General features: G+C 42.9%; 2 protein-coding genes across 2 annotated transcripts in view; one reads left to right on the top strand and one right to left on the bottom strand.

Moving 5' to 3' along the window:
- Positions 1-20173, bottom strand: part of ets2 (v-ets avian erythroblastosis virus E26 oncogene homolog 2) — a 27382-nt gene extending 7209 nt beyond the window's left edge. The window contains exons 1-8 of the mRNA XM_083636770.1: positions 20112-20173; positions 16803-16914; positions 11112-11231; positions 9212-9412; positions 6331-6387; positions 4043-4240; positions 2134-2385; positions 459-577 (exon numbers count right to left, since the gene is read on the bottom strand). Coding sequence (XP_083492896.1) covers positions 459-577; positions 2134-2385; positions 4043-4240; positions 6331-6387; positions 9212-9412; positions 11112-11231; positions 16803-16914; positions 20112-20159 — 1107 coding nt within the window. The 5' untranslated portion in view covers positions 20160-20173. The remainder of the gene's footprint in view (positions 1-458; positions 578-2133; positions 2386-4042; positions 4241-6330; positions 6388-9211; positions 9413-11111; positions 11232-16802; positions 16915-20111) is intronic.
- Positions 20174-26872: 6699 nt separating this feature from the next.
- On the top strand, positions 26873-71376 carry zw10 (zw10 kinetochore protein). The gene is made up of 16 exons (XM_083633493.1): positions 26873-27043; positions 27687-27821; positions 37093-37194; positions 38889-38966; positions 39172-39331; positions 42805-42957; positions 44239-44526; positions 48611-48747; positions 51359-51541; positions 55299-55522; positions 56988-57059; positions 57162-57331; positions 59032-59162; positions 60322-60453; positions 62714-62916; positions 70750-71376. The coding sequence occupies exons 1-16, from the start codon at positions 26939-26941 to the stop codon at positions 70868-70870; spliced, it is 2394 nt and encodes a 797-aa protein (XP_083489619.1). The 5' UTR covers positions 26873-26938; the 3' UTR covers positions 70871-71376.
- The last annotated feature ends 713 nt before the right edge of the window (positions 71377-72089 follow it).

Genomic DNA, 72089 nt, shown 5'->3' with positions numbered 1-72089 from the left:
GGAGGGCAGAAAGAGACCAGAGAGTCACTAGATGAAGTGACAGTGTAGACTCAGGGAGGACAGAAAGAGACCAGAGAGTCACTAGATGAAGTGACAGTGTAGACTCAGGGAGGACAGAAAGAGACCAGAGAGTCACAAGATGAAGTGACAGTGTAGACTCAGGGAGGACAGAAAGAGACCAGAGACTCACTAGATGGAGTGACAGTGTAGACTCAGGGAGGACAGAAAGAGACCAGAGAGTCACTAGATGGAGTGACAGTGCAGACTCAGGGAGGACAGAAAGAGACCAGAGAGTCACTAGATGGAGTGACAGTGCAGACTCAGGGAGGACAGAAAACACCACAACAGGAAGTAAGCTAGGGGCAATTTAGAATGTTTATATGTTAAGTTAAAAAAAAAAGTTAAGTTAAAACCGTCTATATAAAAAGGCATAAGAAAAGGTTGAGGACTAAACCCACCTCGTCAGGGTCAGTGAGTTTAAACTCCCAGCCATCTCCCGTCCAGCTGATGATGGGCTGGCAGCTTTTATCAGTCAGGAGCTCCAGCAGGAACTGCCAGAGCTGGATTGGTCCATTTCCTGTGTAAAGACAGAGACATGCTGTGTCACACAGTGGGACGAATATACTGACTATATATATATGATATACTGACACTTGCATGGGAATTTCACATTGTATTTAATTTCACATAAAAGCTCTGGCTAATGCAGGTGAGATGGAAAAAATCACACCCAGGTGTTGAAGTAAGCGGTGCCGTTTTGTGCATCCCGTGTGCGTGTCCATGCACACGTCCATACATGCGGCTGTGTGTGTGTGCGTGTGTGTGTGTGTTCTGTGCGTTTCACATCAGCTGGGAGCCAGAGAGTGCCTTGTAGTGATGCGCGGGTCACCCAGAACCCGCCGGGTCCCGCGGGCTGGGCCGCCCCGCAGGCGGTCTGGGTTGGCAAATTATGAAAATATCACGGGTGCAGGCGGGGCAGGCTCAGAACGTGACAAAGCAACATTATTAAATAATTTAGAGCAGTGAAACACGCAGAGTAATTAACCTTAAGACGTGAACTCTCTCTCTCACACGTAGGTACACACAATCAGACAGACTCCTGCTGCACTCTCTATAGCCTACATGGAGTAAAGAAAAGCTTCAATGAGGTAGCCTATGTGCTCTCAAAGCAAACATTTTGACACAAGGCACTAGTGATGCGCGCTGCGCGGGTCAGGGTTTTTTAAGGCCCGCCCCAACCCAACCTGTCATTGGAACCAGCCCGTTAAAATATCTGAAAATTCGGAACCCAGCCCAACCCAGCAGCCCACAACGGCCAATTTAATGTAATATGTCTCTGGACTCCAGAGGAGCGCAGCAGAGCTTCCAAGGTGTGCACAGTAGCTAATAACTCTGTCTCTCTCCCCCCTCTCTCTCTCATACACACAGACACTCACATGCTGCCGTGCGCGACAACAGTTGTACTGCTCTGGATGAGTTGCGTGGCTGCTTTCATGTCGGTCTTTCTTCAATTAATCCAAGGTTTTCAAATGGAGGTAGCAGGTAGGAGGTAGGCTACAGAAACAGTTCTTATTCTTCCCCATTTCTTTAAATTACCTCATGCGCTCTCAATTGGTCACGTTGCAGTACTACTAAACGTAGTAGTGCAGCAGGTGCGCAGACGGCTTGCAGATACGGCTTCAGACTCGCTGACTGATTTATTTTAATAGACTACTTGCACAACTCCACTACTTCCTGAAATGAGTAGGGCATCTTGGGTTTCCTGTCCTACACTATTGGATGAACTGATTAATGTCAGGTGTGCCTGATCACTGTTGTTGTGACTGCAGCAGTCAGGCACACCTGACATTAATCAGTTCATCCAATAGTGTAGGACAGGAAACCAAGATGCCCTACTCATTTCAGGAAGTAGTGGAGTTGTGCAAGTAGTCTATTACCTCATGCTCTCAATTGGTCACGTAGCCTACTCATGTTGCAGTAAAGTTGACAAATAGATCACAGTCGAGTCCACAACAGAAAATCTGCGGTGGCATCTTTCTGTCTCTAAAATGGCATTTATACCTGAAATTGGTGTCAAAAATGTTTTAGAAACCAGACATCAGGGTCCTTACTGTCTTGATTCTTTGAACATACCAGTGAACCTGGCCAGGGCAGCTGCTGGTACTACAGGCTTTCCCAGTTCAGCTAGCTTGTTTCTCCCATGAATGTAGTCTTTGAATGACAGACTCTGTTCGCTGAGGTGAAGTGGAGTCCTGCTGTACTCATCATCAAGGCTGTCGATGGACGGGACCCTCTGAGTGTCTGCTAGTGAAGACTGGCTGCCCCATGAACGAGGTCCCTCAATGCTCTCCATGCTTTCCAATGAACTCTGGTCTTGAAGTGAAACTGCAAAGATATAAATCAGAGATTGAGGCAGTGTTGACCTTAAAGATGGTCAAAACAACATTGTCAAACCTTACATCTGGCTCTTGATCATTCATAAGTCACGTTTTGATGTGCAGATCTCACTCAAAACATATCAATTCAAAGACCTGCTCTCACTACAAGCAGAAGAGCTGAGACAGACACAAATGAAAGACTCTTTGAACTGTGTTATAGTGAATCACAGCAGTGGCGAGTTTGACATAATTACCCAGCAAACATCGTCTTGACCGCGACGTCACCAGACGATATAATTGTGGTTTGGCATCTACCCATCTGACGTTCTCTCCACGTTCCTCCAAAGTAACGTTTAGACTGTCACTTCAAAACGAAAAATATTGATCTCATATTGCTTTGAAAACACCACATGTACCGGTAGGTGTCTTTTGTGTTTTTGTTGAATAAAATTACATTTGATTGACAATTTACCTGTTGTGTGATCAGATAGTCACAGTGTGACATGCACTCCACCTGCAATGACGACTTTTATTGAACGCCCTTTTCTTTTTTAATATGAAAACACGTTTATGTCATATAAGTGCAAGTGTCTCTTGCTATGGGCTTGTATTTATCACAAACTTCCTGAATCCTGTGGTGTATTGTCCCATTTCTCTTGCCGTAACTAAACGCAGTGTTGTGGGTTTTGGATGTGCTATGCTGTCTGCTAAAATGGTCAAGTCACGTTGGTTACATTATCGTAAATTATATAAATATACCTGTCTCATCGCTGGTTGAAATCATGAAACAGAATTAGCGAGGCAGCTAGCCTAGCGATGCAACTTCCAGTAGGGACCGTCATGTCAAAATGCCAAGTTCTCAATGTTAAGTATCTCTATATATGACCAAATCCATACTATTTCTAACTAATTCCGTGGCCTAATGGATAAGACACAGGACTCCGAAGTGAGCGCCACAGGGTCGAATCCCTGACCCGGTCATTTTTTCTTTCTTTCGATGTAGCAAAAATGGTTGAATCTGGAGATACAGTAGGCTATCTGCAACACTGCTGCATGCACACTGTGCAGTTTTGTATCTGAATATCTGAATATAGCCGTTGTGGGAGCGGCATATTTCAAGGTTGTGGGGAAGTAGACGAATTACGTCGCTACGATTTCCATTCCGGATATATTTTTAGACCCTGACTAGATGTAGTGGTTTGACGTGCAGCAGACGGTCGTTATACGTGAAAATGTTTGCTGGGTAACCATGGAAAACGTGACAAAGGCCAATGATTTACATTTTTAAAGAACCTGTACAGATTTGGGAAAACAAACATTTGTGAAAAGTAGTTTTTATTTCCCCATTGTATTTTATGTAAATTCAGGACCTTATAGAGTGAATTCTAACATTGGGAGCAACAATGTAAGCTGATAACAGCCCAACACCTTTCAACCTCACTGGTGTTCGTCAGGCTGTAACAGTGAGGTTGAAACGCGTTGAGTTTTGTGCCCCCCCCCGGGTATGTATGAAAATGTACATTGTGTGTTCAACTGTCTCAGTTACACATGTACTATACTTCGTGATTAAATGTGTTAAAAGTACCCAAGAAGCTACTCTTTCCTTCATTGTTATATTTTTGGCCTGCTGAGCCTTCTTGTGCCACATTTTGGATTTTGCTTACAGAATGTGGACATGGAGCTGGAAAAGTGCTGGCTCCCCGTCATGTAGCTGAGGTCCAACTGGGCTTCTGACAGTGTGCAAAACGGCTGGTCTTGGATCAGTGTAGACGTGTTGTCAGGGCTCTCAAACAGCTGTCTCAGCAGACTGCTGCCACGCTCAGGTACCTGCATGGCACACTGGCTGTCATCCATTTTGAAACCTAGGAGAAGGAAAAGACATTGGTAAGATGTCTATACATAGCTTTAAGGTCACATGGAACTATTGAAACTGGGTCAGTGAGTGCGTTTACATGCACACCAATAAACTGTTTATTAGCGGATTTCTGAGTTACCTGATTATTCAAGTGGTCATGTAAACAGCATAAACTGATAAGCTTTATCCGTTTATGGTCATAAACGGGTTATGAATAAACCGATAAACACAGCTAGGTTTCTGGCCAATAATCGGTCTTATCTCTGCATGTATACACCTTAACCGGGTTTCTTTCGGGTTTATATATCTGCGCATGTACGAGTTGCGGGAGAGAGAAGCACAGGAGCGCGAGGTAGGGAGAGATGCGCTGCACTCACTGGCCCCTCTCTCCTCCCTCTCCCCCGGCCACAGCGGGGGGAGAGCGGAGCGGAGCGGGGAGCTCTGCTCTCTCTCCCCCGGTGTCCCTCGCACCGCTGCTGCACTGCACTATCATGTTGAAATGTCGATATTCTACAGGAGACGACTGTGGTGTCTGCTTGCACGAATAAAGTCCCCAGTGCCATGCCGTGAACATTACAGGGACGAACATTTGTCTCGGATTGCAAATAGAATGATGAATTTATTAATAAAACGCATTGTCCAAGGTGCGTGCGTGACAATGTTTTTCAGATGACAGATTAAAAAAAACACGTAGCCTACGGACAACAGACTCAGTCGTTCAAAACACAAGACACACATAACGTTAATATCCGTGACAAATTCTGTCCGTTTTCTGACAGGTAGAGTATTTCAATTCAACAGACGTTGTGGGTCATGAACATTTGACGTGCTTAATTCACCTCACCTGCCTGCCTCTGTGCTGTGTGCTCGGTAAAGTTGGAAATATTATTGACAGATGCACTTCCAAAGCGACGCGATGCCTATTCCAATAAAGTAGACGAGATACACAATCTAATTTTCACCTAAACCATCCTCTGCGCTGGACAAATAAATTAGGAAAATGTGATTTTGCATTTTGCAACTATATTCTGTTGTTTTATTGCGGAATTAATGCTGCCTTTCTGGAGAGAAATCCGACTAATTGACTGAATCATGTAAACCCGGGTTTCTCCTATTGTCGGATTATTAAAGTGCATGTAAATGCAGAAATCAGATTATTGCCATAAACTGATTATTCTCAGTTATCCGTTTATTGTCTGCATGTAAACGCACTCACTGAGTCTTGCTGGCCAGCCTCCCCTCCCTTCCGTGAGAGGAGTCTGGCGGCCCTGGTCACCATTGTGGAATTGCGATGGGCAGCGCTTAGCGGCAGTGGCCCTTGGAAACTAGTTTCCAACAATCTAACTTGCCATTTTCAGCGTGTAGCAATGAGCTAGCATGTACGTTTCTGCCGTTAGCTTGCCAGCTAGTTAGCGTTGTTGTTTTCACTGCGGCGGCAGGGGAGTAATTACAGCGACACACAGAGAGGAGGGAGCGGAAGCCGCTCTGATTGACATGGTCGGAGCCAATGACAGAGCTCCTTAAGCGGGGAGCGGAAATCCGGCAGCGTCTGAAATGGACGCTTCCAATGGGAGAGCAGCTGTAGAGCAGGGGAGGAGCTTATGCCAGCAGCCTGTCTCCGTGCCGCCAGACTCCTCTCCCGGAAGGGAGGAGAGGGTGGCCAGCGAGAATACTGCAACAGCAAATTGTAAGATAAAGTGGGGAAATCAATAGAAATATAGAAATAGCAAATGTAGCAAATTGGGGTTGCTATAAATACATAAAACAGTCAATGTCAACAAAAGTAGAAGAAAGGAATGAAATGGAAAATTAATGGAAGGTTTGGGGAAAAGTAGGGATTGCAGCATTATTAGTGTGTGCACTGTGCACAATAATTGTAAAGTAATGGTACAGTAGTGGGTCTTATTGAGGCAAATGCCAAAATATTGCAGAATATGAAAAATATCAAATAAAAATAAATAAATGCTATATAAATATAGCTATATAAATAAAGCATTATAAAATACAATAAAAAGCATCACTATGTGCTCTGTATATAGCAATGAGAGAGATATGAGAATGTGAAGAAAGCAGTGATGTGTCTGTGAATGTTCTCACCAGCAGAGGGAACAATGCTGCTCTGGGCTTCTGATGTGTCCTCGTTATGTTGGCAATCTGGACAAAAACACATCTCAGTAAGAAAGAGTTCTGATGTGTCTTTTTTTTTTTCAATATTTTATTGTGCAAATTGAACGCAATATGTAATAAAGTTTGACGCATTTTGTAATAAATGTATTACATATTGCGCAGATTATTACATAATGCGGGGGTTGCACTTTTTTCTGGTTGAAAATGTAATAAGTGACGCATTATGTAACAAAATTAGAAAATGCACTGACTTTGTCATTGGGGGGGGGGGGGAGTAGGCTAACAAATATATTATGTGTCAAAACCAGTCAAGCAACTAGATATCTATAGTTGTTCAGCTGATGACAAACTGAATCTAGTGACAACAGTCCGATCGGGTAGTAGGCTACACCTTCTCTCTCAGCTTGCTGTGGCACTTTTATTTATGGTAAACCAGCGGGCATAGACAGTAAAACCCGACACTTGCATTTCAGTTCTGGCCTTTGATCTACAAGTGATAGAAGCGTGGTTGACATAGCCGCATTTACTGCCTCAATCCATAGATTACAGGGCCATTTAAACATAAGAAATCCATTAAGAATTGAGGATTGCAGAGACGTTTATGAATTGTCTGATATTACACACAGGGTTTTTTGGCTGCTGACTCACGCATTTTGAGAGACAATGCACATTTGATTTAAATCTGCAAGCATATCGACATTTAACTGCTGCGAGCCAGCAAGCAACATGTTATGGTTTTTTAATTTAAAATTAGTTTTAATTCTATTTTGTTTGATCATGATGTTGCAGATGGACTTTGGCTGAAGAGGATATCTTTAGATTTTCAGACTAAATCCTTCATCAAAACTATTGGAGAATGGGCTCCTCAATAGGCTATGCGTTTCTCATTGGCCCATGCTACACCCTTCCACCAATTTTCATGAAAATCAGTAAAACGCGAAACCATAGCTGCTTTACACCGTCGGTAAGAATACTTCAGTGGTACCATCATCATCTGCCATCATTGTCTATCAGTGTTAGGATTTCCCCCGGCCATGCTGACCCATTGACCATGCGTCTATATGAGGAGACACCGCCTGAATGAATGGCTCTGGCAAAGGCAACATGTTGAAAGGCATGTGAATAAAATGTTTATCTGCAAAGCAGGATTTAAATTTAGAGATTTGTTTTTATATTTTAATCGAGCTTCACAACAGGGTGTGTGTGACATGGGCAGACCATCGTTTGTGACAGCCTGTCGCTGTCCATCGGCGGTGGTGCTGAAATGTTCATCAATCGATGCATAGAGCGCCTTGCGCTGTCCTCGGTGCTGAAACATCTGAAGCTTTCTTCTACTTCAGAACAAGCGTGTCTGTAAAGCTTCACTGTCCGCTTTCTTAGACATAGCCTACTGTATCACTAAGGGCCCACTGAAAATGCCCGGCCACCTCTGGGCTGAGTGTAGCTCCGCCCCTAGCTGCTTGTGCTCCTATATTTATATTCTCAAAACATATGAACCATGATCTGGGGGTGCCCAAATATATACTACATCTGCAGTGTAGCGCTCTGTTGGTGGTATATATGTCAGGACACACACACACACACACACACACACACACACACACACACACACACACACACACACACACACACACAATCTAATCACTTCATGCTTGAGTCCAAGGCGATGTTTGAGGCAAATTTGATGAAATTCTGTCAAGGCATTCCTGATATATCGCATTAACAATCTTGAAAACGGCGTTCGAGAGGTCACAGTGACCTTGACCTTTGACCAAAGGAAATCCTGTCAAGGCGTTCCTCAGATATCGCGTTAACGAACATCGGACAGACGGACGTACGGACGGACAACCCGGATCCATAATGCCTCCAGCCTGGCTATCGCCGGCGGAGGCATAAAAAGCATGGGATAGTGTACCCTCTAACTAACACCTGACACCTATCACATAGTGGTGAGACGGAAGGGTAGAACTTATGCAACCTAGACTTGGAATAATGGAGATGATAATGGATCAGCTGGTGTCTGCTGTTAATTGAGCAGAGTTGAACCACAGACAGACTCCTGTCCCATATAAAGTCAACACCAAGTTCCTCCCTAATCCTCTCAGTGGGTGCCCTGATGCAGTCATCAAACAGACACACACACATCTAGAAATAAGATGCCTGGAGTGAGGGGGGATTAACAAAACATAAAAAAGCATAATTGGGAGAACTTCCAAGTCACTAATCTTGGATCGAACATAATCTCTGGCTTGTAGGTATCTGAGCCAATGCGTGTTGGGCAACTCAAATTTCCTCCTCAGAAGATCAAAGGATGTGAAATGACCATCTATGTATAGGTCTCTGATGGAAACCAGACCCTTCTCACTCCAGGCATGGTAGTTTTTTGATGTGTCCTCATTATGTCTGGACAAAAACACATCTCATTAAGAAAGAGTTCTGATGTGTCCTCGTTATGTTGGCATTATGGTCAAAAACAGTGAGATGGTTTACAATCTCACTACTCAGTCAGTTATCCAGGTATGAAGAAGAGGACCCTGGTTTGTTAATGTTGCTTTTCTAAAGGGGTGAAAACAGTCTGGTTTCCACTCCAGCTGGGCTGGAAAGCATATAATGATTACATTATGTGTGAAACAACTTTGGAAAATACGTTCGGCTATAGTCCTGCAAAGTGACCCATTTGTAAAATACCCTGATATTCCCAGACATCCCTGGAGAATTGATCAAATTATCTCACTTTCCCTGTCTGGAATTCCATGAGCAGTGGGGAAGCCTGTACCTATTATTTAAACATTAATATTAAACAGACATTTCTTAAAAACATACATTCAGATTGCCATCGTCCATAATGTACCTTTCATCATCTGATCCAGATGCTCCCACAGAATGTCGCCCACAAAGTCCGGTGCCAGCTGGAGGAAGGTGTCCTTGCCCGGATGGCAGAGCTGCTCGCCGTTCATGTCAAACTTCAAGTAGTTGACATCTGACAGGCTAAACTCACTGACCGCCCACTGCAGCCACTGCAGCACATGCTGCTTGGTCCACTTATGTGGATCTACAAAGAGAGAAAAGAAACACACATAAATAAATAAATAAATAAATAAATAAATAAATAAATAAATAAATAAATAAATAAATAAATAAATAAATAAATAAATAAATAAATAAATAAATAAATGCAATTGGTTGACATACATTGCATTGACTTAAATGAAAACTCCACTTTTGTATACTCTGTTATATCTCATCAGAATCAGAATCAGAAATACGTTGATCCCCGAGAGGAAATTGAGTGATGCTGCAGTTCCTCACATTCAGGCAGGGAAAATTACCTTAATGTGAACTTGTCAATCAGTGATTTCCTATATTTTCCAGAATACCTTTCAATAAATAAATAAATATAAATACAGGGAGTCTGTGGAGAGTCTGCACCAAGCTCCGTGCTCCTCTCCAAAAATGGACGTCTGCGTGTGTCTGTGTGTGTGTGTGTGTGTGTGTCTTGTCATGTTTTTCAAGGTGAAAACCAAGATATGAGGTGACATAGGGTCCCACGCCAGACCGGGCCCTCTCTCAGAAAAAAATATTCAGAAAGCAGGTACATTTCCAGAGACTTAGGTCGCTTTCACATACAGTATAAGCTGGTGGACTCGGTGCGATTCGGGGGGGCGAAGTTGCAACATTGTTTCACTTTTCATTTGGTCTGGTTCGCTTTCACACAACAATTTGTCACAAGTCCACCAAACTTTCTGAGCAATGTCACGTGGTCGAAACGGTCACTCATCTATTGGACAGGATAGAGAAGGGAAATCTCTCCTCTTCAGCAGGCTTCTTGCGTGGCTGAGGGCTGACTGAACAACACAAGTGAATCCGCAAAACACAAACCATGGAGCAACACCACCTGCGATATTAGGATTTCTGGTTTTACTTTGGTGTTACTATCAAATAGATAGTTGACAAGAATGTGCCCAATATGAGCAGCAGATGAGGCAGCAAGCTGTTGAACATTTCATTCTGCAGATGAGACGAGTAGCCTACGTACCGAAGGAGATAGTCAAGCCAGCTGTTGAGAAATGATGTGTTGTTATGATGACGTACGTACAGGTACTGTACACGTGTGCGCACCGCAGTGTTTGTTTTGCTTCTTCTCCTTCTACCGTCTTCTACTTATGATGCAATGCATGAGTGCATCAGATGCACTGGCGCTCTTGTGTTTAGTCCGGTTTGCTTTCACACAACAAACGAACCGCGCCAGGGTTCACTTGGAAGCGAACGGAGACCCACGTTTTCAAGCGGACCAGAGTTCGTTTGTTTGTTCCGCCCCAGAGTTCGTTTGCGCTTTCACACCACCCCAAACGAAGCGCACTATCCGAGGAAACGAACTCTGGCGCGTTTAAAGCGGACCAAACAGCTTATATGTGAAAGCGACCTTACTTAACGCTGCACTGTGCAGTCATTGTGCACAGAATGTAATGTAGTGATGGTGAGATATTCTAAATAAATTTTATGAGACTGATATGAGATTTTTAGACATTGTAGGAATCTTTATTATGTTATCATTTGTGCCACCTTATGGAAAGTTATAACTCTTCATAATCAGCACAACTGTGTGAAAAGACTCATATTCCTTAGATAAATATTACCCCCAATGGAGGACATTGCCTACACCCTTATCTTAACTTGGTCAGAAATACTGTAGTGGTATGCCCGTAAATAAATCACACATTAAATGTAGATTGAGGTGAATTTCGACTTACTGTTGGAGATGCCAAAGCACAGCTGCACCTTGGAGAAGCCACTGAAAGTGTCCTTCAGGGCCTGACTCATCACTGCTTTACTGCACGGGGTCAGCAGAGGCACAGAAGAAGGGCCTAAGTCTGGAGGAAGAGCACAACAATGTCAGGTTAATGCACTAACAAACCTGCCATGTCTTCCACAAACAATCACATACTGTATCAATCAATCAATCAATCAATCAATCAATCAATCAATCAATCAATCAATCAATCAGTTTAATACATGTCCCAGAAGGGCACTTTGGTTCACATCAGACAGCAGTGGATAATACAAACATCATTACTAGTTTGAAGTAGTAATAAAGGCACACTTCAGAATTAAAATACATTATTACTAGTTTGAAAGTAATAAAGGCACACTTCAATGTTCCAAAAGACCATCTGCTGCCATCAGCCGGGTCGCCACGTGCGCAGCGCCTCCGTTGGAAATTAGCTCTCTCAGCAACGTAAGTGGCTCGCTGTCAATCAGCGCCAGATCGATGTATCGAAGGAAAAAAGGGGTGGGCGGGGGGGTGGGGATGATGCAAGAGCTGTAAGGGACCGTTCGTTATTTAGGGAAGGGGCCACTGGAGGAAAATAGGGGAGGGTAATCTTGTTTTGAATTTAGTTTGAGGGAGGGTACATTCTCTTTAATTTGAGTCCAGGGGAGGGGTATACAATTTTGATTAGATAAAAATATATAAACTTTTTGTTTGTGTGTAATGTTTGCTTTTCGGACTTCAACAACTACTGAGTTGCTTCATTTACACCCCTCCTGTCCAAACTGTTTGGTATGTCCCGGTGCATTGTTTCTCTTTGGCGGTCTGATCTGTCGATCTTTGTGCTTGGCCTATCCAGACAGTAGGCGTGTACAGTATCTGGCCAATCAGTGGGCTCTGTTTGCCTCGACGGAGGGCTGGGGTCTTGTACGCACTGCTGGGGTAACCTATACGTTCATATCAGCGAGGCTGCGACAGGCTGCTGTGCTGTTGCTGCTTTCTTTCGGGAGCGCGAGTGGCTGACTCATTGTGATACTAATAGTTTGATTTGATTGTATAACTTAGTGTAAGACCACCATCCTGCGGGAGCCCTTACACGTAATTATTGTTGCTGCGTGCTATCATGACGTGGTGATATGTAACAAGTGTCAACCAACCTGTGCTGTGATGCTATGAGCTGTTTTAATTAAAACATATATATATATTTTTGTCGATAATAAAGATTCCTATTTTAATATTAAGCTGCTTCTTGGTGTGTGTGCCTTAACGGCGTTGGAGCCTGTGGCTGTGGTCTCTAGGTGCCACAATATGGAAGTAGGCTACATTTCCAGCACGAAAAGTCGAGCAAACAAACATGGCATCACAAAATATATATGGGCTCTATCGTTACGCCAGATAAGTCTAGGAAGTCACAGTAGAACCGAGTTACGGCTCACTCATCTCCTAAATTACGTAAAGTCTACAAGGGATATTTATACCACCAGGATGACATATATGTTTCACATAGGGTTGTGTTTTGATTTCGAGATTTTATTTTGTCCAATATTGAAATGTTCGACAATTGCATGTTGTGTTAACATTATTTCTATCTACCTTTCTATCTATTTAGGCTAATTTGGATGCTATTTGTTATCGAAATGTACCTCAATGGATGCTGGGAGATTTTACATGTGTGGCTTTGTGCCTGTCTGCTGAGGGAGTGAGAGAGAGAAAGAGAGGGGGGACAGAGAGTGGAGAGTCCGCCACATAGAACCGGCTAACTTTTTTCCATCAGTCATTCACTGCTATTTAAACACAAATATTGATATACACAGACTGAAGATTGTTTCACAAGCGAAAATAGCATTATAGCGACCAGAGGAGGCGGTCGCTCTGATTGGTGACAGTTCTGCTCTTAAGAAGCGCAAAGGATTATGGGAGTTCATGTTCTTGTGGGAAGCTTCTTACTGTACAGTTAAAAACGTGGTTTAGTGATGTTGTGCATATGTTTTGATTGCATTATGTGGTATTATGGCAATGTTTGTGTGGCCAGGATATGTTTAGTTTTACAATGTAGCCACCACGACTGAGACTGTTAGTGTGTTTGATCACCTCTGGCCGGAGTTTCTGGAAATGTTAGGTTAAAAGTAAGATATCTGTGTCAGTCTGCATTCTTCCACGCAAACTTGCCACAATATTGTTTGGGGAGGGTTAATTATAATTTTCAAATCGCTTCGGGAGGGTCAAGGAAAAATATATTTTGATCAGGGAAGGGGCACAGCTTTTTATTTCAGAGCACACCAAATTCCTCCAGTGACCCCCTTTCTAAATAACGAACGGTCCCTAACAAGGCGGGGGTTTGGGTGGGGGGAAGAGGATCGTGGATGGGGGTGGGATGTGCATGCGTGTGTGTTTGTGAAATGTCCAAATGTCTTGTGAGTGAGATATGCCTGGAATTCCTTTCAGGGTCACGCAGACCAGAAAGTCAACAGCAGGTGTAGGCGGGGGACGGGTGAGGGGATGAGCTCCGTTTGCGATGACTCTTCATGGGTATTTTTTCCCATCGGCCTTGCCGGGCCTCAGGCGGGTGTGCCGAAATGATATGGATGTTTTGACTAGCGAAGTGAAAACACATTCCAAAGAATTCCACTCCAGGCTCGATCTCCCAGCTTAACACATTCACTGCCAACAGTTTTTTTTTACTGTAGGTAGCTTCTGCCAAGGTTTTTTTTTGAGGATTCTGGCTCATCTTTCAAGAGCCGAGGATTATTTTCTGCTAGGATTTTGTGAATACAAAATATCTCAAAAGAACTAATAGAATGTGTGCTTTCTCTCTCTAAAAGAGTTAGTTTGTAGAGTTAGTAGTTATGTAGGCATTAGCAGTTGAATACAGCATGGTTTCAGCGTCTGAAAATTTAAGCTGAGATAAATGCCTTTTTGTGAAATTCGATAGAACAGTCACTTTAACCATTTATTTTTGGCATCAGTAAGACGTCAGACATCTAAACAATAGTTTTGAACAGTAATTTCCTCCATAACAGCAGGAACCCCCCCTCTCCTTCAAACTCCTCCCTCCGTGTGTGTTCTCCTCCTCCCTCCGTGGCTGCAGCGGGTGTGTCACAAGCGAGTTTCTGCTGCCTGTCTGCTGCCTGGCGGCCCCTCGTCGGGCGAGTCTGGATGGGCTCGCTCGTTTCTTGGGGTTTCGGTTGAGAGCTTTGATGAAGCTTTTGCGATTCTGGGCTTATTTATGCTGCGTGTTTGTTGCACCCAGTCTATTTTTGGAACCCCCCACCGTTGTGCGCCACCGTTGTGCGCCAGCGCGAAAGCGTTTTCGCCAAACCATTCTACAGTATGAGAATGGTTTCCTCGCGCTTTCCCCTGCAGTTTTGGCTCGGCTTTTTCTACTCTGGAGAGCACTGTCGCCACTTAGTGGGTCGGTGGAATGGGTTGTACACGTTCGGTGGCTCCCATATTTTTATAGGAGATGTAAAAGGGTTAGATCCACGTCCCACCGTCAAAAAAAAGATATCTCGTCCACGGCAGTGAACGTGTTAAACACTTCTGCGCCGATTGCTAATCTTCTCCAAGATCTGATCCATTTTGTGATTCAGATCGGTAATCACACCATCCATCTTGTGATACCGATCGGAAGTAGAAGTAGTCAGAGTATTCACAACACGGCCCAACTCGTTTAGCATACCAAGGATCATGGGTAGTTTTGGGCTCTCAGGATTACCCACCATCATTTTTATCTTGCGATAGCCAAGGGCGATGCTCAGTCCAAGAAGCAAATGTCCTGCTATCATAAATCCAAATAGATAAACATCTTCAATGTCCTCAACGGATAGAACGGATAGGCAGAGGACCCGCCATTTCATCCATGAGTCCATCACGTACCCCGCAGCAAAAGTTCCGTCGGGGCAGATGGGTTCCCCCGAACCTGCATTTCTCGTCGGGATAATCTTATCAATTGCGTTGAGAGACCAGCTTATTAATTCCATAATTCCTTCAGTAGTTTTGAAGAGACAGAGCAAAAAGGTAGCCGGTTAGGGAGTGCAGGCAGTGAAGGGAGATGAGATAAGAGAGAGAGAGAGAACAAGCGACTACCTTGTTCAAGAGCGTATGAGCGATGCGAGTGTATGATCACCTAGATAGGCAAACTGTCACACACCTATCTGATTAGGTGATTGCATCATTACTTAAACTGTAGTATTGTGTAGCTAACTTTTGGGGCTTTTAGTCAGGATGGTGTCAATTCACTCTAAGCTCTAATTAATTTGAATTTCAAATACTAAAAGAGAAAGTCAAATTCTTGAGAAACCACGTCATGACAATATTCGGTAGCACTTCACATTATGGTATACACTTTGTTGACTGGTGTGAGCATAACCATCTCCAGTTGAACGCCAGTAAGACAAAGGAGATGGTGATTGATTTCCGAAGGAAGAAGCCCCAAACCCCATCACCGGTGAACATCCAGGGAGTGGACATCGACGTGGTAGGAACCTATAAATACCTGGGTGTTCACCTCAACAATAAACTGGACTGGTCAAATAACACTGACATCCTCTACAAGAAGGGCCAAAGTCGTCTCCACCTTCTGAGGAGACTGAGGTCCTTTGGTGTATGCAGATCTCTATTAAGCACGTTTTATGACACTATTGTGGCTTCTGCAATCTTCTATGCAGTGGTCTGCTGGGGAGGAGGGATCACTGAGAGGGACAGGAAAAGGCTCAATAGACTGGTGAAAAAGGCTGGCTCGGTCCTGGGCTGCCCTCTGGACCCCATTGAAGTGGTGAGTGAGAGGAGGATGCTTGCCAAGTTGACGACAATCAGGGCAACTCCTCTCACCCCCTGCATGAGACTGTGGGTGCCTTAAGCAGCTCCTTCAGTGCCAGACTGATACACCCACGGTGTAAGAAGGAGCGCTACCGCACGTCCTTTGTCCCTACGGCTGTCAGACTTTTTAACATCCAATAATAGTTCAGCACAATATAGCACTGTTGTTGTTGTCGTTTTTATTGGTAACTATTGTTATTGTGTGCTGCTGGCCATAGTTTTGCACTTTATAGTGTTGCACTTTACACTCTAATGCCTTTGCTGCTGTTGCTATTGTTGGTTGTTGTTGGTAAGTAGTGTTGCTGTTCTTATCTTTTAGTGTGCGTATTGGATTTTACTGTATCTTGTGTTTATTTTTAGAGCTGTTTTTATGTCTTCCCTGTGAGAGCTGCTGTAACGAGTAAATTTCCCCACTGTGGGATTAATAAAGGCAATCAATCAAAACTAGGGGTACTCAATTAAAATTCAAAGAGGTCCAGTTAGGGAAAGTTTCCTCAAGCAAAGGTCCGGAACATTGTAACGTAGCTTGCGTTCACAGCCAGCGCTCAGTCCTCGCTGCTCGTTAAATATTTCCAAATAGGCGTTATTCTGAAAAACTGGTCACATATTTGGAATGTTATGTTCTCATCCGATTTTTTTTTTTTTTTACTTTATAACAGTTTTTTTTTTTTTGCTTGAAAACAGCTTTTTGGTAAGTCTAAAAATGATTACAGTAGGCGTAATCTACTTCCGGGTCTAAAACGGCATAACGATTACAAAATGACGTAATGCAGAAGCGTCCTGATATGGGCAAATGATAAGGTGAATAGGTAGGTGTTCCTTGAGAATAGTGTTTGTCTGTAGTTGACTTGCATACCTTGTGGTGCACACTCTAGCCCCGAGGGCACCTCCTGTAGTGACTGTTCATCTTCTGTCGGGTAATATCCAATCAGCTGGGAGTCTTCAAACAAGTCAAAGGCTGTCTGCCGCTGTTAATAAACAACAGGAGAAGACAAATAAAACAGGCCGAAATCTTTACAATGCTTTCCCAATATAACGCCACAATAGCAAACGTTGTCAAATGGGGTAGACTGTTTATAGCCAGTTGTCTGAGTGACTAAGTTCTAACTGCCGACTGTGAAACAAAAAAACTAATTTACTCCGTCTCCAACGTCATCCACCAGATTTATGGTGCTCCTAAAGTCAAAAGATAACAGTACAGAGACAACAAAGAAGCGGCCGCTCCCTTTCTGCCAAGCATAGTCGTATATCTGTCATCAGCAGTCAATATGAAAGTTCCTGAGGCCAGACCTGGCTGTCAGCCACCCACCAGGGGAAACAACCATATATGGTCTTTCCTGTCCTTGGTTTCATGCCTCCTGGCCCGTAGGCTAACTAGCTAAGATGGCATCTTTTCATCTACATAGGGATGAACTTGAAGGGTAAAATGTGAAAATAAGAGAGTCTCCTAAATACATTCAAATTTATAACATGGGCCCTTCAATTTGATTCATGAAACTTTACATCTAAAGGATGCAGGGATGGATGTTAGGGCTGCATGATATGCAAGAAAAAAATCATATTGCGATTATATTTACAGATATTGCAGTTGCGATATACGATACGATTTTAGTGGGAATTGCAATTTTTGTATTTCATTTTCACTGGAAAAAAAATATGGATATAAAATGTACGTCTGTTGGAGAATATGATTTGTAGGCCAGGGCATCTCTGTATCACCACAATGCTTCATTTACCGGTAATGCTATGTTGTGACACATTTGACCTTGATCAAATAATTGCAGCTTTTGCTATTTGGATATTGCACTTGGCCATGTTGAGATTTTAATTCGATTAATTGTGCAGCCCTAATTGATGTGCATCACCTGCATTCTATACTAGCATTTTTTGTTCATACCTAAGTATCATGAGAACATCATTTTCTTAAGTGTTTTTTAACTAACTGGTATAATAGTGTCCACATTAATAGACTAAACAATAGACTAAATCTACTCCCCCCGCACCCCACCTCTATCTGTTGGAACAGAAAAACACTGTTGGGGAAACAACGTGGCCTTGAAGCGGTTCTATCGTTGAGCTGGTTGCCAAGGGAACGACTGATAGAGGTGGAATGGCATGGTGTTATGGACCATAGAGATATAACACTAGAGGGGACATGATGAATGGCATGGTGTTATGGACCATAGAGATATAACACTAGAGGGGACATGATGAATGGCATGGTGTTATGGACCATAGAGATATAACACTAGAGGGGACATGATGAATGGCATGGTGTTATGGACCATAGAGATATAACACTAGAGGGGACATGATGAATGGCATGGTGTTATGGACCATAGAGATATAACACTAGAGGGGACATGATGAATGGCATGGTGTTATGGACCATAGAGATATAACACTAGAGGGGACATGATGAATGGCATGGTGTTATGGACCATAGAGATATAACACTAGAGGGGACATGATGAATGGCATGGTGTTATGGACCATAGAGATATAACACTAGAGGGGACATGATGAATGGCATGGTGTTATGGACCATAGAGATATAACACTAGAGGGGACATGATGAATGGCATGGTGTTATGGACCATAGAGATATAACACTAGAGGGGACATGATGAATGGCATGGTGTTATGGACCATAGAGATATAACACTAGAGGGGACATGATGAATGGCATGGTGTTATGGACCATAGAGATATAACACTAGAGGGGACATGATGAATGGCATGGTGTTATGGACCATAGAGATATAACACTAGAGGGGACATGATGAATGGCATGGTGTTATGGACCATAGAGATATAACACTAGAGGGGACATGATGAATGGCATGGTGTTATGGACCATAGAGATATAACACTAGAGGGGACATGATGAATGGCATGGTGTTATGGACCATAGAGATATAACACTAGAGGGGAATGGCATGGTGTTATGGACCATAGAGATATAACACTAGAGGGGACATGATGTCATTAAGCGTGGAATAATCATCCACCATCTTGTCTGGGCCCAGTTTACCTGCAATAATAACATCTGTCTGTCTATGGGGAAGGAAGCACTGCTGCCCTGGTCTGGACCTAACTACTGCTGCTCAAAGGACCAAAGACACCAGAGAAGCTGACATGACCTTCCAAATGCTTGTGTTTGGTAACATTTTACACAGTCACACTTAGACACGCATAGTGAGCTAAATAAAAAGCAATAGTAAGTGATATGATCTCTCTCTCTCTCTCTGTCTCTGTGTGTGTGTGTGCGTGTGTGTGTGTGTGTGTGTGTCTCTCTCGCTCTCTCTCTCTCTCTCTCTATATATACTGTATATATATATATATATATATATATATATATATATATATATATATATATATACTGTATACAGTATATACTGTGTGTATATATATATATATACTGTGTATACATACATACTATGTATGTATATATATATGTATATATATACATGTATATAATATATATATACACACACACACACACACACACACACACACACACACACACACACACACACACACACACACACACACACACACACACAGTATATATATATACTGTATATCTTACCAAGGTAAGATGCCTTCCAAATGGTCCCATTTCAGAATAGGAATTCTCTATGGCAGCGTCTCTTTCTGTCCTGTATCCTTGACATCACCTTCTCCATTTTCTAACTGATTCAAGTGCAAATAAGCTGCCTGTTTAAACTGACCATTCATTTAAAGGGATAGTTTGGTTTGTTTGAAGTGGGGTCCTATCAGCTAGTTCCATACACTATATATTTTACGGTAGTCCTACGGTTGGGAGAAAATGTAGTGCCGAATGAGAGGGCTGTTTGACGGTAAAGTAAAGCGCTGAAAATTGACAAAATAGAGCGTACATGTACACAGATATTGATTTGTTTAGGTGGGCGTTGTTTTAGGTGGCTAAATTACGTTTTAGTTCCTGGCCCCCTGAACTAGAGAGACAGAGCTCTGGAGGCTGCTGCTTCAGAGTGCCGGGTCTCGATACACGGTGTGCTCAGCATCCAGAACGCTTTACCTATTTCAGTTAGTGTATGGAACTAGCTGATAGGACCCCACTTCAAACAAACCAAACTATCCCTTTAATGTATGGCTGTATATGTGTTACTACAGTCAGTACCTTGAGCGTGGACCGGTTCCCAGTGTACAATGGAGCCATCAGATCCATACTGATATCGCACCTTTGGTATCTAGAGCAGGTTTGAGAGAAAACAATAATACAAGTATCACCAACTATGTTCATAGAGGAGCCCAGTGATTCAGAGATTATGTTCGATCTAGGATTCACGCTTTTGAAGTGCTTCCAAATGAACATGCATTTTTCGATGTATTGCTGAGCCCTTCTCACTCCAAGCACCTCATTTCCAGATTGACATGTTTGTTTGACAACTGCACCACGGCCTCTACTGAGAGGATCAGAGAAGCGTGGCAGGGGGAACTTGGTATTGATTTGTCTGACATTATATGGGATAGGAGTCTGTCTGTGATACAATTCTGCTCAGTTAATAGTAGACACCAGCTGATCCAATTTAAAGTCACTCACCATCTTCACTATTCTAACTATAAGTTGCACAGGATTTATCCATCTGTCTCACCACTGTGTGACAGGTGTCATGTGTCGGAGAGCACTCTGTCTCATGCTTTCTGGTCCTGCCCCTCACTGACCAGATTCTGGGCCAGGGTATTTGACTGGTATTCTAAGGCCTACAAAGTAACCCTACAGCCAGAAGCAGAACTCGCCATCTTCGGCTGCTCTGAGTCCTCCTTGGACTTCCCTGCGGCTGTGCGGCAGTCTCTGACACAGGGGACAATCGTTGCTATGAAACTGATACTGCAGGAGTGGAAGTCCCCCTCCCCACCCTCTTTCCAGCTGTGGCTGGCGGACATGACCTCTGTTATACGGATGGAGAGACTCACTCTGGAGATTTCTAGTTGTTTGGGACCCGTTTCTGGCACCTCAACGAGGTTAGGGACGATGGATGACCTTTTGAAAGATACTGCATACCTAAAAAAGCATATACATGTCTAATTTCCATGATTTTTATGATTGTTTTCCTTTTTTTTCCCCTCTTTGTCTCACACTGTCTATGTATTAACACAAAACTGTAAATAAAAATCTATATAAATAAGGGGGGGGGGGAGTAGCCCATTGAGGGGGGGGGGGGGGGGAGTAGCCCAGTGATTCCCAACCAGGGGTACGTACACCCCTAGGGGTACTTGAGCAGCTTGCAGGGGGTACTTGGAGAGATTTGGAATTATAATTTATTTCCAAAATGATGGGGGGGGGGTCATTGTTAAAATGGCATGTGCACGCCACAACCAGTTCCCCCGACAGGTGTCAACTGCTACATTACTGATAAATGGCTCAAAAACGTCCCGTTGCTGTCAGTCGCACCAGATTCAGGTTTAGGGCAGCCTGCTAAACCAGCCGCTCACGTGAACTCACATTTCATTTTGTTCTGCGTCTGGCCTCCAGCTTTCACACTTGCCTTGACAGACAACTCCTTCAGCCAATCAGCGTTGGATCCAGTCAAACCCAAATCCACTGGGGAGAACGGCAAAAACATGTTTTCCGCCAAGAAACTCCGCTTTTGCATACTCCTGTACTTGTTTACTTGTTGTTATTGAGTCTATTTCTGCAATAACTGCACTTTATGACGGTTTAAAGTCGACGAACGTTGACGTTAGTCCACGAGGCAGACAGGCAAGGAGGCGGCCATTATTGTTTTGCTATCAGCGTTCGTGATTAGCCGGTTATGACTAAGAGCTGATTGGCTAGAACACTTTGCAATTCCTGCAAACACCCTCCCAGAGCTTGAGGCCAGACGGTCTGGTAGAACAAAATGAAATGTGAGTTCACGTGACAGGCTGGTTTACCAGGCTAGGTTTAGGGGAGCCTGGTTACAAAAAGAAAAAGAAGGCCATGCCCACACACCGGCAGTTCAGTGAAAAATAGATGTACTTGTACGTCTGCATATTACACTAAAAGTTATGGAACAAATTTAGGAGAATCATCAAAACAGGCATGAGGGGCTACTATTGGCTTGGCAAAACAGCTCAAGGGGTACATAAGACAAAAAAAGGTTGGGAACCACTGCAGTAGCCTACAAAGACAAACAGAGGAAACAATAACACGCATCACCAATTATGTTCATACAGTAGCCTACAAAAACAGAGGAAACAAGAGTGTTGGGCAAGTTACTTTCTAAATGTAATGTATTACATATTACTAGTTACTTTCATTGTAAAGTAATACGTTACTTTACAATATTACTGTCTGTGCGGAGTAACTCGTTACTTTTGCATTACTTTCACCAAAATAACAACAGTAGCAGAATGACATCGCCACGCTGGAACCATCCCGAAAAATTATTTCAACTGTCTTGAAGTCAGTGTAACCATGCATCCAAAATTCCTTTTCCTTTGTTATTGTCATCTATAGCCTAGTGGTTATTTGCATAACAAACACACAATTTGATTAGGAAATTATTGTATATTCATTTAAATATGTGCTTTGGGAGGGGGGAAAAGTAACTCAATTTGTAACTTGAGTTACTTGACAAAGTAACTGGTATAATATTTACTGAAATCCTATTAGTAATAATTATATTACTGAGTTACTGCTAAAAGTAATATATAGGCTACATGTAGCCTATGTTACTTTTGTAATGAGTTACCCCCAACACTTCGAAACAATAATAGGCTACATGTCACCAATTATGTTCATACAGTAGCCGACAAAGACAAACAAGAAACAAACGACCTTATGTAAACCCTTTCAACAAATCACAGATCACACCAATAATTTCAGGACTGCCAAAATGATCTATTAGCCTAAGAGCATTTGATAGGGTAAGATTCGTTCCTTTCTTTTCCATGAAGAGAGAGAGGGAGATTGAGACTTTGCTTATTGAACGTATTGAAATTGCTACATAGCTACAAAAAACTCAATTTACTTGATAGCCACGGTCGGATTAACATAACATTTTCCCCCAATGGATCAAATCGTCAGGAGAGCGACTCAACACCAACCAAGCTGAATGTGTCTGTGGTGCTTACCTGTTGAATTAAACGACGACTCAAACGGCACAGCCAGTCAACCACGTCGGTGATTAAATGGGCGAGTTGGTTGAAAAATGGTTGAAATCTCAACGGATGAAATGAAATAAATTCACAGTATGGGCTGTCTGTGTTTCTGTCTGTCTGTGATGACAGTCCGGCCAAACAACCCACAGACTGCTCTGTTCTTCCTAACCTCGCGTCACCAGGCTCTTCTAGTTCTTCCTGAGCTGACTGCTGGGCGGAGCCCGCCCGGGTAGAGAGAGCGTCACACACCACACTCAATTCAAAATCTGGCAGCTTTAAGTTTCCCCTATCTATGGCCCATAAACACTATTACGGTTACCAACCGTGAGCAGAATAATCTCAATCGGTTTTGAGTTTAAATTAAATGTCAACTTTATTAATCGGTTCACCCTGCTCGACACTGCTCCCGAGTCAGCGCTGTATTTTTGGTTGAAGAAGGTTAATTTGTTTTACCGTTTACGGTAAAGCGCGCTCTCTACACAGCGTGGTGGAGGCCAGCTGTATTTCATCATGGGGGTGGAAAATTATCAGGCCACACCCACAGGCACACACACGCACTGTGACACACGCTGTGTGTGTGTGTGTGTGTGTGTGTGTGTGTGTGTGTGTGTGTGTGTGTGTGTGTGTGTGTGTGTGTGTGTGTGTGTGTGTGTGTGTGTGTGTGTGTGTGTGTGTGTGTGTGTGTGTGTGTGTGTGCGTGCGTGCGTGCGTGCGTGCGTGCGTGCGTGCGTGCGTGTGTGTGTGTGTGTGTTTTTCTTTCTTTCTTTTTCTTTCAAAATCAGAGGGGAAGTATGGAGGGAAATAGTTAAACAGTGGCAACAGCAGTGGGATAGTGCAACAAAAGGGAGACATTTGCATGAAATACAAAATGAAGTGGGAGTGGTGGGGAATAGTGGGGCTAATAGGAGAGAACAGAGAGTCATAAGTAGAATGAGAATTGGTCACAGCATGGAACACTTAGTATAATAGGGAAGCATCTAACTTCAGTTAGTAGTCAGTGTCAAGTAAGGGAGATGGTGGAGCATGTAGGCCTACTGATTTCATCATGCAGGAGATATGAAGCAGAGAGGGTAATAATGATGACTGGACTGCAGATACTGGGACAAATAGAGGCCAGTGTGAAGGGTATAATGGGATGTGTGGGTCTGTGGGAGTAGTGGAGGGGAAGAAACTAGTTGTCCGGTTTTTTTAGAGAAACTGGACTGATAACAAGACTGTGATTACTGATTAGGGAAATATTGGAGGGATTAGTCCAGAAGGAGGCGGTAATGCAACATTTTGGATGCCAACCGCCGTAAAACCAAACAGAAGAAGAAGAAGATGAAGAAGACCATAGATATATATAAAGGCTAGATAGCTTACCCGCGCTGCCGGCCAATGGAGAGCGACGTCGTCGCATGGCGGCCATCTTGCTACAGGGAGCTACTAGGAGTTATGAGCATCTGTTGTTGGGTTAGTATGGCAACATCATATGATCATAACTCCTAGGGAAATTGATGAAACTGCATGAAACTTTGTGCCTGAATCCCTCTCATGGCATAGATGCTTCGGTTTAATTTTGGTGTAATTTGGAGCCCATCAAAAAAATAGTGTTTTTAGTGTTTTTTTTATTATTTTTTGTCTATCTCGGGAACGGAATATGCTTGTAATAAACCAAACCGTTTGTAAATCCGTCAAGATTTCAGCGAGTTATGAGTATTTTTGTCTGTGCAGGTCACCAGCTACCATAGAACGTACCAGAAAGGCACTGTAGCAAGATGACGGCCGTTCAACGACGCTGCTGACTCCGCCTTAAGCCATCTAGCCTTTATATATATCTATGAAGAAGACGACCAAAGAGCATGGAAGGAAAGAGACGAAACTCCGGCCATTTTTGGAAACAGAATGCGCCTCGCAGTGGTCAGCTGCGGTAGCGCGGGCCCCTATAATCAGCCTCTCTAAACAGTAACTCAAGGGGAGAACACTCTAAATTTCGTGGATTCACATCTTTTCTGGGCGTACTGCAAATCTTGATTGAAGTGGTGTAGTGCAGGGATGTAAAACAACAACCATATTGTGGAAACTAAGCAAAAATTTTCGTTTTTTTCTTTTAGTTTTTTCAAGATAAATAGTAAATGCAAAGGACCCGAGGTTAAAACCACGGCAACGCACTTCTGACGGAGTGGACGACAGCCGCATTAGCTATTTATCTTGAAAAAACTAAACAAAGAAAACGAAAAATTTTGCTTAGTTTCCACAATATGGTTGTTGTTTTACATCCCTGTACTACACCACTTCAATCAAGATTTGCAGTACGCCCAGAAAAGATGTGAATCCACGAAATTTAGAGTGTTCTCCCGTTGAGTTACTGTTTAGAGAGGCTGATTATAGGGGCCCGCGCTACCGCAGCTGACCACTGCGAGCCTGTGCGAGGTTCTTTTGGCGCTGTCACGCTTCCAAAAATAAAAAATGGCGGAGGCTGCTGGGCGCTGATGTTGCAATGGGGCAATATGGAGCTTTCAGTTCTTTCCATAAAAGTTCTTTGAGACGACGACGACGACATCCTGGAGCTCCGTGTTGCTGGCAGCAATAAGACTTCCTGTTCAGTGAGCTAGCAACAATAATACTTCCGGTTGCCTTCAAAGTAACAGCCACGTAATGCACTGAAAAAGTGTTAAGTTTGCACATTTAAACAATAAACTACGCATTTAAAGGGGCCCTATTATGCATTTCTTAATTTTGTATATGCTGTTACAATCTTGGATGGTCATATTAAACGTGGGCTAAGCTCTTCAAGCTTAAAAAAAAAACGGGCCGCCATTTTTTTTATTACTCCAACTGGCCATAGCGGCAACCGGTACGGGATGGGATTAGCACCCCATCTTGGCTCTCTCGTGAGGGAGAAATCCACAAACGCTACGGATTAGCCTCCTGAAAATCTGCGCAAAGATCGGCGCGGCCTGGGGTCCTTCAGGCTAGAGCGAGGTGCTCGACGCAGGTAAATGACGTGCAGCGCACAGGCCCTCTTGAGGCGTCCTTGAGGCATCCTCTCAGCCTCTGGATTGCCTTTGCCACGGGAGGGTCTGGTGAGACGAAGGAGGAGCACGGCCGGGAGAAACCCACAGAGCCTAGTTCCTCCATGCACCGAAGGTCCAATACTGCGGCGTAGCACTAGCTCTATTGCAGCGGTTTGGGCGTTCTCTCTTACCCCTCCCGCGGGCAACGTTGCAGACAGAGTAGTAAGGCTGATCCGTGAGCGGCTTCTGGGATGCGAGTCGGGGTCTTAATTGGCCTCGGCTGGGTCTACTGGGCGAGGGTGTATGATGTTGACAGACCCGAAACACCTTACGACCCCAGATAACATCACTGATGACGCGTCCCAGCGCATGCGGCAGTAGTGTATTTGAGAATAAAATAGAGTGGGATGTCATAGAGGAGGTCTCCCCGAGTGCGTGCATATGGTTTGTGCTGACATCTTGGACACGGGGGTGTCCAGTGTCCAATTTGTAAAGGCTATCCAGTCCAGTGAACAGCATTTATCTATTTAGATACTGAGAAGAACGTTCTCAATGTTATTGAAACAGTTATTGTCATACAGAAACATAATTTGTATTGTATAGCTTCGTTTAAATGCTTGATTTAGGCCTATAGTTATACTGTGCACATTTATCATTTTTCAATGGCTTCTGTGTGCTCTAGCTAGGCTTGTGCAAAAAGGTTATTTTACTCTGAAAAAAGGTCACCGGAAGTGCTTATTGTTGCTTGTCTTATTATTGCTCACGGAACAGCGGTACATCCTGGCGGGTCAGAGCCTGGAGTTGTGTCTGGCGCCTGACAGCTGAGTCAAAACATTAGATAAGTTAGGATTTTAGTAGTTACAGCATGGCCTCGTTTGTGACTGAAGTGCTAGCCAGCTCTGGAAAACTAGAGAAAGAAGACCTGTGCAGCAAAATAAGCAAGATGTCACGCAAGGTGGAGGACACGAAGGTAACGTTCCCATGAGCTATGCATTGGCTACGCTAAGTAGCTAAGCTAGCACAAGAGAGACAGCAGTCAACTCAAAAAAAGCCTACTGACTGCATCTGGTGATTCCCACCCCTAATAATTATTGGTTATTGTATTGGTTATCCGCCAGGAGAAGCAGATATTTATCGATTATCGTATCGGTTGAAAAAATCCATATCGTGCATCCCTAGAAATAATTATATGATAGTTAGCAGAGTTTGTTTTGTAGCTACGTGACATATCTGCTCAGGCCAGAAACGGCAACAAGTTAAATTCCTAAAATAGTTTAAAAGGTTATGTAATCAGCTAGCACTTGAGTTACTGTTTATGCAATAATTTGTATTTTGTTATTATAGTCATCATGACCTACACATATTGTTATAACTGATCATTAAAATAAATCATCATACCACTATAATGGTGTGCTGTGGAGTGTGGATGGTTACCACCAAGCCCTACCCTGAACTTGACACTAGTCTGGACTCTTCCAGTCCCCTCTCTGATTCTGTATCATATGTGTAAAATGCTACATAATCACATTTCCACATAATCAAGTGTTTAATTTCAAGAAAGACATGACCAACTACTCTTTATTTCTCTGTCCTGCATCCATTTCTTTTCCTAGGAAGAAGTATGTGACATGATCAACAAGAGGTATAATGAGTTCCTACCCAGTCTTCAAGCATCTGAGGACCTTATGGGACAGATTGATGAGGTCTCAAAAGAAATGGATGTCCTGAAAAATTGCATTGTGACTGAGGTATGTGTCAAACTGGATCTTATTGTAAATGAGACAGAGGTATTATGTCAAACTGGATCTTACTGTAAACAAACTAGCAAAATCAAATATTTAAAGCATGTAGAACAGAAAGAACAGACTTCAACTTGCTACTTTCACCACAAAGATTTAATTTAAACAAGGCTTGGAACTAAATCAACTCACGGGGGATCCACTGCAGTCTCTCTCTCTCTGACTCTCATATCATTTGTTTTGGTGCTATTATGCTGTGACAGGCACCATTTTGTTTATTTGAATTTTGTAGACTCGTATGTGATGTGACATTTTGTATAATGATTAGAGTTTTCAGATTTGGGAGTTTGTTTTCAGATACATGTTCAACATACTTGCATGCATATAGCCATAATTAATTATAACATCAAATACAAGTTTAACAGTACAATTTGGGGGTAAGAATCAAATTTTATTGCGGACCCGCTCAATTTCCATGGGACACACTCAAATGACCACCTGTGGGTCCCGGAGACTCACTACAGTACATTGACGACCTATTTAATCTACGTCACTGCCAACGTCACAACAATGTATTTTGTTCTTAGTTTATCAGCCATTTGGTAGGGGTGCTCCAAAAAAATTGATTCTTGAAAGGATCATGATTTTTAATGCCACGATTCCTGGATCTAGTGTTGTCACGGTTTTCGGCAGGGGTGGAAGGAACGAATTACAACTACTCACGTTACTGTAATTAACACATTCACTGCCAGACGTTTTTTTTTTACTGTAGTTAGCTTCTGCCAGAGGGTTTTTTTGAGGATTCTGGCTCATCTTTCAAGACCCGAGGATTCTTTTCTGCTAAGATTTTGTGAACACACAATATCTCAAAAGAACTAATAGAATGTGTGCTTTCTCTGTCTAAAAGAGTTAGTTTGTAGAGTTAGTAGTTATGTAAGCATTAGCAGTTGAATACAGCATGGTTTCAGCGTCAGAAAAATTATTCAGAGATAAACGGCTTTTTGTGAAATTCGATAGAACAGTCACTTTAACCATTCATTTTTGGCATCAGTAAGAGTCAGACATCTAAACAATAGTTTTGAACAGTAATTTCCTCCATAACAGCAGGAAACCCCCCTCTGCTTCCAACTCCTCCCTCCGTGTGTGTTCTCCTCCTGCCTCCCTGGCTCTCCAGCGGGCGTGTCACAACGAAGTTGCTGCTGCCTGTTTGCGCGGCCGCTGTTTGAGGAAGTCTGGGTGGACTCGCTCGTTTCGTGGAGTTTTGGTTGAGAGCTTTGATGCGATTCTGGTCATATTTATGCTGCGTGTTTCAAAGTGTGCATCCAATCTATTCTTGGAACCCCCCACCGTTGCCACCGCTGTGCATCAGCGCGAAAGTGAAAGCGTTTTCGCCATCAATTTTACAGTATGAGAACGGCTTCCTCGCGCTTTTCCCTCCAGTTTTGGGTCGCCTCTTTCTACTGTGGAGAGACATGTCGACACTCAGTGGGTCGGTAAAATAGATTATACACATTCAATACCTCCAATTCTGGTGTAGGAGACGTAAAAGGGTTAGATCAACGTCCCACCGTCAAAAAAAAAAAATCGTGTTAACACGTCGTTGGCAGTCAACAGCAGTGTTAATTTCGTCAACGATGACGATGACGAAATTATTTCGTCAACGCCCCTTTTTTTCATGACGAAGGACGAGACGTTGACTAGCTAAAAATAGCTCTTCTTGACGAAAATATGACGAGACGTATTGTTGTTTTCGTTGACGAGACGAGAAGTGACGAAAACGTAGTGGGTGGGCTGTCGGACTTTCAAAATGCATGACATTTCAGCAGCAATTGCAGCAAATGCGTCCTGTCCTTGTTTGGTTGACAGCGTGTTCCTCTTGGTTTCTATATACTCTTTGGTGTCACCACACCCACCAGGCACAACGTGCTTCCGTGTTTACAAGCAGAGTTTACGTGGTGGCCAGCCTCAACCAACATGGTCAACACAGGAAGAGTTTGGTTGTCGAGAAATAGAACTGATTTATACTTTACCTATAATCCAGCGGAAAGGAAAACAGTGCACCGTAGTGACGACGACAGGCGGAGATACGCGATGTGTTATGTGAATATACAACAAACTTAAAAGAGGCACGCTACGGTAAGCTACACCCTGTTGCAAATGAATGGGCTGTTCGTTGGCTTGCTTGCGCTAACGTTAGTTAACAAGCTTGTCATGAGTAAAACTGCAGGGCTTTTGGTCACAGCAAGTGAAGTCATAATATTGTCCCACGTTTGAGTGAAACATATGGGGGGAAATTTAGCCATTCAGACCTGTTGCTGTCCCCCAGTGTGTCTAGAACAGCATATGTGGCTGCTGTATGTAACGTTAGCAGTTCATGTTAGCCAGCATGTTTATTTTGGACAATCTTAGTAGATCATCAGTAGCCTACAGCAAGGCAGCATTCCATCTCCATCGATTGTAGAGTCTCTGCTAGAGCTATCAAACTGGTAAGGAAACAAGTAAAGGTGTTAAGAGAGTTAACTATGAATTGCAGCCTGTCAACCTTGATTACAATTTCCAATACCTATATTGACATAATTTAATTATTTTAAAGACATACATTTTTTGACTAAAACTAATGACTAAAACTTGACTAAAATGCAATGAGTTTTCGTCGACTAAAACTAGACTAAAACTATCAAGGATAGAAATGACTAAAATGTGACTAAACGAAAAAGATTTTCGTCCAAAAGACTAAGACTAAGACTAAATCTAAAATAGCTGCCAAAATTAACACTGGTCAACAGCTGGATTCTGAAAACGTGTTAACACGTCATTGGCAGTGAACGTGTTAACACATTAAGTGCCAGAGACGACCTAACTCGTCTTACATAATCCAGCGCTTAAGTGCCAAGGACGACCTAACTCGTCTTACATGTTTTTTTGACGGTGGGACATCAATCAACCCCTTTTACATCTTCGAGATAACTATAGGAGCAAGAGCATGTGTGTAATCTATTTTACCGACCACTAAGTGGCGACAGATACAGAGAGAAGCCACAGCCACGGGACCCGTACACCAAAAGCAGCCGCCTCCCGCGGAAATGGCTTGGCGATTTTACAGTCAGGAGCCCGGAGACACACACACAGAACGGACAGAGATCCCCTCCCCCCCAGAGCCGCGGAGCAACGCGCGAACACACACACACACACACACACACACACACACACACACACACACACACACACACCGCGGGAGCAAGCCATTCAAGGAAATGGCTTGGCGATTTTACAGTAATCCATTTCAGACTCGTCCCCGCACGCAGGCAAGCAGGCAGGCAGGCACGCAGACAGACAGGCAGGCAGCACAACGCGCTTCTGACACGCCCGCTGTTAGGAGGAAGGAGGAGAAGACACACGGAGGGAGGAGTTTGAATGAGAGGGGTGTTTCCTGTTGTTATGGAGGAAATTACTGTTCAAAACTATTGTTTAGAATGTCTGACGGTCTTACTGATGCCAAAAATGAATGGTTAAAGTGACTGTTTCACAAAAAGCCATTTATCTCTGAATAAATTTCCAGACGCTGAAACCATGCTGTACTCAACGGCTAATATCTACATAACTACTAACTCTGCAAACTAACTCTTTTAGACAGAGAAAGCACACATTCTATTAGTTATTTTTAGATGATTGGTGTTCATGAATTCTTAACAGAAAAGAATCCTCGGCTGTTCTAAAATGAGCCAGAATCGTCAAAAACACCCCTGGCACAACTTACCTACAGGAATGAAAACATGGCTGGCATTCAATGTGTTAAGTACTTTTTTTTGGTACTTGTACTTTTAAAAGTAATTTTTTCAAGTCTGTAATTTTACTCTTACTTAAGTATGGATTGCACCATGTAATCTACTTTGTTACTTTTTAAATCATACTGAGTACTGAGTACAATTTGAATTAATTAAATCCAAACATCCAAACCTTTGATCTGCATTTTACACAGCCAATAAACTATCAAGTGATCGCAAACGGGCCAATGAAAACCATGAAATGGGGGGGGGACACGCCCACAGGTTAGATGTTGTTTTCCAGCTTGGATAGGTGACATGACCACGCCAGAGACGGGGATTTAATCAGGAGAATGACTCTCACCTGAGAGTGAGCAGAGGGGAGACGCTGATTGAGAACTGAAAAGGCAGTCAGTCTATGGCTGCGGTGTTGCTGCTGGAGCGTTTCTCTCATAGTACATACGGCTGGTGACTCTCTGGGACGAGGGAGACGTTCGCAGCTGGTTAGGGCTGCCGACGCTGAAGACAGCTAGAGAGGGGGAAGTTATCCCAGTGTGGCTGTAAGAGGGGAGGTCAGCTGCCTCCTGTACTAGTTAGTCAGGGCTGGGGCTGTAGGAGTGTCAACTGGCCGCCGCTCTCCAGCTGATCCTCAGCAGCGGTACACTGCCGTATGCTGTCCACAAACTTTCCTGAGTCATCACTGACTTTGTCCAGCGCCGCCGACGAAGCCGTGATTGAGTAGCCTATTTTTTTTTTTTTACCATATACCGTATATGTTTTATGTCTGTGTTTGGGTCCTGTCTTTGTTTATTTGTTAGCTTATAGGTTTTAGATAATATAGTGACTTTTGTATTGCCCTTCGGTTTCCTGTGTGGGATCATTACAGCCTCTTTGACATTGGACAGGCTCACAACATATGTTGTTGTGTTTCTGACTTGGATTGTGGTTGTTTCCACAATCTTTCCAAATCTTTACTACTGTACTGTACAGCCACCCTAGTGATGTCATCAAGGAGCGCAATAGTTGGCAAAAAGGTGAAATGTTCATCCTTCTAGCAAATCTAGGTAAATTTCAGACTTGAAAGCAGTGTCCTGTCTTCTCTGAGGTGACATGCAAATTAACTACCGTAGATTCATATGATCAAATGTTTCCTGTCCTCTTTAACACGTTCACTGCCAATGACGAGTTGACTCGTCAAACACAATCCAACCGTTCACTGCCAACGACGAGTTGACTCGTCAAAAAAAAAAAAAAAAATTTTTGACGGTGCTACGTGGATCAATGTCCCCCACGTCTCCTATAAAAATATTGGAAGCATTGAATGTGTATAATCTATTTTACCGACCAACTAAGTGGCGACAGTGCTCTCCCGACAGAGAGAAAGCCAACCAAAAACAGCCGCGGGAGCAAGCCATTCTCAAGGAAATGGCATGGCGATTTTACAGTCATCAGTCACCAGACTCGCCTGAGAGCGGCCGCGCCAGCAGCAGCACACAGAGAGCGGAGAGCGGTGCTGGCGTGGGGGATTGCAAATTTGCATAATAGATTAGGGTGAAACACACTTTGAAACACCCGCAGAAAGGCCAGAATCGCACGCATTCCGAAAACCCAGAAACGAACGAGCCTCATTCTAATACTGTAGGCGAAAACGCTTTCACGCTGCTGCACACCGGCGCACAACGGTGTGGGGTTCCAAAAATAGATTGGGTGGGCAGCATAAAGCCTAGAATCGCACAAAGCTTCATCAAAGCTCTCAACCGAAAATCCAAGAAACGATTGAGTCCCATCCACAGTCCACACTCGCCACACTCGCCGACGAGGGGCCGCCAGAGAGGGAGGCTGCTCACTGCTCAGACAGGCAGGAGAAACTGGCTTGTGACAAACGCCACCAGACACGCCCACGGAGGGAGGAGTTTAAAGGAGAGGGTGTTCAGAACTATATTGTTCAGATGTCTGATCTCTCACTGATGCCAAAAATAAATGGTTAAAGTGACTGTTCTGCCTGTTTGATTGAATTTCACAAAACTGCGATTATCTCAGCTTCCTGTCTCACACGCTGAAACCATGCTGTACTCAACGGCTAATATCTACATAACTACTAACTCTACAAACTAACTCTTTTAGACAGAGAAAGCACACATTCTATTAGTACTTTTGTGAACTTCGTGTTCACAAAGTCCAAGCAGAAAATTATCCTCGGCTCTTGTAAAATGAGCCAGAATCCTCAAAAAACGGCTTGGCAGAAGCTAAGCTACCTACAGTAAAAAAAAAATGGCTGGCAGTGAATGTGTTAAGAGTCAAATGCTTACCAGTATTATTAAAAATGAATAACATCTTTGGGATAAGCAAACCTTCAGCAGGTGTGACTGACAGACCCCTCCCACCCACCAGTTTTCAGTTATTTAGGGTTTTGCTCCCTGTTGATACTAAGAAGTGCTTGATATTTCATTCATATCATTTATTAGATAAATATGCTTTGTTGAAAGTGTAGAATGTAGTTTCTACATGGATCTCCCGTTTCAAGTGAATGCCTGTGACAGCCTGCTATTAAAAATCGATGGTTAAAAAAGTAACTAATACTCTGAGTAGTTTTTTAGAAGAGTACTTTTTACTTTTACTTAAGTATATTTTTAACACCAGTACTTTTACTTGTAATTGAGTAATATTTCAGTAAGGTAACAGTACTTCTACTTGAGTACAAACTTTCAGTACTTCTTCCACCACTGGTTTTCGGTACTTCGGTACTTAGTCGGTACTACATTGTTTTCGGTACTTCGGTACCTGTTTTTGCATGGTACCGAGGGTATCGATTTATTTTTTTATTTTTTTCCCCCCCAATAAACAATACTTGAGGGCTACATGCCACTGGTGTTGCACTGTCTGCACTCACTGCCATACAGAGTTGAATGTAAGAAGTAAGCAGAAGCACATTGTTTTGTTTTTAAGTTGAAGGCTACATGCCATATGTTCATTGGAAATGGTTGCATACTTTAATAAAGGAGAATATGTTGAAGAAATATCAGTCTGTTTTTTTTACCGTGGTACCGAAATTGCTACCGAGTACCGTGGAAATTCACTAGTACCGGTACCGACTACTGAATTATTGGTACCGTGACATCACTACCTGGATCAATTCCCAACTCTCAAGAATCGATTTTTCAATGTCTAATTTTGAAAGCTTTGGTTGTCTTTGTGGTTGCACGTGAAGGCAGCACTGCGTGATCTACTCGTCATAGGAAGGGCTCTCGGCTCAGAGCCACAAGCCAACCTAGCTGGTTGTTATGAAGAGTCACATAAACAGATGGAATTAAAATGTGTCAGACGATGGTTTTGTACACGGGAGACAGAGCTACAGTTGCAGCAGACAATGGTGCTAGCTAGCGTTAGCTGGCTGGCATGAATGAGATCGCTAGTTAGCATATTACTGTCGATGGCTAGTGGTAGCGATGTTAGCATTAACATCAACGTTAGAGCGTAAATATATGATAACAGTCGTGAAAGCAGCTAGCCGCTCGCAATCTTCAAAAAGTTTGTTGACTATCTGGCTATCGTTATGCATGCTCTCTGGTAGACCATTTATAAGTTAGCATTAGCAGCTATCTGAATATGCGGCTATGGTTTCAACTATCTGTGTTTCCTTTTATTACCAGACTAATAGCAGCTAACGTTGCTCAACAACATCCAGTGTGTCTAACGTTAGTAGTCTTTGGTCAGTGATTTTCACTGGATGCATGCAGCAGGGCACTTTTGTCTAACCTGATGCAGGTGTTTATTCAGAACACTGTCAGTGTCTGCCCACTGTCATCAGCCTGCCTTACGATGTTACACTGTGGGATATGCCCACCACATCGATATGATAATATAATAAAATAAACTATTTGTATAGCACCTTTCTTAACACATTCACTGCCAGCCTTTTTTTTTTTTACTGTAGGTAGGTTCTGCCAGAGGTTTTTTTTTGAGGATTCTGGCTCATTTTACAAGAGCCGAGGATTATTTTCTGCTTGGAGTTTGTGAACACAAAGTTCACAAAAGTACTAATAGAATGTGTCTAAAAGAGTTAGTTTGTAGAGTTAGTAGTTATGTAGATATTAGCCGTTGAGTACAGCATGGTTTCAGCGTCTGAGAGTGAAAGCTGAGATAATCGCAGTTTTGTGAAATTCAATCAAACAGGCAGAACAGTCACTTTAACCATTTATTTTTGGCATCAGTGAGAGATCAGACATCTAAACAATATAGTTCTGAACGCCCTCTCCTTCAAACTCCTCCCTCCGTGGGCGTGTCTGGTGGCTTTCAGCCTGCGTTTGTCACAAGCGAGTGTTCTGCTGCTGCTGCTGCGAGTTTGAGCAGCCTCCCTCCCTGGCAGCGAGTGTGGATAGGGCTCACTTGTTTCTTGGGTTTGAGAGCTTTGATGAAGCTTTGTGCGATTCTAGGCTTTATGCTGCGTGTTTCAAACTGTGTTTTCCACCCAGTCTATTTTTGGAATCCCCCACCGCCAGCTCCCAGCGCGATAATGCGCGAAAGTGAAAGCGTTTTCGCCAATCCATTTTACAGTAGAGAATGGTTTCCTCGCGCGTTACCCTACAGTTTTGGCTCTGCTTTTCCTAGTGTGGAGAGCACTGTCGCCACTTAGTGGGTCCGTGGAATGGGTTGTACACGTTCGCTGACTCCAATATTTTTATAGGAGACGGGGGGAGCGTTGATCCACGCCCGACCGTCAAATTTTTTTTTTTTTTTTTTAAGACGAGATATCTCGTCTTTGGCAGTCAACGGTTGGATTCTGTAAGACGAGATATCTCGTCATTGGCAGTGAACGTGTTAACAAGGTTACAAAGTGCTTGACCAAAAGACCAAATGTATAATAAAGCAAAACAATTATAAACAAGCACAGAAGAATTAAAAATGAAATGTAAAATCACACATTAGAGATGAGAGAACTCCTTTATCTTCCACCTCTCCTGGCTCTCCTGTGTGGTTCTGTGGGTAAAGCATGGCACTAATGATGCCAGTGTGAGCAGTTTGGATTCCCTCTGGGGCAGTCAGTAGTTGAGTATTTGCACTTTTAGTTGGAATTTGTGTACTGCCACGGTGCCACCACCTCTTGGACATAAGATGCGTAGTTATACTCGGGTTAGTGTCTCCCCCCCAAAGTCTATAAATCCCTCCCAAAGTCTACAGATCCCCCCTATCTGAAGAACCTAAGGGGGAATTCCCGCCTAGTTTGCTAAATTAATTTTAGGCCTTGACTGTAATACTTCAGAAGTAGAATTTCAAGTTCAGCATTAATAAATTTGACCTTTTTTGTCTTAGATTTGCCTTTGTGTGTTATTGCAATATAAAACTACATCATTGAGAATCGATTCTGGAATCGAGAATCGATTCTGCAATCGGATCGTGACCCTAGGAATCGGAATCGGATCGGATCGTGGCTTAGCCGGATCAGAGCACCCCTACCATTTGGCAGTTGAGCCAACAATTTTTTTTTCAAATGCTGTTGTGTCTGTATGTGTACATAGGTGCAGCAGAATATCCATGTAGCTGTGAGTGACTTTGCAAAATTGAAGCAGCAGCTGGAGAAAAACACCATCATTATAACGATGCTTGGACACCTGAAGGAGGTACAGCAAACAGCATGCACCTCAACTCTACTTCTGCAAATTTTGATCACGTCTGTCTAATGACTAACATCATAGATTGACTGTGTTGTGCTGTAACTGGAAATCACTGAAGTTGAATAGGAAATATTCCTCAAAGCTAGAAACAAACCACTGAGGTTAATCTGCCATGGCATTTTAGATGTACAGCCTGGAGTTGCTCCATTGATATTGAATGCAAGACGTAAATTGATGCAGTGGTCACTTGAAATGTTTGAAATGTACAACATGTGCACTTCCTCGTCACCCTATTGGGTGTGTGCTATGCTACAGTATACAATAGCCCCTATTCACGGGGGCCAATTTGTGTCAAAAATGCAGGGTAAACATAGGTGCAAGCAAAACACTAATGAGGGTTTCCAACTTCCATGATTGTATTTTGGAAACCCTCATTAGTGTTTTGCTTGCACCTGTGTTTACCCTGCCTTTTCAACACAAAATGGCCCCCGTGAAAAGGGTCCATTGGGTACATCCCTAATATTTAAACATGGTATGTAGTAAATATTGGGCCAGACTCAGCATCAGTGTCAGAAGTTCCCTTAATTTCCCCAGAGTCATCGTGTATTAACAAGCCTTTTCTCATGTATACGGATATGGAATGATGTTAACCTCTTTTTCTGGATGTTCTTTTTTAATATATCTTATTTCTCTGTATACCTCTCTGCAACTTATCCCCAATGAGCTCAATCTAACTTAAGTCGTAGTCTATATTGTTCTGCAAAAGAAACTGAACAGGTTGGTCTTTCCATCAGCCAATAATTAAAGCTTAGCACCCCAGAAACACGGTCAATACACATGCTTATGTCATAGGTTCTGGCATAACCTACCCCGGACGTCGCTACTGTTGGAGCAATTTGTTATGCCTCCGCCGGCGATAGCCATGCCGGAGGCATTATGGATTCGGTACGTACGTCCGTCCAATGATCGTTAACGCGATATCTGAGGAACGCCAAAACAAATTTGCCTCAAACATCGACTTGGACTCAAGGATGAACTGATTAGATTTTGGTGGTCAAAGTTCAAGGTCACTGGGACCTCACGAACGCCATTCCCAAGTTCGTTAACGTGATATCTCAGGAATGGCTTGAGGGAATTTCTTCCAATTTGGCTGAAACGTCGACTTGGACGCAAGGATGAACTGATTAGATGTTGGTGATCAAAAGTCAAGGTCACTGTGACCTCTCGAACGCTATTTTCAAGCTCTTTAACGCGATATGTCAGGAACGCCTTGACGGAATTTCTTCACATTTGGCTTCAAACGTCAAAGTCTGGACAGACCTGCATGTCGACTGCTCACTTGTTGGCGGAGGCATATATCTGCGGTGCGGTCGTTCTAGTTTTGTTTTTGTTCCCATTGTTTTGAGTATTCAGCAGTCTGCAGATCCCTGTTAGAAGTACATTGCAGCTTTCTCCAAAAGTTGCTGGAGACCTGTCAAAAATGAAAATAACCATCAAATGGCTCCATGCAGCTCTTACAGCATACTCCAAATCTCTTGAAACCAGCAGATCCCAAAGTTACTTGAAAAGACTCCCATATACACTATTATTTAGGACTGAATTTTCATTTTTGGGTGAGCTATGCCCCCCCCCCCCCCCCCATCCCCCCCGGGAAACACATCACCCCTAATTTTTATCTCTGTCATGTCCTGCTGTCTCAGTTTCACAATGCAATGGAGGAGTTTAGCAAAGCCTTACTGGAGAAGAAGTATGTTCATGCTGCTAAACAGTTGGAAAGGGTAAGAACTGCTTCCACTCTGTAGACACAACCTCACATTGTTTTCTCTACTCTAAATCTGTTGATATAATTTCCAATGTAAATGTTGTGTTAAGTAACATGAGTTAGCTGGAGCATATTCTGGTATATATATAAAAAAAAAAGGATAAAGTAAGATAACAATGCCTTCTCATCCATATGTGTTTGATAATCCACTGTTCCCACAGGCAAGGGCTAGTGTGGATTCCCTGAAGTACTGGAAGAGTTCCGAGCTGCCGTTGCTGAGTGCCCTGAGCTCTGAGTTGACTGTGCAGAGAGAAAACTTCATTTACCACCTGGGAGATGAATGGAAGCGACTGGTCATCTGGAAATTACCTTCCTCTAAAGGTTAGACTTCTAAAGAAATCTGCTCTGTCGTTTGGTTGGTCGGTCCACAAAACGTTCACCACACTTTAACAGGCACAGTTTTTGCCCTAGGAGACTGAAATCTGGCTTGGAGGTCAAGTGTGTGTGTGAAGCTGTGTGTGTGTGTGTAAAGGCGTGTGTTAATGTTCATACCAATTGACCTATCGCTAAGCCCCACCCCCCGTGCTCATTCGGACAAACACAGGGCAGGCTGACTAGAAGTAATGGCAGCCGTCACTGTCAAAGTTATATCCCAAGACGCTCTTCACATCTTTTTGAGGCCTGATATCGTCTAGATTAGAAGCCATCAGAAAGTACTTCACTATGCCATGGAGGGCAATGTACAACATTTAAAGCGATCGATAAAAAGAAATGTGATATGTGCATGCCTGGAAACAGCTTTAGCGACAAGTGAATTGCATCGGCATTCAACAAACTGTCATCACATCAGTCTGAAAACAAGGTGCTATAAGTATAAATACATAAATGGGCGATATGTGCTTCTTTAATGTTCATGAATATTAATTAGGGCTGGGCGATAATTCAGTATTGTCCCTTATCGTCTTTTAGTGGAATCATATCGTGAAGATATGAAGATATTATAATATTGTGACACCTTTCTGCTGTCTAAATTGATGATGACAAGCAAATGTTACTTAGGCCCAATTCTTATTTTTACCCCTACCCCTTGTTTTTGAGTGTCCCTCACTTTGGCCCCTCATAACGGAGCCACAAGGGGTAGGGATTGAAAACAGTCGCCTAGGAAATGGGACACCACTCATTACTTCATCATTTTGCCCAACTGTGATAATAAAGCTATTTCTGGTTCAAACAGATTGATTGAAGTCTACAGATTCTCATAGATACACTATTTTGTCATCATATTGTACAGTATATTACAAGAAATTAATTAATTAAATTATTGATAACTTATTAACACGTTAACTGCCAGCGACGTATGCATACGTCAAGCAGAATCCAACCGTTAACTGCCAGCGACGTATGGATACGTCAAAAAAATAGTTTTTTTTTTTTTGACGGTGGATCGTTGATCTGGCCCTTTTGCATCTTCTATTATACTGTTAGAGCCGCCGGGCGTGTGCAATCCATTCCGCCGACCCACTGAGTGGCGACGGTGCTCAGACTATTGAGTGTTGTTTGGCCAGAAACGCACGCATTCCAGCTGAGCTCAACCGAGGACCCAGAAGCGAACGAGCCTCATTCTCATACTGTAGGCGAAAACCTTTCACACGGGCGCACAGCGGTGGGGGCTTCCAAAGGTGGACTGGGTGGAAAGCACACTTTGAAGCGCGCAGCATAAGCCTAGAGTCACACAAGGCTTCGTCAAAGCTCTCAACCGAAAATCCAAGAACGGATTAAGCCACATCCACGCTCGCCGACGAGGGGCCGCCAGAGAGAGAGGCTGCTGCTCACTGCTCAGACAGGCAGGAGAGACTGGCTTGTGACTGACAAACACGGAGACACGCCCACGGAGGGAGGAGTTGTAAGGAGAGGGGGTGCGGGTGCTGCTATGGAGGAAATTACTGTTCAGAACTATATTGTTTATGTCTGATGTCTCACTGATGCCAAAAATAAATGGTTAAAGTGACTGTTTGATATTGAATTTCACAAAACTGCGATTATCTCAGCTTTTTGTCTCAGACGCTGAAACCATGCTGTACTCAACGGCTAATATCTACATAACTACTAACTCTACAAACTAACTCTTTTAGACAGAGAAAGCACACATTCTATTAGTACTTTTGTGAACTTTGTGTTGACAAACTCCAAGCAGAAAATTATCCTTGGCTCTTGTAAAATGAGCCAGAATCCTCAAAAAAAACCTCTGGCAAAAGCTACCTACAGTAAAAAAAAAAAGGCTGGCAGTGAATGTGTTAATATTAAAATTACACTATTTTATGAGTTGACTGGTTTGCTCATGAGTCACTGGAAAACATGATTACAACATTATAGTAGGCTAGCCTAGTAGCCTATTCAAATTTATGTTGATATTGTACATCATATTCTGGTTTTTTACATTTTTTATTCTGGCGATTGGGTTGCTTCATAATCGGGATATTAAACTATCCCATGTGGTTTTCGCTCGATTGGGTGTCCAAAAATAATTCATTTTATAGCTCCATAGTCACGTTTCAGTGTTAAAGCTTTTTACACGGACCTGCTTGCAGATGCTGGCTGGCTGGTGCTTCTGCAACTGTGTTCCCAGCTTACAAAAACTTACAAAAATATGTACCGGTAAATGTTTTCCTTTAATGTCGATACAAAGGATCACTGGGTCGGAATGTTGAAACACGCATTTCAAAACTCGATATTTGCCAAGATCGCTGTCTCCTCTTCCAGGGCACTGGACTGGCTGCACTACCGCCACAAATGGGAAACCCAGTGGCAGGCAGCCGGGCGCGGATTGCGATACTTCTTTTTTTCTGAAATGTTGCCACAAACGAATTCCACACATCCAGAGCATCCAGAGTCCTTTGTATCGACATTAAACTCCGATATAAACGTTTGTAACTTTTGGCTTATTTCTGATGGATTAATAGCGATTTCCTTCCTTATCCTTGGTTTGGAGTGTGGGTCCTGAAAATCTCTGTTTCAAGGGCTAGTAAGCCCTTAAAGCAGCTACGAGCAACTTTTTCGATTGTTATTAAACAGTATAATTACAATATTGATGCATCACATCTTACCTATAATAGTAGCTGAGACCAAAGCCGTGTCAATCGGAGATTGCTCCCTTAGATGATTATTAAGTCTGTGTCTGTCTAAACTCGCGTCAACAGGGGGCTCTCTCTCTCTCTGCTTACCACCGGACCGGATAAACGCGGAAGTGAAACCCGGAAGTGAAACGCAGCTGCCTGCCTACCCCGTTCGCGCTGCCTAGCAACATACCATAAACAATGTCATTGTCAGATGACTATTAGATGTGATGCATTGATATTAAATTTAGACTGTTTAATAACAATCGAAAAAGTTGCTCGTAGCTGCTTTAACCCTCCACAAAAGGGAGGGTTAAGGGCGAAGTGGTAGGCCCAAGAGGGGGAATTGGGATTGGGCCTTAAGCTGATAAAATGAGGTATGGGATGAATATTATTTCAATTTTTCTGTTTTGTTTGAGGTCACATTACCATTCGGTTCAATGAGATGAACACTCATATGATTATTTAACGATTATTTAACGATTTTGCAAACATGAACCATATTGTTATATATATTGATATGGAGAAAAATCCTTATGATTACCCTGATATTGATTTCAACCATGTCGCCCAGCCCTAATGTTAGTTAAAGTTTAAAATTCCTAGCCTAACACTGACAAATATTTGGCAATAGAAAGGGCACAATATGGTATGGAGAAATTAGGGCATATTATTAGCAGAAATGTCGAGACCCTTGTGAAAGTTTAGCAGCAGTAGTGATTTTTGCATGTGTTGTCCCAGAGCCTGCAGGTGTGAAGTCATTCCTGAAGGTGAAGCTAAACCTCTGTCTTGGCTGTACTAAGGATGGAGAGCCACAACCCCCTCCTCTGCTCTGCTGTGTCCTCCAAGCTCTGGCCATCCAGGGAGACCTTCATCACAAGATCAAACTTTTCAGTAAGACAAAATGACACATTCCGATGTGTGTGTGTGTGTGTTAATGTTTACAATTTATTTTGTGGATTTTTTCATCCTGTATAAAAGAAAAGTTTAGTCTGTTCCTTGTTATTTTTGAACTTACTGAGATCATGACATGATACTTATCAAGCTTCTCTCTGTGATGTTGTCCTGGATAACTAATTCAACAAAGCTGATTTATTCTGCGTATAATCTCACACATCTAAAAGCTGTAAACTGTCTTGCCAAATTCACCTTCACCTTAAGCAGCTTTACAGCACAAACCGGCATCATTATTATTATTTTCGGGATAATAACTGTAAACGCAGTCAGTCATGACGCTGTTTAATAAGTGATTAATATCTGGTTGCAAATTTAAAGTTAATTATCAAAGAAATCACATGAACTCAAGGATAGACTATGACCTTGATCTAATTATTGTAGTAAAATGACATGATGGTTGTGCATGATCAATGTAAGTGATATAAAGACTTACCAGACTTACCAGACACACCAGTTTTCTTCTCTGGGTGGATGAAGCCTTGTGCCACGTTGGTCGACTTGTCCCAAATCCAAACCCTGCTCTTCCCTGTTGAACGTGTCCTACTATGTCTCCATGCCTGAGAGCAGATTTAGCTGGCTGTACAGCCTCTGATGGAGTCCATTTCCTCCCAGTTGTCAGGCTGGGGGCAGCTGCTCGTATTGCTGCATCTTGAGACTCAGACAGAGTCATGTCCAGCCTCACTTTGGTGCACTTAGTTGTAAATAAGACCCTGTAAGATCAGATTTGCCATTTGAATAAAGAAGGGTATCAGCTGAGCCATCAGCTGATGTGGGCTGGGTTTATGAGCTGAGCTTGACTTAGTGGCCTGCCTGAACTACCGCCATGTTCAATTTGTTTGTCTTACTGTCACAAATATTTGCGTGTGTCCCAAAAGCTAGGTGTCCCAAAACTTTTGATGGGCAGTTTGAAATATCACACGCACATATAGAGAGCCAAAGTCACATCCCCTTCCGGTTTAGGCATACAAACTAAAGGATATCATCCGCCATTTATTTTTCAGCTATTTTTATAATCAAGATAGACCAAAAGTCAAAACTGGGGAAAAAATAATGACTAATTTGTTTTTAGTGTTTAGGGTTTGTTTGTTAGGTTTTGGTCCGAGTGGAATGTTCTTTGGTCTTTCCTGATTCTAAATATAGGGGGCATGACTTTGCTCTCTGTAAGTCCAACCAGTTCTTCCACTGCTATCCCAGTAATGGTTTGCTGTTGTTCCTCAGGTCAGGTGCTATTTAAGAACATCTTGAAGCCGTTGGTGATGTACCCTTCACTGTCGGTGAAGGTGACAGAGCAGCAAGGAGAGGGCACCGTCTTGGCCTTACAGTGTCTGGCGGAGAGCCATGAGGAGCCGTCTACTCCCTCACAAGTCTACGGCAAACGCAGCCATGAGGAGCAGTCTACTCCCTCACAAGTCTACGGCAAACGCAGCCATGAGGAGCAGTCTACTCCCTCACAAGTCTACGGCAAACTCACCCTGGTGCTCAAGACGCTGCACTCACACCTGCTAGGTATGGCTGGGTCCTCCATCTTTCTTTAGTCAGCATATTCAGGTGGCATTTGATTTGTTGTCTCTTGTCTCACAGCAGGGTTCCCACAGGTCCTTGAAATTCATTTGAAAAAAGTTTGTGCATTTGAGAAAAAATAGGAACAAATTTGGGGTTGAATTTGGAAGGAATTCTGCTGTATTGCTTTACAGCATAAAACAGGAAGAGAGCACTATACATAAGAAATAATCATTAGGGGTGGTATTATAATTAAGCAATATAGCACTCGAGCAGCGTGTGTTGTGGCATATATCCCGCTGATCAGTTGTTATCCCACTCGGCCGCAAGTCCGACTGGCATGGTATTCTGATAGAGTCAGTTGAAACACTACTGTAAGGCGGGACCTCTAGCAAGAAGATAGACGTGCGGGTGATTTGATTGGATCGTTCTGGAGACTGAAGTTGACATTGGCCAATCCTGGCGCTTGCTGAGAAGCTGAGAGCTTTCTGGAAACCCCGACAGGCAGCTCGAGCGCAGCGCTGCATTCTCAGCGCTTGCTGAGAAGCTGAGTGCTTTCTGCAAAGCCCGACACCAACTAACGTTACGGGGTTAAATGCGGGGTTATGCAGCAAGGGAATAGCTCGCACAGCTCCAGGTCTTAAGCAGCTCAATCGGTGCAGGTTGCAGGGAGATCACAGTAACAGAGGTAGGCAACAGCACTCGAATTAGAGTAAATCTTGAGTTTTTTTATTATTTATTGCCCTTAATAAAAAAACTCAAGATTTACTCTAATTCGAGTGCTGTTGCCTACCTCTGTTAAATGCGGGGTTAACAGCCTTTTTTTTGCAAAGAAGACATTAGCCCGCGTCTATTCTTGTACAAAACATAATTTTCTGTCTCCGCCATTTGTTTTTTTTGAGGTAACCAAAGGCTTTTAGTAAGAGAGTTGCCATGGCAACCAATAACCCATGGCCATGGGTTATTGGAGTGGGTTATTGGATTTATACAATGGCTGTGAACCAATCAGATTGCTTGATTTGAGAGAGCCGTTTTATAATTGTGTTTATACATTTTAGCATGGCACTTGTTTTGTATGGTTATTCATTATTTATGTATGTTCAATATTTACCTTGAACTGAACTTCCCTATGTCAAACAATAACTATATTAGTTGTGTTTATTCAAGTCAGACCCTGACACACTATGGTCCTGAGTCGGCCGCATCCGGTCAGACACATTTTCCGAGCGTTTTGTGGAGCTTTTCATTTCAGCGAATGCCAGCTAGTGTTATGGGATTAATTTAGATGTCTGACAATCTACAAATCAAATCTCATAATTTATGAATACATGGACATTTAAATTGCCAATTTCTTTAGGAAAGTGACTTTGATGAGAGAAAGCCTTAGGATTAGGGATGTCGACGGTTACAACATTTTCTACACGAGTACACGGGACCTTCTGGCAGCGTGTAACCGGTTAACCGGACGGGGTTTTTTTTTTTTTTTTTTTTTTGACCGCATTTCCATTAACGTTACTGCACTTGTGTGAACACTTTGGTGTCACGTTAAAGTTATCATCTCTAGTTTACAGGCAGCATTATCACCACTAGCGTTAAACAGTTTATTTTTGATGAGAAATGAAACACAGTAAGACAGACTCACTCGCTTGCTACCGATGTTGACGGAAAACAATCCGCTTTTACATTGTGTTGAGCAGCAAAATGTCCAGACAGCAGTGTGACACAGTCCGCATATTAGGAGCGTACGAAAAATCCGCTGTCCCTCGTTGCCCAGATTGTGTATCAGCAGGGCTTTCTTCCTTTCAACGTTAGCATCAGCTAGCATCAGCTAGCCCTAGTATGAACAAAGGGATTCAAAGGATTCATGCCAGCGAACCCACGGGATCGGCGGCTCGCCAGGCAGGGGGGGAGGAATGGGGAGAGAGGTGAGAGCAGAGAATCCATCATCCTCGTCGTCGGCAATGTTATGTTTAATAACTTGTGGACCAAGGGGGGCACGGTGGCGCAGTGGTTACCGCTGTCGCCTCACAGCTAGAAGGCCCTGGGTTCGATTCCCACCTGGAACGCTGTGAGCGCTGAAGGAGTGCGTGCCCGTCCGCATGTCCTCGAGTTTGCATGTTCTCCCCGTGCCCCCTGGGGGTTCCCTTCCCTTCATATAGACTGTTTTCACCAGCTGCAACCCCACAGCATTTCCTTTTTCTCAGCTTCTTCTTCTGTGTTTTATGGCGGTTAGCATCCTTAAATGTTGCATTATTACCGCAACCTGAATTGTATCAGCTTCACAGTGCTAACTATTGACAGAGTCCACTTTCTCAGCTATTCAGGGGGAAACACTGACATAGCCTACTTCTATTTCTATTTTTTTAATGTAAAGATAGGCCTATGCGCGCAATAACGTACTGATAGTCAGCTTACTCTGTAACATGTAGCTTTTATTAGCCTCTCAGACTAGCCCCAGACCGGACAACAATGCTTCCTACTACCCAGCGTGTGCATGTCTTTCTGACAGGGGTGGTTGTTATGGCAACTATCATCAACAACAACAACAACAACAACTATTAACTACTACAACACGTAAAGACCGAAATAGGCTAACTTGTTAATGTGTCTGTCGGAGACACAGCCTAACGTTAACATTAGGGATGCACCGATATGAAAAATTTGGCCGATAACCGATATTAACATTAACATTTCTATGATAATAAAATGTTGTACATACTGAAAAACACATGTAAACACTGAATTTGAAAAAGTTATACATTTCTTTATTTCAAAAACATTTGTAAAAGCCCATAAATCATAGATTTACTGCATTATTTCATCTCAATGTGAAGAATTTGGCTGATACCAATAACCGATATTAAAGGAGAATTTCGGTTTTTTTGAACCTGGAGCCATTTCCTGGCATTAATTATGAATTGGCCACTCACCTAGCGATGTCTGCAGCGTTTCTGGGCGTCCTAGCGTTGTTTTGAGATCAATATCGTCCAAGTCAGTGTAAAATGGAGTTGATTTGGGGCCAAGTGGTAGCCTGTATTTCCTGCATCTAAATAGCTATTTTTCTTCCCGTTTTCGCCACATATCGCCATAATCAGATCCGTCAACATCCAGCCGAGTGTTATTTCACCCCAGGCTGTTTCCTGGACTGCACACGGATCAAATTACCTCAAACGTGATCTAGGTCACCAAGTCTCGTGAAGTCCCGCGATACTTTCCTGTCGACTGGCCAAATACAGGCAGGACGCTTTGCGGTCGTGGTTTTAGCGTAACCTATGTGGGGTTTGGCGTAACCTATGTGGGGTTTGGCATAACCTTCGTTATTTCGAAGCCTGGGGTGAAATAACACTCGGCTGGATGTTGACGGATCTGATTATGGCGATATGTGGCGAAAACGGGAAGAAAAATAGCTATTTAGATGCAGGAAATACAGGCTACCACTTGGCCCCAAATCAACTCCATTTTACACTGACTTGGACGATATTGATCTCAAAACAACGCTAGGACGCCCAGAAACGCTGCAGACATCGCTAGGTGAGTGGCCAATTCATAATTAATGCCAGGAAATGGCTCCAGGTTCAAAAAAACCGAAATTCTCCTTTAACATTGCAACATCGGACCGATACCGATATGACGTGTAGTCGGTTATTGCTTTTTCTAAACGGTTATGATTTAATATCCGGTTAGCTGTGTACACGGTGACATCCCTACTTAGGATGCGCTTGAGTGACGTTTGATAGTTAATGCCGTAACTGCAATGTCTACGTTGGCACAGAGCCAGGGTGTCCGACTCAGGGCCCGCCTACCGCAATGCTAAATGACCAGCCATGGCATCCTTTTTCTGACTGGTAAAGACAACTCTAAAGTGAGCATAATTAAAGCGATATATCGCTAAAAAAAAAGGTAAGAGGTTATACTGTACTTGACCTTTACACCATTAAACCAGTTGGAAACATTACATGGTCATTTATAACAGTAACTGAAGCTTGTCCTACCTCGGGTAGGACAATAGCACAATAGTGTCGGACACAGTGGCATTATCTCTTTAAAACGGCATATTAATTGCCTGAGTCATGTATCCTTTATTTTTCAGATGTGTCCATTGGTGAGAAGAAGCTATCGGCTATCCTGGGAGAGTTAATCTGGACGGAGCTTTCCCAATGCATCATCCATGAATGTCTGCTTTACTCCATCCCTGCCAACAGCAGCCAGCTGGACAAATACAAGACAGTCAGTATGCACTTCCTGTACAGGACAAATACAAGACAGTCAGTATGCACTTCCTGTACAGGACAAATACAAGACAGTCAGGATGCACTTCCTGTACAGGACAAATACAAGACAGTCAGTATGCACTTCCTGTACAGGACAAATACAAGACAGTCAGTATGCACTTCCTGTACAGGACAAATACAAGACAGTCAGTATGCACTTCCTGTACAGGACAAATACAAGACAGTCAGTATGCACTTCCTGTACAGGACAAATACAAGACAGTCAGTATGCACTTCCTGTACAGGACAAATACAAGACAGTCAGTATGCACTTCCTGTACAGGACAAATACAAGACAGTCAGTATGCACTTCCTGTACAGGACAAATACAAGACAGTCAGTATGCACTTCCTGTACAGGACAAATACAAGACAGTCAGTATGCACTTCCTGTACAGGACAAATACAAGACAGTCAGTATGCACTTCCTGTACAGGACAAATACAAGACAGTCAGTATGCACTTCCTGTACAGGACAAATACAAGACAGTCAGTATGCACTTCCTGTACAGGACAAATACAAGACAGTCAGTATGCACTTCCTGTACAGAACAAATACAAGACAGTCAGTATGCACTTCCTGTACAGAACAAATACAAGACAGTCAGTATGCACTTCCTGTACAGAACAAATACAAGACAGTCAGTATGCACTTCCTGTACAGGACAAATACAAGACAGTCAGTATGCACTTCCTGTACAGAACAAATACAAGACAGTCAGTATGCACTTCCTGTACAGAACAAATACAAGACAGTCAGTATGCACTTCCTGTACAGAACAAATACAAGACAGTCAGTATGCACTTCCTGTACAGAACAAATACAAGACAGTCAGTATGCACTTCCTGTACAGAACAAATACAAGACAGTCAGTATGCACTTCCTGTACAGAACAAATACAAGACAGTCAGTATGCACTTCCTGTACAGGACAAATACAAGACAGTCAGTATGCACTTCCTGTACAGGACAAATACAAGACAGTCAGTATGCACTTCCTGTACAGGACAAATACAAGACAGTCAGTATGCACTTCCTGTACAGAACAAATACAAGACAGTCAGTATGCACTTCCTGTACAGAACAAATACAAGACAGTCAGTATGCACTTCCTGTACAGAACAAATACAAGACAGTCAGTATGCACTTCCTGTACAGAACAAATACAAGACAGTCAGTATGCACTTCCTGTACAGAACAAATACAAGACAGTCAGTATGCACTTCCTGTACAGGACAAATACAAGACAGTCAGTATGCACTTCCTGTACAGCAAATACAAGACAGTCAGTATGCACTTCCTGTACAGAACAAATACAAGACAGTCAGTATGCACTTCCTGTACAGAACAAATACAAGACAGTCAGTATGCACTTCCTGTACAGAACAAATACAAGACAGTCAGTATGCACTTCCTGTACAGAACAAATACAAGACAGTCAGTATGCACTTCCTGTACAGAACAAATACAAGACAGTCAGTATGCACTTCCTGTACAGGACAAATACAAGACAGTCAGTATGCACTTCCTGTACAGAACAAATACAAGACAGTCAGTATGCACTTCCTGTACAGAACAAATACAAGACAGTCAGTATGCACTTCCTGTACAGAACAAATACAAGACAGTCAGTATGCACTTCCTGTACAGAACAAATACAAGACAGTCAGTATGCACTTCCTGTACAGAACAAATACAAGACAGTCAGTATGCACTTCCTGTACAGAACAAATACAAGACAGTCAGTATGCACTTCCTGTACAGGACAAATACAAGACAGTCAGTATGCACTTCCTGTACAGGACAAATACAAGACAGTCAGTATGCACTTCCTGTACAGAACAAATACAAGACAGTCAGTATGCACTTCCTGTACAGAACAAATACAAGACAGTCAGTATGCACTTCCTGTACAGAACAAATACAAGACAGTCAGTATGCACTTCCTGTACAGAATAAATACAAGACAGTCAGTATGCACTTCCTGTACAGAACAAATACAAGACAGTCAGTATGCACTTCCTGTACAGAACAAATACAAGACAGTCAGTATGCACTTCCTGTACAGAACAAATACAAGACAGTCAGTATGCACTTCCTGTACAGGACAAATACAAGACAGTCAGTATGCACTTCCTGTACAGCAAATACAAGACAGTCAGTATGCACTTCCTGTACAGAACAAATACAAGACAGTCAGTATGCACTTCCTGTACAGAACAAATACAAGACAGTATGCACTTCCTGTACAGCAGTTTACATAGGTTGACATACTGATGACCACATACTGTGGAGGGAATATACAGTATAGGTTTACCTATGTGTCACAGGTAGCCTACCTACCTACTGTATAATGTGTCACATAGTAAATGTATAGGGTCATTATATAGGGGCAATATACAACCCAGGGTATCCACAGATCATTGAAAAGTCTGAAAAGGCCTTGGATTCTCTAAATTTAAGCATTAAAAATGAGTAAAGAATAATTTAATTAAATCTCTTACAGTTGAAAGGTGGTATTATCATCATTTTACATGTATTGAATTTCTTTCCTTGTACACGCTCAAGGTGATCGACGAGACAGAGGAGTTTGAGAAGACCCTGAAGGAGATGCAGTATTTGCAGGGTGATTCCACAGACCTGCTCAAGTATGCCAGGGATGTCAACTGTCACTTTGCCAGCAAGAAGTGCAAGGATGTCATTGTGGCGGCTCGCAAGCTCATGACTTCCAAGATGCACAACACTGTCAGGGTACGTGTTTATTTGTGTGAGCTAGGGTTGTGCTATTTGACATTCCCCCCCAAGCCAAGGGATCTGAGCTAAGTTGCTTATTTGAACTGTGAGACTTAATGCTTCAAATCATTGCTGTCCCTTCTGCCAGTGTATTTCAGAGACTTGTTGCATTTTGCTTATAATTCCATTGATTGTAAATGGCATGATTATATTGGGTCATTGGCAATGCTCCCTCTAAGCCCGCGGGCCGCGGACCGGTACCGGGCCGTGAGCCCGGTCCAAAAAAAAAAATAATAATAATAATAATTCAAATTTAATTGGCTATAATATACATAGGCTATAATATTATAGGCTCTGTGTGTGGTAATTGCATTGAACATGGCGTACAGTATGTCTGTGCTGCCCCTTTACTCACCCAAGCTGAGGAAGCGGCAGGGAGAATGGAGAGGGAGAGACTATTTGTGCGCATTAGGCATGCGGCCTGTCTGTGCGGACTGCAGAGCAGCCTGCACCTTTCCTCAGCCCTGCGCCCACAACACACACTTACACAAGGTCATTACATGGTGATGGCCGGCCAATACATGTGCGGGATGCAGCGAGCTTGAGAAACGTCACTTGAGAGTTTCTTCAGAATAGGTGGGGGAGATAAAAGGAGACCCGCCGCAGCCACGTGACGAAAGAAAGAAAAAGAAAGAAAAGCTTAGCATGTACGCATATAGCATATATTTAAGCAATATAGCATGAGAGCAAGTGTGTTGTGGAGAATATATCCCGCTGATAAGCTGTTATCCCACGAGGCCGCAGGCCGAGTGGGATAACCGCTTATCAGCGGGATATATTCCACAACACCACGCAGCTCGAGTGCTATATTGCTTTTATAAAACTGTTTCCAAGTATAATAATATAATAATAATAATACTATAAGTCCGACTGGCATGGTATTCTGAGTCATTCTGAGTCAGTTGAAACACTACTGTAAGGCGGGACCTCTAGCAAGAAGATAGACGTGCGGGTGATTTGATTGGATCGTTCTGGAGACTGAAGTCGACATTGGCCAATCCTGGCGCTTGCTGAGAGCTTTTCGCAAAGCCCGACACCAGAGCCGTATGCCGACACCAAGTAACGTTACGTCCTATTTAGAAATGCGGGGTTAAGAGTGAGGGCGCGCGAGAGAGGGGTTAAGACATTAGCCCGCGTCTATTCTTGTACAAAACATCATTTTCTGCGAAGTATTAGTAAAGTTATAAGCGAAGATCGATTCACAAGGATCTGAAAGCTGTCTCCGCCATTTTGTTTTTGAGGTACTTTTAGTAAGAGAGTTGCGCCATCATGCGTCCATAATGACTCAGGACTAGTGACCCTCCATACAGCAGATCAGGAGAAAGCTGTTTGGCTCGAGTGCAGCGCTGCCTTTTAGTAAGAGAGTTGCCATGGCAACCAATAACCCATGGCCATGGGTTATTGAACTCGGTTACTGGAATTATACAATGGCTGTGAACCAATCAGATTGCTTAATTTGAGAGAGCCGTTTTATAAATATATATATATCATTGACCTATATATAATGGACCAACATAGCTCATTGACTTTGACACAGCAAAATGAAGCTCACTTCCGGATATTGTTTGATTTCGTTTGATTGGTTGAATGAATGAATGCTACACGGAAGTACGAGGGGAGGGGGCGGCTGCCCCTAGCGGCTGCCGGGGGAGTTTCCGAATTTGCCCTGTCTACCTTATCGCCGTAATGCATTATGGGTAGTCAGCTACTTTGGCTAATGTACTTACTTTACATTGCAGTAAAACGGCACTGAATGACCAAATTGATTTAACTTTTAACCATTTCGACACACTGTTTCCATACATTACCCCAGCGTTGGTTAGTTTATAACGTGACTCTATTTAAAACGTTATAACGTACTCCGGTTTCTGTGCTGAATCCAATGATCTGAATGGTCTGAATACAGAGAAGGCTTAAGGCTTTATCTAACGGTATAAATAACGTTAAATGGTCCGCCATGTTATGGACGTTAGATGTATGGTATCTATATAGTTACGTGTGTCTACTAACATTATTAAAATATCATAAAGTAACGCTATTTTCTGATAATTTGCTCAACTATTACTTGCTACCGGATGCCTTGCGGCACATTGCTGCCTCTACCGGTCGGAAGTATTACTGTTCTTATTATCCGATGTTTGTCATCAATTTTCCTTGAAATGGGGCTATAATTTGGAAAACGGAGCGCGTTAGAGCATGAAAAAGACTTGAAATTGTTTTTTCAGACCATAAACTAATTTGGAAAGTGTTTATTTAAGACATAGACCGAGAGAGAAGTTGGCTCGTTTCCCATAGAGTTGAATGGATGTTCCCGGGAGTGCTACACAAGCTGCGACCCCCACTGGCCATTTGAAAGAATGCAATTTCCGCATAGGTGTCAAAAATAGGCAGGCTGAATTGGGCACTGATATATATATATATAGCATAGCATAGCATATAGCATAACTTGGCATATACACTTGCAAATGACGGTGGGCTGGAAAGTAGGCTATGTTTGACATCTCTGCATTCTGGATCAAAGTCAAGGCTATGAGAGAACGCAAAAGCACTGAAAACGTTGCTTCTATTTCCAACATCATTATCTCTCCCACCACTCCTCGATGTCTTGTCTTGTTGCAGACAGCCCAGGGCTGCCATATTGGTGAGTTACAATATTTTTGGGTTGTATATTAAAGTGCAAGTTCATGCAAGGAAAATACGTGCTGTGTGTCTAATATCACGATCCTCCCCGCCGGTCCGCAGCAAGATTGTCGGTATTAAACCGGTCCGCGGTGCAAAAAAGGTTGGGGACCCCTGCTCTAAGCCAGTGGTGTCCAACTTTAAGTGGTTAACCCAGTGCAGATACAAAGGAGTGGACTCTTCTATCTTAGTGCTTGGTTTGGTTCAGAATGCAGACTGTTATGGCCCGTTTATACAACAACGGCCTCTGCATAAAACGGTAAACTTGTGTTTTGAGCTTTGGTTCACTTGACATCAGTGTTTTGGGGTCCTGAAAATGCAAACTTTTGAATCCGGGTTCCAGAGTGGATTCTTTTTAAAAAGGCCACCCTTACCGTCGCTGTGTAAACTGACGACATGGCCCCACTTCATGCTTGGCTATTATGTTCAGCCTAATAGGCATGCGCACAGGCACGCTGGAACTATTATTAAGTAGGGGGTGCTGCAAGGTAGGGACTCTGCCTCCCTGCCCGCAAGGGCGGCGCAGAAGAAAATTTCTGTTTTTTGGACTTTTAGCCATATTTAGATGACTATTTAAGTTTAAATTAACATTAGGATTAGTGATGTCATTATTCAGTATCTTCTCCTTTTCTCACTCACTTTCATGTAACCACCTGAGCTCCCTTTAGATCGTTTTACACTACAACAGACAGCAACACAGGCATAAACACTGAACTTATTATTATTGTGGAAAACCAGATTATGATGAAAATCAAACACTTTTGAAGAGAGAGCGTATGAAATAAGATTAGAGCTGGGAAGCACAAACTTTTTTTTTATGCATTTTGTGTGTATTATAGCATTTTCAAATTGTTTTTCGTTTATCCGTCTGCACGACGATCATTGTCATCATTGAACATTGATCGAAAAGGACAAGCCACCACAAAAGTTTGCCGTTTTATGCAGAGAACATTGTCATATAAACGGGGCCTAAATATTAGTGAGTAGACACCACTTGCACCACTTTTATTGTTGTTGTTTTATCCCCCACTGTCAGATCACGCCAGACTCCAAGCTACCTCTTCCCAAGCTGCCTGTCTCAGGGTCAGAGGTCAAGGTGAAGCAGGAGTCCAGGAAGGAGGCGGTGACTCTGCAGAATGTGAAGCAGCTGGCAGCTCAGTCTCTGTGTCTGCCAGCCTGTCGCATCAGTGAGTCCGTCCAGCAGCTGATGGAGTTGGCGCTCAGCACCCTGTGTGAGGCTGTGGGAAGCTCCACACAATGGTAGGCTGCTCAAAGACCTCACTGGCTTTTCTGTTGATCAGGGGAAATACACAGGTCTGGAGTTTGAGTTTGAATTTTCATTAGGATCTCTTTTAGCCAAAGGCTACTCTTCCAAGAGTCCTGAAACATTAACACATCTTCAAATTGAAAAACGCATAACAACATAGCCTCCAACATTTCATGTCACTACATGTCTGTGTACAATATATAAGATACAAAATTATAACCAAACACCTTATCTAATTAATAATTAGTAATAATATCATAATATAACCTACCCTATAACATCCTACACAAGTGGTACCGTGTCTATGTGCAGAGAGTGCAATCATCCAATCCACCAAGCAACTTAAAACAAGAGTGAATACCAACAGAAGAATATTGCAGGAGATTTTGGCACATTTCTTTGGGTGCTACCCACACGTTTAGCTGTTGCTCATTCCATGAATGCACAATCCTTGCAAGTTGTACCCCGTTGTAAAGGTGACTAATCAGGCTTTCCAACCGAAATAACGTTTCCGAACTTTTTTTGAGGAGTTATACTGTATATATACAGTATATATACTGTATATAAAATAAATAAAATGGAGCTAGGGCTCTATCTATCTGTCGCACTGATGACATCTTCAGTGATGTCATAAATTCACTCACACACAAGAGACAGACAGACGCACACACAGTCCCAGTGATGATGTCATCAGTGATGTCATAAATTGTGACATCATCAGTGATGTCATAAGAGGTTGTGATGTCATAAAAGCAGGGGTGACATCATCAGTGATCTCATAAGAGTCCCACTGGTCATCAGTGATGTCATAAGAGCAAAATCACATCCCAGGGGCAGACACTGAAAGGAGTGGGAGTGTGGCTTCAGACCCCCCTCTTCAGCCATGGACAGGAGCAGCCAGGGCGAGGAACTGATTCCCTTGCATGTATTGATGATGTGACTACTCTGACAACAGCAGCAAGATGAATTCTAAAGTGTTTTGGGCAATATTATCTGCTCATGTTCTACCAAATGCTTCAGAACCCATTTGGACGATTGCATGATTATGTTAGTTTATCCAACTATTTTGGTCCCTTAAAATGTAATTTTGGTCCCTTAAAATGTAATGTAATTCCTACACCGTTCACCAGATTTGGATGTAAATACCCCCGAATTAAAGCTGGAAGTAAAGCAATTAAAGCCCATATTGATTGTTTAATTTTACAGTAAGTCCATTGTGGTGGTGTACAGAGCCTAAATGATGAAGATTGTGTCCAATGTCCAAATACATATGGACCTAACTGTATATACATACACTGTGTATATTGTGTAATTAATCACTTCTAGTCTGAACAGCCCAACTGCAATGTATGCACATAACCCTACTATATTATCCCACTCTACACATTACATTATAAACATCATAATAAAATATAGCACTTGTGAAATCTAATCCATGTTTTTTGTGTTTATTTGCAGTGCCTTGCAACTGTTTTTCACAGTGAGAAACATCTTCCAGCTCTTCTATGATGTTGTGCCTACTTACCACAAGTTAGTATCTTGGCATCAAAGCACCTGCAAGTCACACCAATATGTTTCACTTGATGCTCGGGTATAGAAGATGCTCTCTCCTTTATCTCCTCCACCATCCAGAGAGGCCCTGCTCAAGCTTCCTCAGCTGGCTGCCATACAGCACAACAACTGCATGTACCTGGCCCACCATCTGCTGACCCTCGGTCACCACTTCAGAGCCCACCTGCCCCCGCCCCTCAGCGGGGGCGTTGCAACATTTGTTGACATGGTGCCCGGATTCAGGAAACTGGGTAAGAGAAAGTTTTCACTTGATATTGAAGTACTTTATATGAAGTCAGTTTTGCTTGCTAGGACTGGTGGTTTATGTACAGTAAGGGTTAATGCACGACGAGGTGTCCATTATCACCTTTTAAGGGATGACGCGAGAAGCGTGAACCGGTCCGAGGCGCCAGCCGAGGACCGGTTGCTTCCGCAACCATGCGTCACTTCCCAACAGTGATACAACTCCTGAAAGGCAGACTGTGGCGACTTCCCTGGTGCACAGATGCTCTGTCACAGCTGGACGGAACCATCCTCCAGCCCAGCCCCCGGTGTTGTCACAGCGCCTGTGGGCTTGGCCAATGAGCGGGAGCGTTTGACAAGGGTAGGCCTGTCACCAAACGTGGTGCACACCATTCAAAACGCCAGAGCCCCTTCCACTACCACGGTTTACGCAGCAAAGGGGACTGCGTTCCAAGCCTGGTGCGAGGGAAAGGGGAGTGGAACCCACACCGTGTTCCCTCCCCATTATCCTCTCATATTTGCAATCTCTGGCAGATAGAAATTTAACTGCAGAAACCATGAAAGGTTACGCGGCGGCAATTTCATCTTGCCACAAAGGTTTTGGTGATAGAACAGTGTTTTCCCATAACCTTATGAGATGATTCTTCAGAGGATTGAGACGCAGCAGACCTATAGTGTGCTCACTGGCACGCCAGTGAGATCTGCCTTTGGTACTGCGCGCCCTTGGAGAGCCCCCTTTTGAGCCGATAGATTAAAATATCACTCAAAATGCTCTCACTGAAAACGGCCCTTCTATTGGCTCTCAGTTCAGCCAAAAGGGTGAGTGACCTGTGCGTTCTGTCAGTGGCAGATGGAGGATCAGCTACTTTGTTGCCAAATCCTTCCTTTATCCCCAAGGCTCTAGATAGCTCTGTCCGATCTAGAGCTATCTCCTTAGAGGCTTTCTTTCCTCCTCCTCACCAAGATACAGTACCTCTGAGGAGGCGGCACATCGCCTGTGCCCAATACGCGCACTGGCGCAGTATAATTTACACACGGCGAATACCAGACGGACACAACAACTGTTTGTCCACTACAGAGTCCTGTCTACGCAGCGGCTCTCCCACTGGCTCTGTGATGCTAAATGTGTTTGCCAGGTGCCCAGTGAAAAGTCTAGTGAGTTGCTAAATGTGTTTGCCAGGTGCCCAGTGAAAAGTCTAGTGAGTTGCTAAATGTGTTTGCCAGGTGCCCAGTGAAAAGTCTAGTGAGTTGCTAAATGTGTTTGCCAGGTGCCCAGTGAAAAGTCTAGTGAGTTGCTAAATGTGTTTGCCAGGTGCCCAGTGAAAAGTCTAGTTAGTTGCTACATGTGTTTGCCAGGTGCCCAGTGAAAAGTCTAGTCAGTTGCTAAATGTGTTTGCCAGGTGCCCAGTGAAAAGTCTAGTCAGTTGCTACATGTGTTTGCCAGGTGCCCAGTGAAAAGTCTAGTGAGCTGCTACATGTGTTTGCCAGGTGCCCAGTGAAAAGTCTAGTCAGTTGCTACATGTGTTTGCCAGGTGCCCAGTGAAAAGTCTAGTGAGCTGCTACATGTGTTTGCCAGCTGCCCAGTGAAAAGTCTAGTGAGCTGCTACATGTGTTTGCCAGCTGCCCAGTGAAAAGTCTAGTGAGCTGCTACATGTGTTTGCCAGGTGCCCAGTGAAAAGTCTAGTGAGCTGCTACATGTGTTTGCCAGGTGCCCAGTGCTTCCTAGCCCAGCTGAACGTCCAAAGAGTTGAACTGCTGGAGAGACTTTCTACTGCTCGCAACTTCTCCAACTTGGATGACGAACAGAACTACACTGCAGCCAGCAAGGCAGTAAGACAGGTAAGATACAAATACAAAATAGAATATTCCGTTAGATTACAGCTTGCCCGTAATGTATATTTACTTAGAAACCTTTGAAAGGGACCTCATTCCCACTTTTTATAAAAATGTGATTTGTATCTGGATATGTTATTGGGTCGTTGGTCGAGGGCAGCCCTAGTGGGGTCTCTGTGCTCGAGGGTAGGGCCTCTGTATTGGAGGGCAGAGACAATCTCTACTTGGGAATGTTTTCATTTACAAAACGTTTTCTTCATCGAGTCTGGATAAATCGCACCCGTTTTCAAAGGAAACCAGCGCGATGGAGTTACGTTATGTGGAGTTTGTGGAGCAACTTTATCTGCTGAATGGATGGCTGGATAGCATTAGCTTAGCTGCCTGCAAGCATAACGTTACAGGTGAAGTGAAAACCGTCGCTGTTTGTTCTGTATTCAGAGTTGGCAAAGTGAAGTCCACATAATATTCTGTGACTGTCAGAAAATATGTCATTCAGCAAAGCATCATGACGTTTGTGCAACGTGAGGCGGAGATTTCTCTGTATCATCACAGGGCAGTCGCTCGCTTTATCAGACTCTGCATGTTAGGCACGCTATTGTTCTGTCTGTTCTGTCTATTTGTCTGTGATGGCCTGCTTGTGGTCTGTGCTGAATGTAATTCTTTATCTCTGTGTCACTTTTATGCTTTTATTTTCCCCCCAACCCCCTTCCCCTCAGGAGGTTTTTTTTGCCTCCCACCAGGCTGTTATTGAAAATAAGAATTTGTTCTTAATTAATTTGCCTGATTAAATAAAGGTTGATGACGATCTTGTGTGATTCTGCAACAAGACGACCCCCCTAGTGTCATAAACAAGTTTTCTTCCAAATACCGATCTTTTAAATCTTTTAAACCTGCTGCAAGCGTAGTGACAGGAAAAGAGTGTAAACACGCAACATCAAACGTCTGGGGCCACCTTCGTCATCGTTAGGGACGGTAAAAAAAACAAAATACCGATAGCGGCACCGAACGTCCAGAACGTTATGAATACTCTGGTACTGACCAATCAGGAACCGGTACCAAAATAATACCGGTGCTCGATACCCATCCCTATTTATTTATCTATTTACTAGGTATTATTGATTTACTTTATTTGATCATTTTTGCTTATCTACTTGATTGATTGCAGGTCATTCATCAGTTGAAACAGCTAGGCACAGTGTGGCAAGATGTGCTCCCAGTCACCATCTACTGTAAAGCCATGGGGAGCCTCCTCAACATCGCCATCGCAGAAGTCATCACCAAAATCATGATGCTCGAGGTTTTTAATTTCTCTTTTATTTTCCCTATTATAATGCAGAGGTGTTATTGCAATACAATGGAGTATGGAAAATCATACAGGGTATCTGTGGAATCTTAAAAAGTCTTAAAGGTGCAATGTGTGATATTTGGTCGCTTGATCCAAACTAATGGGGGGGCAGCATTTCAGCTTCTACCAGCCTCCACATAGGAAAACAATGCACTGCACCTTTAAAACAATGCACTGCACCTTTATTTGCTTTTAGCTAGATTGAGAATTCAACATAGAAGGGAAAGAAGTGTCTGTGCATTCCTAATTTTTGACGCCTGCGAGCGGGAACTGGAAAAAAAGTGTGGGGGAGATAATGATTTAATGCTCTTCTTTTTTCCTTTTTTATATAGGCTACATATGGAGACACAATTTAAATTTGTGATGTGGGTTGTACTGAAAACAACAATTAATTACCAAATTGTTTTTTTTTGTTTTTTTGTCTTTCTTCCCTTTTCTTGTTGTCTGAAATAAGATGTTTCTCAATAGTCTTGCTCCCTTTATATAATTTTGTATATATTTTCTTCTTCTTCATTGGATTAGCATATGAACATTTTCAACTCCTGCCCCCTTGTTGCATAGAAACCTTGAAATTCTGAAGTTAGGTTGTACTGAACCTTGTGGTAAATTTTGATGAGAGAGGGAGGGGGGAGGGGAGGCGAGAAAATAATAAGGAAATAGGTTAATGGGACAAGTGGTTAAAAGACTGGTTTAATTAGGGATTCAAACTAACGACAGAGAGACATATTAGGAAAGAATCTATACACTCGCATGCCATACACACTAGCCTTACCCCGTTAGCCGGGCTCTTCTCGCTCATACTGAGCATTAGCGCCCGGAGACCCACGACGCATTTCCAATCAGACAATCGTGCCGCTCTCACGTCTAGGTATAAAAACGAACCCTTACCTGAGCCAGAAATTTGAAGTGAAGACGATATCCGATGGCCAACATCCTCTTCTTTTAAATAAATGTAGTTGCCGCTTCCAAATTGTTGCATAAAATCCACTTTTCTGTCTTTGAAAAATCATTGGTTGGTCCAAGGTCACAGGTTGGTCAGAAAAGTAATTCTAATGTCTACCAAACCACATATTTTTATAAATCAATTGTGAAAATAAATGTCTTGTGATAACAAAGACTCCCACATTACCCACAGTGCCTTGCAGGGCAATGTGGGAACATGTAACATGTTTCAACATGGTGGCGATCATAAACCCAATCTTTTGGCTTTAAAATGACCCTTCAGAAACATATTGCTGATGTCACACACACTATGTCCATCTTTTACAGTGTTGGTTTGACCAACATCCATGTTAACTCTCAGATTAATACTTGACAAAATATGCTATACATGCTGGACTTCATGTCCTTAAACCTAAAATGTATTGTTCATTACCTATGTTCAATCAGAAAAGGGCTTATTTTGCTAGCTTTGTGAGTCTTTTGTTTTGGTTGTTAAAATGGCCTTAAATGGGCCAAACTATTTGACTGGTACTCTAAGGCCTACAAAATAACCCTGCAGCCGGAGGCAGAACTCGCCATCTTCGGCTGCTCGGAGTCCTCTCTGAACTTCCCTACAGCTGTGCAACAATCTCTGACACTGGGGACAACTGTCGCCAATGACTCGTCCTGAAGGAATGGAAGTCCTCCTCTTCACCTTCTTTTCAAGTATGGCTGATGGACATGGTTTCTGTTATACAGATGGAGAGACTCAGGTTCCTGAGAACCAACTCGCTTAGAAAGTTCTTAACTATTTGGGACCCGTTTCTGGGCTACTTTGACGAGGTTAAAAATGATTAGTGAGCAGTGACTAAGGTTAGGGGTGATGGACAGCTTGCCCGGTCTGTTTCCTGTGGAGCCCTTGGGTGGGATCCTATGCGTAATATCCCTCACAAACACATAAGCACCTTTTGCGGCTGGTAGCACCACGTTAACAATGCCAAATGTCTATGTATGTTTTTTTGTGTGTCTGAGCCTGTTTCTCTTGTTCGTTTATTGTTCTATTAAAGATTTGAAAATAAAAAAATTATAAAAAAAGGTCTTAAATCCAATTCCAGATGCCATTAAAAAAAGTATTAAATTTGGCTTTCTGGAAACTGCAAATACCCTGAGAAAACTGTAATCTGTATTGGTGCCATGTTAACTCTTAATACTTGCATTGTTTTTGTTTGAAAATCAGGATTTGCTGTAAAAAGTAATAACTCAAATGATTTTCACTCTTAATTGTCTTAAGGATATTTCATCTGAGGATGGGGAGCACCTCCATACGCTGTGCCAAACCATCATGGAGGAAGGCCCGCTGGTCTTCATCCCTCTGGCTGAAGAGAACAAGAATAAGAAATACCAGGAGGAGGTGCCCGTCTATGTCAAGAAGTGGATCACCTTCAAGGAGCTGCTCATCGTGCTGCGGGCTAACCTCCAGGAGATTGTTAACAGGTAAGTTACAATCAAATCATAGTCTGATTCTTTTTTGGGGGCATTTTGCCTTTATTAGATAGGACAGTAGGCAGACAGGAAAGGTGGGCAGAGAGAGAGGGGATGACATGCGGCAAAGAACGCATACCACAAAGCCTCTACCACCGGGACGCCCCAAATCATCATTGAGAAGATTATCCAAGAACAAATTGACAGCGAACCTTTCAAGCCATAACACTTAACCGATCTCATTAACTCATTGAGTGCCATGGACGAACATGTTCGTCATTTGGTTTAGTAACGTAGAGTGCCAAGGACGAACATGTTCGTCAATTGCGTTTTTTGACGGGGGGGGGTCCATCGAAGCCAGATCTATGTCCTGTAAAATTTTGGGACATGTTGAATGTCTATAACCTATTTTACCGAGCCATTAGGTGGCGACAGTGCTCTCCAGATGACAGAAGTGTCAGGAATACAGCCTGACAAAGCCGTGATCAAAGACAAACCGCGCTCATGCTGCAGCCCAGAGCCATCATGTAGATGGCTCTGGGCTGCTTGCCAACAGCAATCAATCCGCGCACACAACTGAGCTCCTCTGCCTGTCTGTCTGTCTGCATATAGTTTCTCAACACATTACCCACCAGAAAGGCAGCACCCAACGCCGAAGGGCCAAACCTTACCTGCAGTCGCGTTGGGCATTTCCTTGTTGCTGCTGTGAGCTGCCAGGAGCCGCGCGGCGCAAAAACAGAGGCTCCGAATTAGGGATGGGCATCGAATTTCGAATTTTCGAATAATCGTTGTTATTATCAAGGTCGACTTTTATTATTGAAATTCGAAATTCGAAAAAAAAAAAAAAAAAAACTTTTTTTTTTTTTTTTTTTAGTGAAATGTTGCATTGTCTCCCCTGATTCTAAGTATAGTCAAATCGCTTGGTTTGAGCAAGTAAAACAATTTTTATAAGCATTTTAACACATTGAGTGCCAGCCATGTTTTCAATCCTGTGGGTAAGTTGTGCCAGGGGTGTTTTTGACGATTCTGGCTCATTTTAAAATCGGCGAGGATTCTTTTCTGTTACGACTTCGTGAACACCAATCATCTAAAAAGAACTAATAGAATGTGTGCTTTCTCTGTCTAAAAGAGTTAGTTTGTAGAGTTAGTAGTTATGTAGATATTAGCCGTTGAATACAGCATGGTTTTGGCCTCTGGGAAGGAAAGCTGAGATAATCGCAGTTTTGTGAAATTCAATCAAATAGCCAGAACAGTCACTTTAACCATTTATTTTTGGCATCAGTGAGACATCAGACATCTGAACAATAGTTGTTTTCAATAATGGAGGAATAATACCATAATAAAATAAATAAATGTCAAAATAAATACAAAACAACAGCAGACCACAGGTCACTCAGCTTTTTTTTTTTTTTACATGTTTTTTTTTTTTATAGGTTTTTTCAGTTCGTGATCAAACCGGTTTGGGCTCGTACACCGAATCCAGAACTGCTCCAAAATGTAATGGGTACTTCCTTGGCCCATGTTACACCCATCCACAAAGTTACATGAAAATCAGCAGGTACTTTTTATGTATTCCTGCTAGCTAGCAAACAATCAAACAAAGAGCAAAAACAATCCCTGGCAGGTTTTTTTTTTTTACAACCCATGCCTACTCAGCGCCTGCTCCGCTGAGCAAGGTTCTTGTTTGAGTGGTACTCCTCATAGCAGCTACCCCTGTGTAATGAGACCCCACATTTGACACACATGTAGCGTGACTCTCTTCTAACCTTTTTCTTTGCACACATGCTACACCTCCTCGTTGGGGTATCTTTTTTGAGTGTGGGTGGTATGAGGACCATTACATGGCCTGCTAGATTGACCTCCAGCCTGCATTGAGGGTCCAGGTATGGTCGCCGGGGTGGTTGGTCACTGCCCCCCGCCCCCACCTCCTCCCCGCCACCCCCCACCTCCTCCCCGCCAGCCCCCACCTCCTCCCCGCCAGCCCCCACCTCCTCCCCGCCAGCCCCCACCTCCTCCCCTCCCCTGCACCGTCTCCATCGTGTCGTCGTGCAGCGTGGAAACCATTTTCACGATTCTTTTATCTCGCCAGGCCAGAACCATGGTGCCACCATTGTGGCGCATGACCGTTTCCCCCAGCTTCACGGTGTGGTTGGTGACCATGGTAGCAGGTGGCTCGCCTCTGTTCTTCCTCAGAGTGCCACAGACATGTGTCTGACACTCCAGCAGCTGTGCACACATTCCAACAGAGTTGTAATAGTTGTCCATGTACAAATGGTACCCCTGCCCTGCCAAGTCCCCGAGGAGGAACTCCACCGTCTCGCCTAGGGTGGACCGCTCACCACAGTACGGCTTCATGTTGTAACAGTAACCTGTCTGGGAGTCACAGAGGATGTAGGACTTTATCCCATACTTTGTTGGTTTTTGTGGGTTGTAGACTTTGAAGGCCAACCGCCCACGCCACAGGAGCATCCCATCATCAATACTAATGTTTTGACTCGGTGTGAACATGTCTCTGAACTTTTCTAACAGGTCGTTCAAAACTGGCCGGACCTTGAACAACTTGTCTGCACCATCAACATCAAAATTGTCACTGAAATGGAGGAATCGTGTCAGGAGCTGAAAGCTTTTGCGAGACATGGTTCTGGGGAAGTGGGGGGTAGCAGTCAGTTCATTTGTGGTCCAGTACATGGCCAGTTTAGGCTTCTGGACGATCCCAGTGAGGAAGTATAGTCCCAAGAAGCTCTTGAGTTCTGCCACATCAGTGTCCTTCCACCTCCCAAGCCTCGAATGTGGCAGAGCCTCGCTCACCTGACTGATGCACTGGTGTGCATACAAGTTAGTTTGGACAACAATAGCCTGCAGCAGCTCATCGTCCAGGAAGAGCTGGAAAAAGTCAACTGGTTCAGCAGCACCACCACTATGATGACCCGGTTCAGCTGTGAAGGGGATGTGGGTTGGCTCCCAGTCAACTCCACTCCAGCCTGGACCTGCAGGCCGTTTCCCTCTTCCAGCTCCACTGCCACAATCTGCAAATTATAGAAATACATAATTACCATAAAATAGTGTTTTTTATATGTGTGGTACTGAATGCTGGCTGGAACCTGTGATGTGAAAATAAACCTGATTCTGAGGTGTGCTCTTACCCATTTTCCTGGCACCAGAGGCTGCAGCACCAGTACCGCTACAGCTGGCTGCCTCAGGCTCATCTTCAGACTGTTCAGAGTCTGAAATAAAAGTAAAATGAATTGACTGACTGCTGGCTTTTGTATAGTCATAGTAATTACATTTCCACAAGTTACACAAGTCATCTCAAACATCGTCTTACCACTGCTCTCTGGAGCTTCGCTCCTCGACGGGGCCCACTCCTCCTCAGAATCCTCCGCGTCTGGAGAAGACTGGAGGTCACTCGACTCGGACTCAGTCGTGAGCCCTGCAGCCGCAGCCGCGACATGCAGAGGCTCACCCCGTTCATCATCCGAGACCTCGGAATCGGTCTCCGGCACAAGCTCGTTTCGGACGGAAAAGAAATCAAGCAGTGATCTCTGATCGGCCGATCGCTTGCGTGCAGCCGCCGAAGACCGCTTGCGTTTGGCCGGCATGGCACAAACACGCCACCCGCTCCCAACTAAACTGAAATAAAACTACTGCTACGACTAGCTAAAACTGAACTGAAATAAAACTACTGCTACGACTAGCTCAAACTGAACTGAAATAAGGCTAATCTACCGGCTACCAACTCGATCAAACTGAACTAGAATAAACTGAACTAGAATAAAGGCTAAATACTAAAATGAACTGACGCTAACGCTAAATGTGCTAAGCTAACTACAATGAACACTAACTGTAACTACCGCTAACTATCTATCTAAACAAAGTCTTTATAAAGACTATACTAAACACTACTACTGTACTAACAACTAAATCAACTACGCTAACCAACTCGCTCTAAATCTGACTCTAAATTGCTAAATTGCTGAAATTCTCTATATATAAATCGCTATGTAATTCTGTCTCTGTCTACTCGCTCAATCTTACCTACACAACCCGCTGATCAAAGAGCCCGCCTTCCCTATATAGAAATCTTTGTTAGAGTACTTCCGGGGCAGCGGGAGAGGTCGGATCCACATTCACATATTGCCCAAGGGCGCCAGCTAGTGGAAACCACTGAAAAAGATCTAAGACGAGTAAACTCGGCTCTGGCACTTAAGCGTTGGATTATGTAAGACGAATTATTTCGGCTATGGCACTTAAGGTGTTAAGCAAGGTTTATGGAAAAATGAATGGCGGATGAAATCCCATGAAGAGGGAGAGGGGGTGACTTTGGCACCCCTTTGGCACTCAGACCTGAGCCTACTAAATATTTAATGAACCACTCATGATTGTCAAAACTGTTTTTTATTTTCGAAAATGTCAATGTCATGTAACATGTTCTTTACTTCAGTGGTGCAATGCTTGTTTGAGCTAAAAATCTACAGCAGAAGCTTTTTATATTAATTAATAAAGCCGTAGACTTAGAATCAGGGGAGACAATGCAACATTTCACTCACAAAAAAAAAAAAAAAAAAAAATACATTTTTTATTTTTTTTACATTTTTATTTTTATTTTCGAAATTCGAATTAAATTCGAATTTGGCCAGCGAATTTCGAATAGTGTTTTTGCTAGAAATGCCCATCCCTACTCCGAATAGACTTTGTGCGTGTGGGGAGGAGTTTGCAGCTGACTCGGGGAGAGGCGGGGAGAGGGGGGGACAGGGGGGTGGGGCACGCATGCACCACAGAACTAAACCAGGTCACATCATCAGAAAATATTAGCTAGAGTCAGTGAATGTGCTTGAAATAATGCATTTCACAAAAGGCTGAATATCTCAGCTTCCTGATAGAAAAGCATATTTTTGCTGTTTTTGACCTATCTTCTCCGGCTGATAACTAAAGAACGGAAAATGGTATCAATAAACTTTTTTTTGCTGATGATACAATAGAGTCTCCTTGTTCTTTTTGCGTGTTCGGTGTTTACATAGTAATATCACACAATATTCTGTGGGCCTCGAGAAATCACTGAAAACGCTCTGAAACTCTGGCACTGGGAGCGTCCGTTCTCCAAAAGTGGCTGGCACTCAATGAGTTAAAAAGGAAGTCGATATGGGTAAAGTGTGTGATTTTCCTGGACTTACAAAAAGCATTTGATACCGTTGACCATGGTATATACTGCTGATGAAGCTAAAAGCAATTGGTTTTAACAGCAATGCTATTAGCTGGGTGAGGTCCTACCTAACGGGTAGAATGCAAATGGTTAATGTAGGTGCAACACACTCAGAGCCAAAGGTCACTACATGTGGGGTTCCCCAAGGCAGTGTGCTTGGACTCTTTGTTTTTCATTCTTTATGTAAATGACATTAAATCTGCTTGCGCCACTAATTTATTTTTGTATGCCGATGACTCAGCGCTCCTTGTGTCCCCTAAAGATAAGGTAGTGGTAGAAGAGATTTTGAGCAAGGAGTTGGGCAGTGTGAGCATCTGGTTATCAGATAATAAATTATCCCTCCACCTAAGAAGCAATCCTCTTCCGCTGTGATTTGTGTGATTTGCCTTGTATGTTTTGTTCTTTTGGGCTTCATAGTAGCTCACTGTCTATTATGTTCCTTACTGTTCCCCTCCCCACTCTAGGGCTGTCAATCTCCCTCTATAATCAAATTCGAATTTCAGTGCTTTATACATTTTAATATTCGAATTATATTCGAATATTTTAATTAATTTTTAATTGAATTTAAAAAAAGATTTTTTTTTTTTTTTTTTTGTCTGAGTGAATTGTTGTCTTCTCTTATGTTGTGTTCTGATTCTAAATATAGCTGAATCTTTGGGTTTGACCAAGTAAAACTTTTTCTAAGCATTTTACCAAATGTAGATGGAAAAGTGAATGGTGGATGAATATTCAAAATAATATTAGGCTTATCACAAATAGTCCAGCAATGATGTTTATTTAAGAAAACATGTTCCTTGTACAATGTACATACATTCATTGCATTAGAAAATAGGTCAGATAACCAGAGCTTAGTTAATATTCATCAGTGATGTATTGGTGCTGTCTGAAATGCTAAAATAAAATAATTGATAATAAAAAAAGACACAGCCTTTGTTTGAGCTCCTTATCAATAAACAACTAAGTAAACTTTGCCAAAACAACAATGAGCCATGAACAACAAAAAAATCAGTCACGTATTGCACTTAAGAGCTATAGGTTTACATTCAGTATAGCAGCTTCAACAGTCAACTTCAGTTAACAATGAATGAACATACATTTTAAGAGCTACAGGTAGGTTTACATCAGTATAGCAGCTTCAACAGTCAACTTCAGTTAACACTCTTTTCTTCAAGTATGTTGTCAGAACTTGTCACTGTTCTAGTGTTCTAAAGAAAAAAAAAAAAAATTTTTTTTTTTTTTTAAATAAAAAAATATTCGTTTTTAAAAAATAATAATAATCGAATTTCGTTCATAATTATTAAATTCGAATAATATTCGAATATCAAAATTCGTTTCAACAGCCCTACCCCACTCCCTTCTCTCCACCATTCCCTTCCCACTCCCTATCCAAAGAGGTCCACAATGGAAATAAGCCTATTGGCTTTATTGTGTTTTTAACCTCGATGATTTTTTATTGTATGTATTCCTGTTCAATCCAATCATAGTCTGATTCTGATAATGGGCATTAACAGCTCCACACTATCACTAACCAGCCCAAGCAAGAGCATGCCCATACCTGCCAACACTCCAGATTTTCACGGGATTTGTCCTGTTAATCTCACAATCGTAATCAAATGGCTGTAGCAAGTTTTAAAGTCAGTGTGAAGTATCTGATATCATATGAAACTAGATGACCTGTCTGAGACTGTGGGCCTCTCCTCAAAGCTTGGAAAAAGCCAGCCGCCAACCCCCCCCCCCCTCCCCCTTCCCACACACACATCTCTGAACTCTCTTTAACCAAATCATACACATTTAGGCTATTCTATGTGATCTCCTTTGATAACTAATGTTATATTTTTTCACCTCCATTCACTGAGCCTCCCCTGAAAGACTTTGGAGCCCCGCCTCCCTCTTTGAAAACCGCTGTTCTAAGGCATGCATTGCCACCAACCATGTCATGCTAGCTTGTCAGGAAGAGGGCCAAATGACGTTCTGAAGTTAGGCAAAATTTTGGCGAGGAAAAAACTGGCATGGCTATATTCAAAGGGGTCCCTTGACCTCTCACCTCAAGATATCTGAATGAGAATGGGTTCTATGGATACCCACGAGTCTCCCCTTTACAAACACAAGTCTCCCCTTTACAGACACAAGTCTCCCCTTTACAGACACAAGTCTCCCCTTTACAGACACAAGTCTCCCCTTTACAGACACAAGTCTCCCCTTTGCAGACACAAGTCTCCCCTTTACAGACACAAGTCTCCCGTTTACAGACACAAGTCTCCCCTTTACAGACAAGTCTCCCCTTTACAGACACAAGTCTCCCGTTTACAGACACAAGTCTCCCCTTTACAGACAAGTCTCCCCTTTACAGACACAAGTCTCCCCTTTACAGACACAAGTCTCCCCTTTACAGACACAAGTCTCCCCTTTACAGACACAAGTCTCCCGTTTACAGACACAAGTCTCCCCTTTACAGACAAGTCTCCCCTTTACAGATAGGGTAGCACAAGCAGTTTTCAAGAAGGCAGCCTCCCTGTCCTAAATATCACTTAGCATGGCTGGACTAACACATGCAGTGCAACAAATCACATCTACACTTCTCTTTTCATTTGCACTCATATATGAATGTGTTTGTTTGTTTGTTTGTCTCTACTTGCTGTGTACAGGTGGGCTGAAGGTAAAGGTCCTTTAGCGTTGGAGTTCTCCAGTTCACAGATGAAGAGTCTGATCCGAGCCTTGTTTCAGAACACAGAGAGAAGAGCTATAGCTCTAACCAAGATTGAATAGACTCTGCAAATAACTCAACAACAGACTAAACACACTTTATACACGTTTTCCTCTGAGGAAAATAGCATTCCTGTCTTTATTCATATTCATTTTTTCTGTTATATCGATTACCGTATATATGATTATTTTATATTTTGTGGGTTTTTCCAGTTTATATGTGCAGTGTCTCTCTGGGAAGCTGTACCCATGGCTGTGCTATGATAGGCATGGGGCTGTAGGCCAAGTTCCCCAGCATGCAGACTGTTATTGGTTCTGTAGAGATTAAACCAACCTCAGATGGATCCAGCTTTGGGAGCTTTACTGCTGGAAACCAACAACCGTTATGTAACTACCGGTAGTTGACGTGATGGGTCATCAGTGTCTTTACAAAATAACTTTTCATGGGAGTGCAACGCGAGCCACACTATCTTCTCCAGAGATGGTATGAATCTGTATTTTTTTCTTGTACAAGCCAACTGGGTTTCTGACAGGATTAAATTGTGCTATCCTATTATGTATTGTGCAAATAAACCAAAAACTGCAGACTTTCCAGAACATTTTCATCCGTTTTATTCAATTGAAATGTAATTAAAATATTGGTGGTCTGTGCAGAACATGCAATCTCATGTTGACTTCAATGCGGAGTTCAAAATTACAAACTTTAGTCAATTATTTTATTTTTATTGAAAGGGTATAATTAAGATTTTAATTTATAAGGTTTTCGTGAAGAGGTTCCCTGAATTGTCTATAATGTAAAGCCATTTCTCAATAATAGGTGTCTCAAATGCAGAACAAAACTTTATCTCAATGTTGGAACATTTGTTACATAGTCTTTGGACACTGGATGTATTAATAGATTTAGTTGAAAATAGTACATGCAGTTATGGATTGTTGTATAAATGTTTATTGATTTGCATAAGCTACATTAACAAAAGACTCCTTGGTCAACATACCCCATTTTGGTAACACTTTATATTATATCAGAATCACTTTTATTGCCACAATATGCAATTTGTCTTAGTGTAAATATGCAGCGTAGCGGTCATATCAATATTCAGATATAAAAGGAAAATATCTTAAAGACAAAATCACAACATTGCAAGTGCAGTCCAATATATACACCGATAGGAGAAATGTTAAGTAGACATTAAATAGGAATTTATCGTCCAAACAGTGCACGATGAGTAATTTAATGGAGTAGAAAGTTCTGGTAGAAGAATATTAGACCCGGGGTTATTGG

This window comes from Poromitra crassiceps, assembly GCF_964638095.1.
Source record: "Poromitra crassiceps genome assembly, chromosome: 1".
NCBI lineage: Eukaryota > Metazoa > Chordata > Actinopteri > Beryciformes > Melamphaidae > Poromitra > Poromitra crassiceps.
Note: the sequence above shows the minus strand (reverse complement) of the source record. Positions and strands in the feature narration are given on the sequence as shown.

What these genes read in the sequence shown, in the direction of transcription:
- zw10 (XM_083633493.1), top strand. Translation starts at nt 26,939, where the DNA reads ATGGCCTCGTTTGTGACTGAAGTGCTAGCCAGCTCTGGAAAACTAGAG. An exon ending in GCAAGGTGGAGGACACGAAG is followed by an intron (nt 27,044 to 27,686) that starts GTAACGTTCCCA and finishes TTCTTTTCCTAG; the next exon opens with GAAGAAGTATGTGACATGAT. An exon ending in TCACAAGATCAAACTTTTCA is followed by an intron (nt 42,958 to 44,238) that starts GTAAGACAAAAT and finishes GTTGTTCCTCAG; the next exon opens with GTCAGGTGCTATTTAAGAAC.